This window comes from Diadema antillarum, unplaced genomic scaffold, assembly GCF_040938485.1.
Source record: "Diadema antillarum isolate AM-2024a unplaced genomic scaffold, OU_Dant_1.0 seq00000705_RagTag, whole genome shotgun sequence".
Classification (NCBI taxonomy): Eukaryota; Metazoa; Echinodermata; class Echinoidea; order Diadematoida; family Diadematidae; genus Diadema; species Diadema antillarum.
Window position 1 is genome coordinate 733,272 of NW_027271610.1, and position 72,089 is coordinate 805,360.

Here is a 72,089-nt window from a genome sequence, read left to right on the forward strand (position 1 = left end):
CAACAAGGAAGAGTTCGTATTGATTTTCATCCGTGATGTCCGGGATGAAAAATTAAGCAAGCTTAATTTTTTCCGCGGACATCACGGATGATCAAGGATAATGCCTGATGACTTCAAGGTGTCAACACGGTCATACCGGAAACAGTACGGATGATCCCGGATCGACGATCCGTGGTCATCCGTGATGCGATCCGTGAAAGTGTAAAAGGGGCTTTACATTCTGCCCGAAGAAAGTGCATTTCTATGATTAATCTACTTACACAATAAACCTTCACTGATAGCATGGGCATACGCATTCAGTCCCTCGTTGTCCCGAATATCCAAGCTTCTTCCCGATGACTTCAGTTTTGTGAGCAGGTCTTCCACCTAAGAAGAAATGGAGAACTTGAGATCAAGGAATAAGAAATCTGTAAATAATCTGTCCTCGTGACACCCGCTTTTGCCAAGTTTAGATCCTTGATTCAATTTCAGAGAGATTGTTTATTCATAATATGAACGAAATCAAACTGGAAATCACTTCCCATCCATGACTTGGTCTGTTCGTCGATCCATAACATGTTTCCATTAGCTGCTCCAAACTCCATTTACTTTTTCTTCCTTATTGTTTTTTTACAGGGTCAAATGAAACAGAGATAACCCAATACATGGGTCCTTCTATGTCCACTACATGCTTAATTTGAATTCTCATTACCTATAGAAGTTTCTATATAATTGTCAAATGATCCTCCTACAATGTACAAGCAACTTCATGTGAATTCATCAGGCGCAATTCCTGAATGAAGTATTGATTTACCTAGTAATTCGGAAGCTCGTCTACTAAACAAGAAACAAAAAACAAAAAACAAACAAACAAACTGATTATACTAACCAAAATGTGTGGTGGAGACATCTGCCAGCAACAAGATCTAATGAATTGACTATTCGATAAAGGTTTTACGTGACAGGATTACTAATCAAGCGGCCGGAAAGTGTACTTAGTCGTCAAACGATATCCAATTGAATTTCTTGGAAAGACCTAACCAGGAGGGGAATCATGGGCCTAAACATGGCAAGTGTCAATGCCATCCTGGTTCGTACTGGTTGCCAAAAATCTAATGACATAATTTGTGGACATCGACAGGTCACACGACAATGTTCTGGTGGGTGTTTGCTTTTATTTTTAGCTCTTAATAGAGGGTTCAACCGGACGAGTTCTCTACACCCCACCGTACGTGGGAAAGGCAATTTACGACTGCTGATTGGTGATGCCACGTTCCTGATAACATGGAAAGTTTCTGAACAGAAATTGGTGAGTGCTGCAAATAACCGGGATTTGGAAACATTGCGGAAAAAAAAGATAGAGAAAGACGAGTGAACAACTGATTAAAAAAGAAAACTCCCATCAGCCGATGACGTGGAAGCACGAGGACGTTACCTTCAGTAAGTCGCCGACATCGACAGCGGCCAGGAGTTCGTTACCGAGTCCCTGATCGTATGGTAATGACGGTGCCGGGATGACGTCGACTTTGTCATCTCTTTGCCCAGGGGTGATCCCTCGTTGATCTTCTTTCTTCTTCATGCTACTTGGGCGTGTTATTCATTCTGACAAAAAGTTGCCTCCTGAAGATACAGTCCTCAAATAACGGAAAAAAAACTAATTAGAATAATAAATACATGTAGATAGATTTATAGACAGAGAGATAGGTAGATACATAGATACATAGATAGATAGATAAATGGATGGATAGATAGATAGATAGATAGATAAGTAGATGGTTAGATAGATAGATAGATAGGTAGATAGATAAATAGATAGATAGATAGATAGACAGACAGATAGATAGATAGATAGATAGATAGATAGATAGATAGATATGATAAGATAGATAGATAGATAGATAGATAAATGGATGGATAGATAGATAGATAGACAGACAGATTGGGAGTACGATTATAGAGGCACATGCTGGCAGATACACGGACGGATATACAAAATGTGTGGATAAGTACAAGGGCAGGATGTACAAATTGTTCGGCAGGAAAATCATTGAATTAAGAGTTACAACCGCAGCCCAATAAAGTAAAGATTGAAGAAAATTATAAACGGTTGACATGGAACATCAGGTGTTATTCAAAATCAGCTTAGATACAACATTATGTTAAGGTCCGAATATTTGCTTGCTCCATACTATCCACGACATAATGATAATTATTGATTAACAGAATTTGATAGTAAAGCTGTAACACCATGCATTAAAGGATTGTGCTCTTATCCAAGTTCCTTCTTCTTGAGCTCCTTCTTTTTTTTTTCTTCTTCGTCCTCTTATGTGAAACGCACCGTCACAGATTCCCACAAAAATGATGGATAATTTCTTTCTATATACCCCAGCAAAAAGCAAATTGTGTACACGAGAGATGGGAGGTTCCTCAGTTCCTGGCGAACATTCAACGGTCCATCAATACAGGAATACCCAATATAAACGGGACCTTGTACTATTAATAAAAGACAGCTGGAATCCGGCTTAAGCTAGATTTACCTGGGTGAGTTTAATGAGCGTCCAATTAGGTGATCAGCTAAAAGGCATTTTCTTTTTCCAGAGCCTGCTGTTCATGGGGTTACTCCTCCTTCTCGTCCGTTCGCTATTATAGTCTGTGTGGGCCACCTCTCAGCTTGCACACTTTGATACACTGAATGCGCGACTACCCAAATCCACCCATTGAAACTTAAAGAAGTGGTCACGTGATATAAGTGACTCGCTTGATTGGTCACGGCGTGGAAGAAGAATCACGGTCTTTTCACCTTGATCTCGTTCTCAACAACTGAGAATCTTTACGTGCACGAAGAAAAAGAGAGGATTTTTTTTTTATAAGGTTCTCCGTCTATGAATTATTGTACTTATCATCTATATGTCTTCACAATTCCTCATTGACCATAATCTTTTAATTCCCTCTGGCAGGCATAGCTACACAAGTGAATGTATACGTGTACGTGTGTCTACTTGTTACTCTGTTTTTCAGAGGGCTTCCAGACTCCTTTTTTTCTGTACTTCAATTATCTTTCTATTTATGTTCTTTATCAGAGGGCACACATTCTACAAGCTCTGTCTTTTAATCGGTGTCTCCATTTTTCGCACTTTGCGTGTTGTTTATTCATTTCGATCACTTCAGTTTTCATATCAATGTATATTTACTATAAGGTTCCACATATAGTCTTTTCATTTTAAAGTGTTTGGGTTACCTTATTCTCTGTTACCAAACAAAGTGAAATGTAATTGGTTTTAGTTGAGAAATGAAATGAACTTTTGAATTGACTTTAATTCAACTTAATTGTAGCGAAACGCCTCTACACCTTCTCGCAATCAATTTATTATTACATGATATTTAGTTTGTGAAGTTAAAAAGAGGAAATTTAATCCTTCGTATCAAATTATGGTGGAGTTGTTTAATATGTTTCACTAAGCTATAACAGCTTCGTAGAATGTTAGGGATGTGGCTGCAAAATCATGATACAAACTGATGAATTATTATATGAAAAATAAGAATTATAATAACAAGAAAAACATTATTGTAAAACGATGGCAATTTGTTACATATCTGTCATAATTATAACAAATAATTCTGCTGCAAATTATAAATTTCTTTGAGACAAAGGGTGCAGGTGTTTAACATGGTGCCTCATGCAAAGAAGGCAAAGAGGATCTCTCTTATCAGCCCCCAAGTGAGGACTGATGAATGACTTGGTATTTAAGAACAAAGATGAATTAATTGAGAGGATTGTTTCATTCTGCAGGAAATTTGAAGTTTGGAAATAGCGTACGATAAAGGTTCTTTTCTTAAAGGGATAGTACAGTATTGGTGGATATGAGAATTGGGCTTTTAACTTTTTGCGAGATAACAAGAAAACACTTATGATATAATACAGAGCATACCATTTTAAGAGGAATTCAAAGTTTATTTGATGAAAATCGGGTTTGGAATGACTGACACATCCAAAAACAAAGTAAAACAAAGCAATCGTAGTAAATTGTGGGTCCCACACTTTATTAGAATCGCTCTTTTTTGGATATCTCAGCCATTTCAAAACCAATTTCATCAAATAAAAGTTGAATTCCTCATAGAATTACATGCTCTTTCATATTTCATAAGAGGTTTCTCATTATCTCACAAAAAAAAAATGTTAGAAACCTGAAATTAGGTCTCAACCAAAACTGTACGATCCCTTTAAATTGACCACGTATGATATCATGGCGTGAGGCTTAACAATCCTTTGCTACAGCTAAGGGATTTCTGTAGAAGTCATGCAAACATCTTCGACGCACATTAACTGCATGTATTTACTTCAGAGACCACCGACAGTTTCGTTCTCCTTTCTAGTTCAGTTGTAGGCCTAAGTTGTTGATTTTTCTTTTCAGTTCTTCTTTTCCGTGGTGCTAACAATAATTTGCTGGTTGCTCACGCACAAGTAGAAGAAAGGGGGGGGGGGGGTGAAGGAGGCCCGACCGATTCCTGATAACCCCCTTGGGGTGTGAGCAGAGTCTTGGATGGGGTCAGAGTTCTTTGCCTTTGTCGAGGGACACAAAAACTCTGTGTGAGATGGCCGTTAACCAAACTGTGGATATTGTGCGTTTTGTTCAGTGATATCAGCTCACGCGGTACACCCGCCGTTTGTTGGCAATGCGTGCGATGGAGACGCAGTGTGTTCAACATTGACAACTTCAGGCATTTCTGTCGTGCACATTTTGACGAGTAAGGTAGGTGAACATCATTTTAGCAGTTGCAAGAGTCGGTCTGTGACACTGTCTAGCTGCATGTGTTGACTATCAAGTTGCGAATTTATCAGTTAAGTAAGTCATGTGTGCAGCTCAATGGTCTACTTTGCGCGGTTCATAATACAATGAGGTGGTGATGACTCAATTCACTCGCTCCTGTGAATTACATGCATAGATCGGCATCATCTCACCCAAGTCATCAGTTGGAAGAGGTAAGAATACCCAATGGGCTATCCCATATAGTATACAGGTCTTATCAAATCATGTATAGGAATCGTTAATTTGCTATGTCGCAACACCAGCTTGACCCTTGCGATTAGTTTGAATAAATGCCCATGAACTGATGAACCAAGGTTTTGAATGTTACTATAAAACAAGGGAGGTGGGTATATTGTACGTGTCTCTTTCCACCTCGCCCTGGACTAACTGAAACTATTATTATTATTGTAAATTTTATTGTATATGAACAGGAAGGAAGGTGAGCTAGTGAGGCACCTTCGTGATATGAAGCGTATACTCTCCCATGATCTCACCAGTAAGGTGAGACACCTCCGTGATCCCACCCAATCAGCGAGACAATTTATGATAGAGTTCATATAACTGAGAAATTCTCTCTTCCTCCTAACCGTATACACAGCCCTGTCGCTGTACACAAGGGTCTCGCACGGAGTCTGGTCGGGATATATCTTCCTCCCAATTCTCAAGAGTAAGAGGTCATTCGAAAAATGTTTTATGTCAAGCATGAACTGTTCCCGCGCGTTCATTTTTGCCATTGAGAGGTCGTCATTATTTACCTATTTCAAAAGGGTTCGCTATGCTGAGATTGGATCCCCTTTCTCTCCCCCACCCCTTTTTTTTCTGTCCAGAACATCGTCTAGCGTGTCGTCTGTGCAGCTGACCAGCATGGCGAGTGTTACAGATCTATTGGAGTCCACTGACCGGACGTTTTTCTTTGTCGTCTGCGTCATTGTGTGCCTATTGTCTCTTGCTCTGTGGTCCAGCGCCCGCCCAAGGGGGTTCCCACCCGGACCACGCCCTCTTCCGTTCATCGGGAGCATTTTCTGTAAGGCTTGGTTGACTTCCGTTTTTGTGTTTTGTTTTGTTTTTGTTTTCGTTTTTCTTAGAGATCTTAGATTCTTCAAAGGGGAAGCTCCACTTAATGGTAAAGTTTATTCAGAAAAGAGAAAGAGCAGAGAAAAACAAAAAGATCGGTGAAAGCATCAAGGAAGACATGAATTTAAGGGGAAAAGAAACGATTTTCACGTGAATCCACAAAACGGTTGGTAATAACAGAATGCGATAATGCTATTGCTTGACCTCTCTCCCCTCAACTTGTACAAAAAGAGGGAAATAAATCATTTAATCTATGGAATCATCTGGGGAGCAGAAAGAAAAATCGTTAAATTGATATAATCGCTTTACGAGCTATGAAAGAGGCGTATCGTCCCAGTCTGTTCGGCACACTGTTGTCATCAATCTCAGCGACTCTTGGCTTAGGAACATTGTATTCTTTCCGGTCGAGGTTACGTTTACTTATAATTAATGATACGTAAACATTGTACGACTTTTACTCTTTCCCGTCGGAAACACCTATATCCGTATATAGTCGTACAGTGTTATGACAGTTATTGATTAATATAACTACATTGTAATTGTGTTCCAGATAAATCTTGATATCCACGTATACAAGCACAAGGTCTGTTGCACATAAGACAATTTTTTTTGGGGTCAAATCTATAAGATAGTTGAAGTCGCCACTTACAGCAATGAAATGGCCACATTCAGTTCTTCATCCCAATTAGCCCACTTAATTCTTTTTCCAAGTGATGACTATTAACCATGCAGTCATAAATGAACTCTTTTTCTCACCCCCCCCCATGTTATATATCTCTTTTCTGCCTTAATATCTTTTCTCCGTGTATGTAATATAAAATTCTATTCTCCACCTCTGTATATATTTTGTAATATAATACAATTTTAGTAGCTCCATGGCTCATGTTATGGTATTTCTTTATTGCTATATCTCTGTGTATTATTATTACCTCTCCTTTTATGTTGAGTGCATCTTATAGCAATGACAGCGAGTCCCGAGGAAGTGTTCCGGAAATGGTCCGAAGAGTTCGGCGACGTGTTCGGGTTCAAGGCTGGCCAGCGGTGGATCGTGGTCATCAACCGTCACGACGCCATCAGGGAAGCTCTCACCAAGCACGGAGTGGAGTTTGCCGGGAGACCGGATTTCTTTTCGTGTAAGGTCGCGACCTTTTACTCCTGATAATCGAAAAAAAAAAGCTTATCGCTTGTTTGCTAACTTAATTACTAGTATTCGTTTGTGAGCATCGTGTACATTGCGGCTGCACCTGTATTTTCAATTGTTCTTTTTGTTTACCTGATTGTATATCTCTGACATCGTCACCTGGCTTCGCCAACACAAGGGACATGTCGTTTCGCAAAAAAAAAAAAAAAAAGAAGAAGGGGGGGGGGGGGTTCTGTAGACAAGCAAGCGATCGTCCGTGGCACAACATAATAATATATGGTAACAGCTAAAACTGCATTACGGTGTTAAACCATACTAGTCATCATTGCGAAACCGAAACAAACGGAACAAACGTGTAAGCCTTAAATATAGTTGATATTTGCACTGGTTTAAAGGGGAAAAAAGGACAAATAACTGAAGGAGTTTGTTAGATAAACCCCTGTTCACAGAGGCTACGTCTTTCAATCATTCCATCTTTCTATTTTCACTTCTTTCGTTTGACCTTTTCCTTCCCTTCATTTATCAGTTCATTCTTCCCCAACCGTTTCTTTTGTCTACGCGAAATTTGTTATTAAAATCCATACGATATACAGCGTGAGTGTTATATGTCAATAATAATTCATAGTGTTTCACTGAAGCATGGCACTATTCATTGCTATTTAAAGTTCTCTCTAGCAAACAATGAAGAGACTTTAACCCTTGTACGTCTCATATTATGATAAGAATAACGAAATGTCATCAAAAGTGCGACTCCGCGATCTATTTCAAAACATGCAAGCTTGACTAACAGTGACATCTGTTTGGAATTTCCTTGACGGCCGCGGTTGCACGAGAAGTTGGCAAGTGCATTAAATTCTCCAGTGTGTGTAAGCAGAAGTCTGGCTTCCCTGCCCTTTGCAATCAATGGTAAATCGAAAAAAATGATCAGAACTATTAAACGATAAAGGAAAACCTTCCTCAGTGCGACTCACAACGGAAAAGGATAACATCACTCAGACAGTGTTTCAGAGGTGAAATCTTTTGATTATTAGACTTATATACGTACTGTATTTTTACTGGATAACGATCTGCTGCGATGTAAACGGTTATTCCCCTCTCTCACGCTTGTCTCGAATCTTTCTCTTTTCTTCCTGTATATCCCCCTCTCTTTCTCTTTCTCTGTCTTTGTAATATATAATTTTTATTTATTTTCCTTTTACAACAGCCATTTCTGCCTATAAGGTGTTTTGATAATTATAGCAAAAGTGTTTATGTCGTGTGAATATTTTTTGTATGAATTTATCACATGATTCGTGAGGAATATCAATGTACCAATGATATCAAACAATGACATTCATGAGGTGTGATGGGGCATAACAACTGTGTGATATGTTGTTTCTTTTGGGACTAGTCTGTGTTTTGTTGTGAATTATCAAGTATTCTAAAAAGTCAAGGTGTGTTTATGTTGACATGCTTTTATTCTCAATAATATCCTGATATCTTTTCATTGCTATAATTTTTTCAGTTGGAGCCTTCACCTATGGCTTCAAGGATATCATTTTCAGCACGTTTTCGGAGTCATGGAAGTTACACCATAAGCTGGCAAGTTCAGCCCTCAGGTAAAAAAAAAATCAATTAATTTTCTCTTAAAGTGTCCAAGATCAGCAAATCTAGGGCACAAGGTGATTATTAGCGCAAATGTTCTCCATTCTCTGAGTCTGTTATTAATTTCTTTATTTTGTACAGCTTTACTTTAAATGAAGATTCAGCGTGTACGAGGTTATTGCTTTTATCGTCATCCTAGTCATAATCAGGCTAATTGACGCTGTTGGTATCGATCTGCGACAATGTTTGCCCGATGCGTGCAATACCGGCAGGGGTTAGAAGCTGTTGACGTTTCATTGACAGTTATCTCTGAAAATTCATAGCAAGTTAAAGGCATCTAACAAGAAACAGGAAGAGCATGCGTATTAGTTGTGATGCAATGACTGTCCAAATGACGTCATGGAAGGTAGCGGACCTCGTTTTATGCATATTATACGTTGTTACGATCATGGAAACAAAATTGGCGGCTCTAGCTTATTATTGCTTTGCAGTAAACTGGAAATATCGCTATTGTATTTCTTTCTTTTTTTAAAGATTGGAGCCCAATTCATTTTCTTTCTGTAGGCCTATGCCCCTCTGGCATGGAAACCATTGGATTTAAAATTCAGCTGATCTTTTCGAAAGCTACTGATTTGATTTGTTGTGGTGTAAGGCATTGATAGGATTGGGTGGTTTTACATAAGGGATCTGGTACTTGTAGAGCGGTTATTGACTCGAATGATTTGATGAATGCTGTACCGTGGTTATTGGTATGACTGATGTGTTGATCGTTGTGAGTCATGTATAATCATTGACTATAGGTTGACTAGATGGATGTTGTAGAAGCATGCGAAAAGTGATTCTATACGTTACATTTTATCAGCTCCTCGTCGCTTCACCTCATTTTCTGTCTCTGTAGACAGTTTGCAACGGGCGAGCGTCTTGAGACCATGCTACACGCCGCCTTCGGCAAATTGGAGAGCTTCCTGGTAGACCGCGAAAGCCAGCCGGTCGACCCGAAGCTGATGATCACCCTGCTTCTCTACAACGTCATGTCAACCATGTGCTTCGGGAAAAAGTGAGATGGATAAGACAATATACCCCTACGTTGTGTTGTGCGTATAATAACAGGGGCGGATCCAGGAATTCCGTAAAGGGGAGGCGCCTTTACAAAATTAAAGGGGGCGCACCCCCCCCCCCCCCCCCCCCCATTTTGCCTTTTCATTTCTTTTGTTTCAACAACAAATAAAGAGGGGGCGCGAGCCCGGTGCGCTCCGACTCTGGATCCGTCACTGTAATAATGATAATGGTTATAGCTGGTTTTTATATATAGCGCATTTTAGATTTGCCCCGATCACTAGATACATTATTTTCAACCAGCACTGACAGTGCTTACTCTCCATGCACCTATTCATTGATGAGGTGTCCCTGTCATCTCCAGCCAGGATTGAATGAAAGCGATGGGAAATTATCAGCAAGATGGGAGCAACGGAAGCTATAACAGCCAAAGTCATGGTTATTTTCAATGCGGACCGTTTTCCCCGAGTCGTTCTACGACATTCAGCACTATTTCGTGTACTCGAGTCACTGAGAATAAACCAGCCTTAAATGAAATAATCTTCTTCTGCGCCTGCACGACATTTTATAGGGAACATTCTAGTCAATCTAGCACAGTTTAACTTCATACTTACTAAAACCAATCAAAACATTTTTACTATTGTAAATTATACGAGGAATGGAAGAGCCTGAAACGTTATAGCCACCCTGGAACCATAGAAGTTATAATCTGGGACCAATCGTTAAATAGCAGCATACCAACAAAGGTACATTGTCTATTCAAGCGAAAACACCATCACGGAGGTTCGAATATCATGATTTTGTAGTTATGTCAAAACTAGAGTGAATGTGTGAATGTGTGAATATTTTAGGCTTCATATCATAAGGAGGATGGGATGCGTTTATTGTAATAATGGTGAATTACACGTCTTCTTTTCTGCTCCCTTCAGAGGCATTTCAGTTTCTACTCCTCCTCAACTTTTTTTTTCGATTTGCCGTTCATTTATTTATCTTTTCTTAATTCAGTTACGACTTCATGGAGGGAAAACTACTGGAGTGGAAAGAAAACAACGAACGGTTAAATCAGGAGTTCGGAATGGGCGTGGCAGCAGATTTCTTCCCCTGGGCGAGACACCTGCCCACCCCTGGTGTGCGAATGGTGTACCGGATGAGAGATGTCTTCCACCAGTTTGTCTGGGATGAACTGGAGATCCACAAGAGGAACTTTGACCCAGGTAATCTGTTTTCCTTCCATCCGTCATTCCTTCTCCTTTGGTCGTGTAATCAGGAAAAACTCAACGCCATATTCACGATGACTTTCATGACGGGAATATAGGGTCAACACAAACGAAAGAGTGACGGTTTCAACAAACCGGACCAAAAAAGTTACAAAAGTATTCTATTGATGTTTGGGTGAAACGTAACAGTGATATTAGTCACACTCAAATAATTATGCAGATTAGATGAGGTGATTTAGTCACCTCTCTATAAGCCACCCTCTGGCATGTACACAAATTTCCGATTAATCTCCCTTTTGACATCACTCTGCGCAGGACGAAGATGTATAAGGAAATTATGATTATCCTTTCCATCAACGTGTTCTAGAGTGGTATTTATTGAGCACACATGACTCTGAGTTGAATTCAAGAGGAATGTCACAATACCTGGATTGTAAATTAAAAAAAGAAGGAATTTCAAAACGCGTTATCATTCAGCTGGAAAGTTTTGAAGTCATTTCTCATGTTTTAAAGTTCGATGTTTTCTCTTTTCGTCCATGTCAGTTGTAATGAAACCAACGTCAAATAGTTTGTGTGATTTCACTATTTTCTTATTGATGTCGATGTGAATACGGAGTGGTGTTTCCTTTATTCGCTAAACAATCCCTAAAGATCGCTGGGTGTATTGTAGCGATAGGAATAATGACGCGACGATGACTCTACTTTGGGAGAAGTTTGTTACCATGGTGACTGACCCCAAACAATGTGAGCTAGGATCTCGTTCACGAGGGTGAGGGACCGTTGCTTAACCGCTCTCATTAGCGCCTTCTCCCCTACGATAACAAATTCTCCGAAAACTTGATACACTGTGTCAAACCAATGTTTACGAAGTTGCATTTTGTTTTTCTACATCGCGATGATTAATTCACGGGATAATGCTGACCTCAAACGCGATACCGTACCACGAATGCCAGTACGTTATCACAGGTAAGACAGGAAACGCGCCCCAAAATGTATCTCGCTGTCTGCCCTTGCGACTCATGAGCCTGACCGGATTTTCCGCTGGGAAAGGTCTTACTTGACAAAGAAATGAGGTAATCGTCTCCGATAGTCTAGACTAGTCACAAGGCTTTCCAACATTTTATTTTGTGTTTTTTTCCATAGGGATATTACATGACTTTGAAAATTACAAGTCTGTTATTAGTTCGATTCAAGTTTTAAGCTGTTCTCAGTTACCGTTTTCAGCAGACTGATCTCATTCATACCGATATTAGCACCTTGCAATGCTGTGAACAAGATACTTTATCGGTTGTATTTTTTTTTTTTGGATAATGTGCTTTGATATTCCTTAGCGGTGAATAAGAAATTACTTGGAAGGTATAATTTGTTATCATTATCATCAGTAGTATCAGCAGTACATGAATTACATAGTACAAATATCAATTTATTATTCTCAGCAGCTGTTGAGATACAAGTCTGATATTAAGAATACCTGGAAAGTTTTAAAACAGGCTATGAATATTCCGAATAAAAAAGTAGAAATTGGTGAAATAAAGTGGGATGATGAAACAATTGATGACCCTGTTGATATTGCAAATATTTTTAATTCTTACTTTTCAAAAATAGGTGAAACGCTCGCTCATGGTATTCCGGCTACAGAACAGAATTTCACTGAATTTTTAGGCCAGAATAACCCAAATTCTATTTTTTTAACTCCAACAAATAGACATGAGATTATCGACATTGTATCCTCTTTAACAAACAAACGAAGTTCCGGTTATGATGATATAGATAATTGTATCCTTAAAGGTGTTATATCCTCAGTTGCAGATCCCTTGGCCCACATTTTTAATCTGTCAATTTCTAATGGTATTTTTCCTGATAAAATGAAATTGGCTAAAGTAATTCCAATATTTAAGAAAGGTAATAATCTGGATGTCAGCAATTATCGTCCAATCTCTTTATTATCTTCATTGTCGAAAGTTTTAGAAAAAATAATATACATCAGATTTATTAATTTTTGCAATGTGCACAAAATATTCACAAATTGCCAGATTGGTTTTCGAGAGAGACACAGTACCATCCATGCAGTTCTTCATTTTACTGATAAAGTTGTTAATGCAACCGACAGCCATTCTCATTTAATTAGTATATTTTTGGACTTCTCCAAGGCCTTCTATACGATTAATCATAACATTTTGCTCCATAAGTTATCGCACTATGGAATACGTGGGAAGGCCTTGGAGTGGTTCAAGAGTTATTTAACTAACAGAAAACAGTTTGTTTCAATTAAAGATAATCATTCAGTTATAAGAGATGTTAAGTGTGGCGTTCCGCAGGGAAGTCTCTTTGGGCCGCTGTTATTCATCATTTATATCAATGATTTTTCCTCTGTTTCAGAGCTACTTTCTTTTATATACTTTGCTGATGATACCAGTGTTTTTCTTGCCCATAACGATATCGATGTTCTAGTGCAACAAGTAAATACGGAATTGAAAAAAGTGACCAACTGGGTCAGAGCTAACAAGTTATCTTTGAATATTCAAAAAACAAAATATATGCTTTTCAGCAATACTGTTGATTCTTTGAACTCAGAAATAGTTCTGAATGATTGTAATTCAGAAAGTGTGTCATATTTCAAATTTCTTGGTATTTTTGTAGATAATAAACTTTCTTGGAAAATACATATAGATCATATCTGCGAAATTATTTCTCTCAATGTAGGTGTTATGAATAGACTGAAATTTTATATTCCTGAAAAGACCCTTCAAGTGTTATACTCCTCTTTGATACTCCCTTACCTTAATTATGGAATTTTAGCTTGGGGCAATACTCATCAGACACTGCTGAATAGAGTGTTATTATTGCAAAAGAAAGCCCTCCGTATCATTTCTACTTCTCCTACACGTTCACATACAAATGCATTGTTTGACTGTTATAAGCTATTGAAAATCAACGAATTATTCTTATTTAACTTAGGTCAATTTATGTATATGTATGATAACAAATTACTCCCACCTATCTTTGATTTTATGTTTCAAAAAAATCAATCATTCCATAATTACCCCGCCCGACGTTCTAACGAGTTTCATTTACCACTTCTTCGAACGATTTTAGCAAAGAATACACTTATTTACACTGGACCAAGTTATTGGAATTCCCTGAATCATGATTTAAAATCTGCTCCATCTATATACTCACTTAAAAGGAGATTAAAGTCTTTTCTTTTACAATCTTATAATGACGACTCGCAGAATCAGATTAGTTTATAGGCTTACTTTGTTACTCATCCGCAATATCGGCATTGCCGTTCTCTTTATTATTGTAACTATTGCTCAAACCTTGATTATAAGATTTTCTTTAACCTATACTTCGCAGTTGCAGGGTTTGTTCTATATTCTTTTTTCTTCTTCTTTTTCTTCCTCAAACCTCCGAGGATCGTCATCTGTATTGCATATTCCTGTCTATTTTGTTACCTCTTTATCACGCTATAGTCTTGTTTCCTCTTGTGTCGTCAAGTCAATTTTTTTTTCTTGTTTTTCCTCCTACAAGTAGTCTTATTGCTGTCCCAGTCCTGTTGCATGTTCATTACTCTGTTTGTAGTTGTTTTATGTATATAACTGTTTGTTCGTCTGTCTCTTAGTGGGCTGCCAAACTTTTTTGTAACGAACTTTTTGTGCGGATTTTTGCTGTTTTCAATTCAATTTTTACATCGGACTTCTAATAAAAGAGGGGCCCACACTCTACAAGCTCTGTCTTTTTAGTGGGTCCCTCCGTTTTTTTCACACAGTGCATATATCGAAAACTATTTCACTTTCGATATCTTAGCAACTATTGCAATGTATCGCTACTGTTAGTTTTTTGTTACTATTATTGTTGTTTTCTCTGTACAATTGTATGCATTTGATTTTGTCACTTAAGAAAGTGAGATTTATGTTTGTTATATATTGTGGAAAAACGAATAAATATGAACTTGAACTTCTCATTATCATCATCATTGTTATGATATGAAATAATTACTATCATTATCGTCATCATAATTATCATCGTCATTATTGGTAGAAGAAGTAGTTGTAGCAGCATCATAATCATCTTTATCGGTATCATAATAACCTGGATTTATAGACAAAGATACAACAAGCAGTGATTACAAGTCAAGCGCTTTTATCGCAAAGACTCATGCTGTCGAATATCCTACTTGATGTCCTGGGAGTGCCTTAATTTAATCCGTTCGACTGGACTTACTTGGGAAAATGACGGAAAGTACGTTTTCATGACTCATTTGGGTCACTTCTTATCGTCAGTTCTGACTGGCTGGCGAGCGTTTACCTGTGATGGATGAGTTATATCTGCGATAATATTGCCTTCATTGTTTAGACGTCGAGGAATTTTCGGAATCACCGATTTGTGTGTAGGTGAAAGGTTGTGTTGGAGGTCCCCCCCCCCCCCTCCCCTGTGTTGAAGGAAAAAAATTTCCGCGTCTACATATACGGCTTCAGGGACTCCTCTTTCAAACCATCTGGTTTCCGTGTCAAGGATGGTAACTTCTTTGTCCAAAAAAAATGTTGTCCCGCTTTGTTCAAGTGAACTGGAGCACGGTTGATTCGTTTCTAGCTGATGATCCGGTTTTGCGGTGCTAGTAAAGACGTTTGTGAAGAAGCTGCATTGGTCTCGTCAATATAATTGTCTTTACAACCCTTCCCTTGACACCAAATCCAGTAAGTCACATAGTTCTGTTTGTGTTTTGGAGTCTTGTCCTTGGGATGTGCCAGTTTTTTGTCGAAGAGGGTTGGTAGCCTACCCTCAACAGAGGAGGGGGACTCCGACAAAACCTTTCACGAACATACAAATCGGTGGTCCTCAAAAACTCCTCGATGTCTAAGCAATACGGGCAGTAACATCGCTTGTTCATCCATCACGGGTGAATGCTCGCAGGAGAGTCAGAAAAAAGATTACAAAGTGACAGACGAGTCACGAAACCGTAATTTTCCGTGAGTCCAGTCGATCAGATTTAAAGTTCACCTTCATATACATGTGGATTGAGTGAATGCAGCAATATTAGTAGAACACATTAGTAAAAGTTGGGGGAAAATCTAACAATCCGTTCAAAAGTTATGAATTTTTAAAGTATCTGTGCAATCACTGCTGGAGGAGAAGACTACTACAGTGTATGATGTCACATGCGTACAACAATATAAGGAAAATAAAAAGAGAATTTCACAAAACTTGACTTTTTGAATAAAGTGCACATTTCTTCGACATGTTACTGACTTATGTTAGGGGTAATATCATTTCCCCTGACATCTGAAAGAGAGAAGTCGAGTTTTCTTTTATTATGTGAGAAAAGTGAGAATGTCTTGAATTTTCTTTATACTTTCTTTATATAGTTGTACTCATATGACATCACAAGCTATAGTAGTCTTCTCATCCAGCCGTGACTGAGCAGAAACTTCAAAAATTCATAACTTTTGAACGGATTGTCCGATTTTCCTCAAACCCTCATTGATGTGTTCTACTATTATATTGCTGCATTCACTCAACCCACATGTCTATGAAGGTGAACTTGTCAACGTGTTGTTGTCGTCATAACTAGTCCATGGGCCAGGCCAGATATTGGTACCATCTGAGGTGGCAAAACCTTTTTGGTGTCATTTTGTTTGTCGGGCATAGATATGCTTATCAAGCTATGATAGCATTTCCAAATGAGTAGCTTAGTCATAGTAAATGAATTTTTAACCAATTTGGTTTCGTTGTTATATCCCTATACTTCTGAATCGAAACTAACCGCCATACAAAGAAGAGCACTGTCTTCTGTATGTTCCATAGAGCTGTAAAATGTAGAGCTGTAAAATGCAGCTCTATGGTATGTTCACAGGTGTTCTGTTGTAAACGCGATGCGCTTAGTCTTTATTCAAGGCAGCGAAGGGAATATCCAAAGGTTATGATGTCCACAGCGCTTAGTCTTTATTCTAGACGGCGAAGGGAATGTCCAAAGCGTATGATACAGTGTATATCCTTTTATCTAAAAACAACAAAAGCAATTCCTCGTGAACTTTACCGTATCTTTCAATTATTTATAATTTTCCGACGAAAACGCTACGGTGAAAACGCTGATACCACGCCATTGTCGCTTTATTTCCCTCCAACAATGAAAGATAATGCAAAAACAATGTACCGGTACACTACAATACATTATAATGAATAACATTGTAAATGAACAGAGTGATTTTTGTTTAAAACTGATGTATTTGTTGATAGGGTGGTATAAAAACAGTATAGATAATCCCTTTTATGAGGAACTTTAGATATGATAACGGTACATTGGTCTAGATAAAGAACTAAGCGCACCGCGTGACAGCTGTGGACATCATAACCCTTTGGATATTCCCTTCGCTGCCTTGAATAAAGACTAAGCGCACCGCGTTTACAACAGAACACCTGTGGACATACAGAAGGCAGTGCTCTTCTTTGTATAGCCGTTTAGTTTCGATTCAGAAGTATAGGGATAAAAATACGAGACCAAATTGGTTAAAAATTCATTTATTATGACTAAGCTACTCATTTGGAAATGCTATCATAGCTTGATAAGCATATCTATGCCCGACAAACAAAGTGACACCAAAAAGGTTGTGCCACCTCAGATGGTACCAACAACCCATTTGTCGGGTCTTGGCCCATGGACTAAACCAGGGAGGTGGCCACCTCCCTGTCATAACGGTTGATGAGGCTGTGAACTCGAAACGTAAAAAAAAAATCCTTAGCATTTTGGCCCACTGCAAAGATCGAAGCTCGTTCTTGATACCCACACTGTCCCTTTTGATTAAAGGTGGTATATCGAAATGGGTGTGTTACAATGACGGCGTAATGGTAATGGTGGGACCCACTACAAGAGTTATGGTAACGCTGAAAGGGGTTTTGATAGGCTATGTGAAGGCGTCGTTATAACAATTACAACTGTTATGTAATATCCGACTCGTTCTGTCTTCGATGAATAGACCACGTGAGGGACTTCGTCGATCTGCTGCTGCTGGCTCAACGAGAAGCTCGCGACGATGGCAGGTCAGATTCCGACAAGTTTACCGACGCTCACCTGATGCTCACCGTTAGCAACATGTTTGCCGGTTAGTTCCTGTTGCCCAGTGTTTATTTTGTTGTTGTTGTTGTTATGTCAATTTTCCTTTCTTTCTTTCCTTTCTTTCTTCATAGTTATCGACTTCTTGTTCTTATTCCTTTCCTGTTTTTTTCCACCTCTTTCTCCTTTTTGTCCATCTCCTTCACCTACTCTTCTCCTAGTCCTTCAATTCCTGAAAATTGTCTTTTCAAGCTCTCCTTCAGCTTTCTTCCTTTACTTCAGTTCAGTTCAGTTCAGTTCAGTTCAGTTCAGTTCAGTTCAGTTCAGTTTTTATTTCTGCATTTCAAAATCAATACAAATCAACAAATCAACAAAATACTTACATAGTCATTTACAGAGCTAATATTCGTAACGTTTGGATCATACATACATTTTCTTTTTTTTTTCAAGAACGAATATCATATATGAAAGGATGCAATAAGAAGTGATAAAAATGATATGCAGGGGACCATCATCATAAGCTAAGCTTGACGAGGAAGATGGCCCCAGGTAAAGAGATACATAAAGAAAATCTTGGCACTCACTGAATGGGGGGTAATTGTACGAAGGGCACAATAAAGAGATACATAAAGAAAATCTTGCCACTCACTGAGTGGGAAGTAATTGTGCGAAGGACGTGCGGTGCAGTGCGGTGTGCATTGTGTTGGGATGAATCTTGGTTTGTACGTTGAGTGTGATTTTGTGTATCAGTGTGATGAGGTGAATATTACTTCAGTTATGGCCGTGAACTCATTGTTTAGGGTGTTTGTTGACCAGGTGGTATGAATATTTATGTGTCAGAAGTATACTGGATTATGAGGGTGTTTTTTCGTTCTCGTTTGAAAATTTTCATCGACGTACATTGTTTTAAATTAGGGGGTAAAGAATTCCAAATATCTGGTCCATTATGTTTTAATGATTTTTGAGCTAAAATGATTCTGGGGTTTTCGAGATGTTAATCGGACGACTGACGTGTTGGATATGAATGAACGGTGGAATTTGGAGTGAAGAAGCCATCAAAAAATTTTTGGAAGACAATCAAATGTATATTTATAGATAAAAACAGCAGTTTGAAAGGTGTGAAGATCCTCAATTTTCAATGTTTTTAGTTGACGAAATAGGGGATTGGATGGGGATAAGTAACGGGAATTGGTAATTAAACGTACAGCACGTTTTTGGAGGGTAAAAATTGGATTAATTTTAGTTGAGCCACAGTTTCCCCAAACGATATTGCAGTATGTGATATGTGATAAGATCAATGCATTATGTAGAATAGTCAGGGAATTTTGAGAAATAAAGTTTTTCAGTCGATATAAAATTCCTACAGTTTTTGAGACAGACGTGTGGATATTATGAATATGATCGTTCCAAGTTAAACTCGAGTCAATTGTGATTCCTAAAAATTTAGTAGATCTTACTTCAGTTGAAGATAATCCATCAGCATTGATATTATAACTGCTGTTAATGTTCTGTGAAGCAGTAGGTTTGAAACGTATAAAATTTGTTTTAGAGACATTAAGGGATAATTTATTACATATAAACCATTGGGAGACTTTGTCTATTTCCGTGTTCAGAGTATTAAACAGTGTTTCAAGGTTCTCATGAGAGTAAAAAATATTAGTATCATCTGCAAAAAGTATACATTTAAGAGTTTTTGATGTGTTTATTATATCATTGATATATACAAGGAACAGTAGGGGGCCAAGAATTGATCCCTGGGGAGCACCACATACAATATTAGAATTCGGAGATTTAGATGACTTGAATGGTACATATTGCTTTCTGTTGGATAAATAATCAATAATCCAAGAAAGTGCTAAACCACGAATACCATATCTTTTTGATTTGTAAATTAATATATCATGATCTATGGTATCAAAAGCCTTTGATAAATCCATGAAAATTCCTGTAAAGTGTTTTTTATTTGCAAAAGATTCAGTAATCTTATCTAACTATTGAATTATAGCTAAATCGGTGGAATGACCCTTTCTAAATCCAAACTGATTAGGTATAAGTAGGTCATTTACATGAAGAAAAATATACAGGCGTTTATGAATAATTTTTTCCAAAATTTTAGAAATACTAGGTAATAACGATACTATGCTAGGTAAAATACTAGGTAATAACTTCAACTTGTTTCCCCCTTCCCCCACTTCAGTCCCGCCTCTTCCCCCTTCTCTTCATATTCCTTCTCCTAAGTCACTTCCGTTTATATTCCTTCATAATTATCTTGCAAGTCAATAACAACCAAAATTGAGAAAACCTACTATTGATGTCATCATAATGCAATGTGCCCAAAAGCAAGACGATTGGGAGACTATTGCAGGACTTGCCAGATTTTGTTATTACTTTTTTTTTTGCAGATAGCTATTTGACTGACGACCTACGAAAAATAACCACCGGCGATTGCCTTGCCTTACTTAGCAAAGCAACGGTTTTTTTTTTTTTTCATGTGAACTATATGTGCTCTAAGTAGCTCATCCTTGAATTTATTTCCTCTTCATGGAGTGGAACACCCTGATCAGCAGAGCTGGTTTCCACAGGGGTCCTTGATCCCACTGATTTGATTATTGTCTCAGCTCGAATAAGCATTGCTTGCCGAACATACAGTAATAAATACATGCAGGAAAAAATGAAGAAATAGTAAACAATCACATACGTGCAGATGTGCAGTACAGTGTTTTTTTGTTATATCATATTCATAATGATATCATGAATATGATATCATTATGCATGCATGTATATTACTCAAGCATGCCTGATATGAATACTTAACTGGTCTCAGTCATTAATCACCAATTGTCCCCAAATTTCAGCTGGAATACAAACCACCACCGAAACGCTGTACTGGGGGATCGCCCTCATGGCGGAGTACCAGAGCATCCAGGCCAAAATCAGGACGGAAATCGACGAGGTCGTCGGTTGCCGACGCAGCCCCGTGATCGACGATCGCGGGTCTCTCCCATTCGTGGAGGCCACCTTATACGAGGTCATGCGCTATAGCTCCATCCTCCCCATTGCTGTTCCCCACGCGACTTCTTGTGACGTACGCTTTAGTAAGTACAGAGAATGATAAGGTGATAATAGTTATAATGATGATGATGATGATAATGATGATATTAATAATAATGATAGTGGCTATTTGTAGAGCGCACAGTTCCTCTTCAAAAAAGAATATAATCATTCCAAAATTATATATGAATAGAATATATTTACATGAATAGAATAGACAACAGGAAAGAGAAAAATAACAAACAAACAAGCAAACGAATACCCTAAAAGAAAAACAATTTTCTGACCATTACGGATTGCAGTTACGTCATCGTCATAGTAAGAGGAACAAATACGTTTTCTGATTATTAAGTATGATACTATTACTGTATGGGTTCTTATTAGGTGTACGGTGCAGAGGACGATTTTGCGATAACGATACAAGGAGCTCATATGGTGTGTGTGTGTGTGTGTGTGTGTGTGTATGTGCGTGTTCGTGTGTGTGTGTTTGTGTGTGTGTGCGTGTGTGTGTGTGTACGTGTGTATGTGTGTTTAAAAAATATGAGAATAGACATTCACACTAATTACTAATTTCATAGGCTCAATGTTCTCGGTGTCGCCGAAAAGGTGTGATTAATGCTCACTTCGATCTCGTGAGTTTCGCTGCCTCATTCAAAAAATTGAAATATTTGAAATGATCTTTTCCACTTCTCCAGGAGGATACCACATACCCAAGGGAACTGTCGTCATGTGTAATCTCCACTCCATGCACTTTGATTCCAATGTTTGGGACAAACCCAACATATTTCTCCCAGGTAAGAAGGTGTCTTTCTATTCGGCATGAAACACACGGCATACACAATTACCGTTTTATGCTGGTTGAAAATGTACACCAGTTTAATTGTTTAATACCCAATATTCAATTGTTTTAATTTGTATTGGTATTTCAACTATTTGTTTTTGTTGTAATTATTATTATTATTATTATTATTATCATTGTTATTATTATTGTTATTATTATTAGTACTATTATTATTATCATTGTTATTATTATGAGCATAGTAGAATAGTAGAAGTAGTATTAGCAGTAGTAGAAATGGTAGTAGTGGTATTAGCAGTAGTAGTAGTAGTAGTAGTAGTACATCCGTATTAGTAATATTAGTAGTATCATGATTATCATTCATTCCAATATCGTTGATTTTATCATCGTCCGTCACTCATTTAGTTTAGTATGGTAATAATCATAAGCATCATTTATTTAAATCGGCATCGTCGCCTTTACAGCAGATAACAGAGCGATGAAAAAATAAAGAAGAAACACATGACCAAACTGTTTTAAACAGGGCTTTGTTAGGGTCACGGTCGCAATCGCTTGGTTTTTGAGCTTCTTTTCCGTACACTTAGAGCTGGAGTAATAGATTGTGTCAACAAGCTCAATTCATTTTATTTAAACGTATGCCTAAATGTAGTACAAAGGTACATCCATCAATGTATATGTATCAGTGTCACATACTTTGCCGGCAAAATATATACTGATGTCATTCCTTCATAATGTGACACTGCGTCTTGATCAAGCCCTGCACCCAAGCACGCGCGGTTTTGTGATTCTTTAGGAGCATCACGGCCAAAATGTTATAACAATCAATAGGGGGAATTTAATGTAATCATCCTCCACATTATATTTAAATATTAGTACATAAGGCCTTTCCTCGGAACACCAACTTGTCTTACATGAGTAGCTATTAGATACTCCCCCTCCCCCCCCCCCCCAAAAAAAAAAAACACTTCCGTCAGAAATCTGTGTAGACTCGCATGATGCTCAGTCATCCACCTCCATTGACATTTTTAAAAAGAAACTCGAAACCCATTTATTTCAAGAACAATTCTGTTGATAATGTATTGTTCATTATCTATATTCGTATTTGATTTGTTTGTTTTCTTTTGATATTGTAAAGTGTTTTGAAACATGTTTGCCTTCAGCGCTACACAATCTATATTTTCCATATTATTGTTATCATTATCATTATAAATACTATGATAACCGTAATTCGAGTTACTGTTCTCCATGTCTATCTCACTCCAGAGCGTTTCCTCGACGAGAAAGGTGCATTTCGAAAGCCTAACGTCAGCTTTCTCCCCTTCGGAGCTGGCCGTCGAAGCTGTCTCGGAGAGGTCGTTGCTAAGGTGGACCTTTTCCTCATCTTCACCTGGCTCCTCCAGAATTACACTTTTCAGAAAGTACCGTCGAAAGAGGGCGTTAACCTTCTCACGGTGATCACAAATTCGTCCGTTGGGCGACACCTGGAAAACTATGAGGTTAGCATTGAACGGAGGTCGCCATACGATCCGGAAAAATCGGTCAAGGCTGAAAAGAACTAATGATTACAACATGAGTCAACTCAAATACCGTTTGTAGCAGGCATTTTGACAGTTTTCTTCTTGTTCCTGGGTATGTCACGACAGCTACAAGTGTATGTATATTCGTAGGATCTAATTCGCACAATGGACTCATTTAAGTGGGGAAGTTTTACTTCCACAGGTCCATTATGGGCCAAGATCTGGACACCGCTGAAGGAAATACAGTGTTTAAAGTCTCGATTACTGGCGCCGCACGAACAAGTTTACATAAGGAGTGAGATGTTAGAAAACTCCATTGCCAAAATCGACGGACATCACACTGTGCGTAGACGAGTTGACGAGTGATCTGGCAAAATACGGTTTTTGCGATTTCGAGATATTCACGTTTAGACTTTGAATGCTTGCCGTTTCGCATGTCTTCATTTACGTAGCTTTGAATTGTGTTCCATAACAAGAAGTGAACATGTATTTGTCATATAACTCCGAGTATTAATTGATTGTCAAGTATTTCGGAAAAATAGCATTTTAAAAAGATACGTAGTTTTGCCGGACCAATGCCGGTTACTCGCCAGCATAAATGATGTGGCAAAACCACGTAACTATGAGATATGTAGTTTTGCCTGATAACAGGCGAGTTGCTCGCTCCTTACGAGGCAGATATGCACAAGATGGACAGTGAAATAAGCATCGCACCATAAAGCCCACAACATGTCTCATTACTGTGGTTGATTTTATTGTTGTCGTTAGGTTTGTGTGTGTGATGTCTTTTTATAGTTAGTTTGTTTTGGCACTCATTACTCGCACTTTTTAACGCTGAAAGGATGCATGAACCATAACATAATGGCGATTCCTGCGGATGAAGTTGTTTGATAGAACAGAAGCCTGTGTCGGTGGTAGTCTTGTGAAATCAACACCAAAGGATTTGCCAAAATAATGTAGACCAATATGCCATTTACTGGTGGTGGTAAAGCTTTCCAATAACACTATCTGAATTTTGATGACATAATGCAAGGATTTGCAGATTAAACAAGCATGTAAATATTGATATGCTTCTTTGATTGCTACTGGACTCTTCGCATACTGTATACGTCGAAAGTTTCTATTGAAACATTTCTATATAGCCTACATTGTTGTTGTTTTTTGTCCATTTATATGATTATTTAGCTGCTGAGCGCCGTCTATTGATTAGTCAGTTTCGTCTTTTAGCAAGTGAAAACCCCACCTGAACAAAATAATTGCACGATGTGCTGGGATGTTTTATGATTGTTTTATACTGCAGTTATTATAGATGGGAGTTCAGTGGAAGTATATAGACCTACAGCATATACCATGTTGCTCTCAAAGAGCGTCTCGCCCGTACCTTGCGCTATGATCATGGCCAGACAATACCATATTTGTTGTTTTTAATAAATCGATGTCAATTTTTGTTTTCTTGTGTGTCAATCTCGTATCAAACAAGTATTGTTTGATATATATATGTATATACTTGTATTAGTATGTATGTATGTATGTACATGTATATGTATATGTTTATGTATATGTACACATGTAGTATGTGTATATGTTGTTATATATATATATATATATATGTGCATGTATTGTATATATATATATTTGATTTTTTTCTTACCCCTATGGATTTCCATTATGTAATCATTATGGCTGTGATGAGTATTTGAATGCAATTCATGTGTATCGTATTTATATGTGTGTAATCTATAATGATTAGAAATTTGACACAATGGCAGTCCCATAATTTCTTCTGTAATGAAAATGCAAATTTATACGCCGTTTGAATGTAACGCGTATAGCCCCAAAAAACAACAACAAACACCCAAAACCTACGGAATGTTTAATTTGTAATTGTTGCTTTCTATCTAGCCGGAAAGAAAGAATATGTAAGTATAAGACTATTATCATACAATCTACATTAGATCGATATGATCGGTCCAGTTCAACAGGCACATAGAAAAAAAAACACGAACAGCAAATTGTTAACGACTGTTGAACTTGTAAAAACAAGATCGCGCGCAACACGTCTACACAGCGTCTGCCTTGACTAACAATAACCTACCATCATATCGTCGATCTTGATGGCAAAGATGGTGGCGATGATCACGCCATTCAATTTAGCTCCCTCTTAAAGGACAACTCTAAAATGAAGGGAATTCCGCAAAAATTCATTTTCATGAAAATTACACACTCCATTAAATTGATACTGACATACAGTGTAATTATGTTAAGGGTAGTAATTATTCCCCCTGCTTTCTGAAAGCGGTTAGTCGAGTGCTCTTTCATTGTGCTAGAAAAGTGAAATTATGTTTAATCTTATTTATATTTTCTTTATATTGTTGTCCTCACATGACGACATAAACTCTAGCAGTCTCCTCATCCAGCGGTTCCAACACCGTTATCAAAAGCGAAAGCGCGTGCTCCGAGATAACTTAATCTTTCAAAACCACGTTTTTGAGCATTTATATCAATGTACAAATGACTGATCGGTCGCCACAAACAAAATATCATTTCGCTGGAACACTTTTTCTCAGCGTTATCTAATATTACAATGCATAATATGTTAGGGGTTTTTTTTCACTATATGAAAACGATGGACAGACGGAGAATGAAAGAAGGACTCAATATTATATATATGTTTATATATATATATATATATATATATATATATATACATATATATATATATTATATATATATGTGTGTATATATATATATACATATATATATATATTATATATATATATATATATATATATATATATATATATATATATTACAAGCCCTTGCGCTAAAACAAGCAAGTATGAATAATTTACATGTATTTTACAGATTGAAACAAATGATAGACCGCATCATCACATTAAAAGACTGGACTATGCGCGAAAAGAGAAGAGAGGTAATCCACCATAATACCTTGACGAGTATCCAAGCAGATCACTTGTAACCTCGGTACCTCCCGGTTCCATAACTAACTGGATCCCTTGACATTTAGATTTTGCATTACAAATTTCCGTATCATCACAGCATTTACGACGTTCACATTATTATTGGCAGTTAGAGAAAAGGTGGCAAGGCTTAAGGTCTTAAACCAGTATTCCTGTATTCGCAAAAGTATCACGTAACAGCTATACATATACTGTATATTAAAATGTATAATAGTAATTCCTCGCGTCCACTGGCGTAGCCAGGGGGGGGGGGGGCGATGGGGCGGTCGCCCCCCTAAGATTTGGACCGGGGATTTGGGAGGCGGAAAAAAAATGCGTGTATACTGTATGCATGCACATTAAGAGGGTCTCCTTTGCAACCTTTCATCAAATAAGATATATTTTTTTTTAATATTTCACTCAAAGTGTGCACCAGATCGTTGAATTTCAATTCAAAATATGCAAAACCCTCCCCCTCTGTGCCTCTTTCCCTAGCTTAGTACACTTTTTAGATTTACCAAAAAAAAAAAAAATGAATAATTCTGAGTGCACAAGACTTATTACTTATATTCCGAAAACTCAAGGTTTCCTCATGTATAAGGGGAATTTCCCCTTTTAATCGACCCTTTCCTCCCTCAGTCCCCCCCCCCCATCAGTTTTTTTTTCTTTTTTTGATGATTTCCCAAATGTTGATTCCATCAAATATGCGTATATGAGATATCTCAATTTCAACCTTAAAAAGGCAAAAGCTCCATCGGAAGGGAAGGGTGGAGATAACACTCGCCCACGCCTTCTCCCTGCTCGCCCGCCCCTCCCCCCCCCCTTCCGCCATGCATAGAAGTAGACTGTGGCTATACCCATATCGCTTTATTTCAATTCTAAAAACGCAGAAGCTCCGCGAGCGGGAGGAGGAATCCCCCTTCCCCTAAGCTCTACCTCACTAGACTTTATACATACACACAGATGGTGCACATTCGGAATAAGAGCTAAATTCCGTGATTTTAACACTTCGATGAAAAAGTATTGCACCAAAAATTTGCACCAGATCGCTGAATTTCAGGTCTGAAAACGCAAAATCACCTTCGTGTGGGAGGGGATATGCCCCTATCTACACCCTCGTGTGCATGCTTTTTCTGTTTGATTGCTGAACTGTAGACAGCGTTCATGATATTCAGTGTAAGAATTAATGCAAGAAGATTATTTAAATGATACCATTTTATAGGCAAATATTGTTCAATAATAATCTACAGTAAAATATATTGCAACCTTAAACAAGTGGGACTGTTTCAACTCGTTAAAACGCGCAAAAACATGCATCAAATTGCATCATTTGCAACATCAAAATGCAAAAAGTTCTCACCGTGGGAGGGGGGGGGACACCCCTCTCCCACACCCTCCCCTCCCACACCCTCCCCTCCCCCTTCGCTCGCTCCGCTCGCTCGGGTTCAGTCGCGTTCATGATATTCAGTGAAAGGAAGTCAATACAAGAAGATTATCTAAATGATACCATTTTATAGGCAAATTGTTCAATAATATTCTACATCAAAAGATACTGCTACCTTAAACAAGTGGGACTGTTTCACGTCGATAAAACGCGCAAAAACATGCATCAAATTGCACAATTTGCAACGTCAAAATGCAAAAAGTTCTCACCGTGGGAGGGGGGACACCTCCCTCCCACACCCTCCCCTCCCCCTTCGCTCGCTCCGCTCGCTCGGGTTCAGTCACGTTCATGATGTTCAGTGAAAGGAATTAATACAAGAAGATTTATTTTAATGATAAGATTTTAGGCCAAGTAAAAAAAGAAAGTAGTTTCTCGTCCGGGTTTTTTGAGCAAGGCGATGAGGGAGGTCCTTACTATTTGATATCTTACTATTTTTTCGAGGATTGTCAAAATGAAAGTAACATGTGTTTTTCGTCCGGTAATTCTGAGAAAGGTAACGAGAGAGGGCTTTACTATTTTCTATATCCAATTTATGAAATGAAATATCACTCTGGTATGCGGTAGCTGTGTTATGAGAGACCAGGTCCCAAGTGTATGTCTTGCCAGCACTCTGTGCATTTTCAAACAAATAGATATAAATATGCACCATACTTGAAATGAAACTTCATGCATGCAGAAATACATTTGCTTTTCCTTTCCACTATACAGATGTCAAGGGAAAATGACCATCTTAATACTGACATTTCTGATACCAGTGTACTTGCCATTCTGATGTATTGTGCTATTAATTGAAACAGGTATAAAACACTCTATCAACAAATGTTCGACTGAAATAAATTCCATGATATTCAAAACACTGCTTTATTTATCATTGGTGTTTGTGACTTTTTGTGTCCACACAGCTGCGCTGTAGGCCTATCTGCATCTCTTCACAGTACAATTGTAGCACATTCAACTGGAAACTGGCCGGTACATGGATGTCAAAATGATACTGATATGGCATTATAGCATTAAACATAGGCCTATAAAGATGTTTCTTCATGTTCTAAAAAGACATTTGATAGTCACTCATCATTTGGATGATGATTCTCTTCAAAATAGAATACTAGTATATCGCCGTCAGGCTGCGTTCACATAGAAGTATTCGGTATTCGCTATTCGCTATTCGGTATTCGGTTTTCGGTATTCGGTATTCGCTATTCGAGCACCGAATACACCATCACCCGCACCGTCAACTCACCATCCCATGCAGTGAGGATTTCTTCCTCCTACATCCCAGCAAATCTTATTAACAATTTCTAAACTGCATCAGAACGTTAGTCTACATGCTTATTTTTGCTAAAGGGCAAATCCAGACCAAAATTGACATTATTTCATAAACGAGGGACGGTATACGCTGCAAGAAAATCGAACAAGCTCTATTCCCACTTTGCTATACTTTTCGCATGCAGCTATTCGGTACTTTCGAATAGTGCCCTCTTATGTGAACCGGTGTGAGGAAATCCTATCGTTCGATTCAAGTTATTCGCGTGCCCTCGAAAAACGAGCCCGAATACCCGAATAGTATACTTCTATGTGAACGCAGCCTCAGATGCAACGTTACAGAGCAGAGTGTTTGGGCCTCTACACACTCGAATGTGTTCATGCGTGCGTACCTGCATGCAGACAGCTGACCAAAGAGATTTATCTCTTTGCAGCTGACAGACCAGGGGGATGGGGACCCTGACAGCTACAGACGTAGACACGCATACGCGGCCGGCACGGCCACTGCACTGGCACCGTACCTTCCGACACTGCACACACATGCACATAGTCACAATGACATGAAAATGTATACATACATGGGCGTCACCAGGGGGGGTGCGTTGGGTGCGAACGCACCCCCCTTCAGATCCATTAAAAAAAGATTTAAAGGACAAGTTCACCTTCATAGACATGTGGGTTGAGTGAATGCAGCAATATTAGTAGAACACTTCAGTGAGAGTTTGAGCAAAATCGGACAATCCGTTCAAAAGTTATGAATTTTTGAAGTTTCTGCTCAGTCACGGCTGGATGAAAAGACTACTATAGCTTGTGATGTCACATGAGTACAACGATATAAAGAAAGAATAAAGAAAATTCAACATATTTCCATTTTTCTCCCATAACAAAAGAACACTTGACTTCTCTCTTTCAGAAGGCAGGAGGAATAATATTACCCTTAACATACATCAGTAGCAAGTCGAAGAAATGTGCACTTTATTCAAAAAGTAAAGTTTTGTGAAATTCTCTTTTTATTTTCCTTATGTAGTTGTACGCATGTGACATCATACACTGTAGTAGTCTTCTCTTCCAGCAGTGACTGCGCAGATACTTCAAATATTCATAACTTTTGAACGGATTGTCCAATTTTCCTCAAACTTTCACTGATGTGTTCTACTAATATTGCTGCATGCTCTCAATCCTTATGTATATGAAGGTGGACTTGTCCTTTTAAAAAAAAAATCAGTCTGCGAGCGACCTCAACGCCGGACGCTAAATAATTATTCTTTTCTATTTTTTTTATTTATATTTTGCACCAGGGACACACACACACACACACACACACACACACACACACACACACACACAAATCGTCGGCAAAAACAATTCGCACCCCTGGTTCTGGCAGCACTGATTTTATACATATCTATTAGTATTCTACAGTGTTTATTTATCGACCGTACTGTACATCCGTACAATACGGAGCACTTATACACGTTTGCATGTACGTGTGCTATATACTTACAAGTATGTAGGGTCTATGTACGTTACTTCTGACCAATCCATATTGCCAGCCCAAGAGCGAGCCTTAGCCTCATTAAAAAAAGAAAAAAAAATGGAGGGGCACGCATATTTTAGTTTTGTCCCCCCCCCCCCATAATTTATAATTCCCGAAATGAGAAGATTTTCTTGCTTTTGAAAGAAAACAAAAATGTTGCCCCAATAAAAATATTGGAAGGCAAGCGCACCATTTGCCCCACCCCACATAATCATAATTCCCGCGATGAAAAGATTTTCTTGCTTTTTTGTTAGAATTCAAGAAATCTGTCCAATTATTTCACCCAAAAGCAGTGGCGTATTACTACGAATTAGAAGGGGGGGGGGTGCGCCCCCTCCCAATCCGCTGGTTAAAAAAAAAGATTTACCGAAATAGTAGTTCAAGTGTTAGTAAACTGCTTTTGAATGAAAGGGTGATCCAGAAATAAGATATTTTTCTATGATTTCTTTTAACCATAATTAAATAGGTATATAGTGTGAAACATTGTTCAAAAAGCCCGGACCCGACAAAAGATTGTGATTCCTGGTTGGCATTCTGCATATAAGCAGGATGTGCGCAGTGTACTCAGTACATCCGAACGAAGAGTCGCTACAATGTTGCGCAATGTGATGTAGAATGTACACCTTTGTACCTTGCTTCGTTATAGCTAAGCTAGATCATTGATTTTGCAGTGTTGCTTTACATCTAGTCTATATAAAAATGTCTTGCATTGCCAATAAAAAGACTTGACCTGGGCTAATTCCTAACTTTTCCATGTATATAATACACAGACACAAACAAACACGCACAATTAGTTTAGGGGATGCTCTAAAGTGCAGATTTTGGACATCCTTTCCCCGCTTGGTCACTTCGACGCCACCTCGCTGGTCATTACCTCCCCCAGTCATGAACCTAAACCCACACCCTTGACTACCGGTGGCAGATCCAGGGGGAGGGGCGCACCGGGCGTCCCCCCCCCCCCTTTAATTTCCAAAGCGAAAAAAAAATAGCTGCAAACGGCAGTTTCTGGACAGTAAACTGTCAAAATTTTCAAGCTCGCTCGCTCCTCTCGCTTGCATTTAGTCGTAATGCCATTCTCCTGAAGTTGCTGCCAGTAATTGCCGGCAGTTGCGCCTGGTGCCACCCCCCCCCCCCCCCCTTAATTTCCAAAGCGAAAAAATATGGCTAAGAACGGCAGTTTTTGGACTGTAAAATGTAAAATTTTCAAGCTCGCTCGTTCCGCTCGCTCGAATGTAATCATTATGCTCTCCTGATATTGCTGCCAGTATTGCCAGCAGTTGCGCCCGATGCGCCCCCTTAAATTCTAAAGCGAAGAAATATAGCTACAAACGGCAGTTTGTTTGTTTTTTACTGTGTAATGTCAAAATTTTCAAGCTCGCTCGCTCGCTCGCATTTAGTTGTTACGCAATTCTCCTGATGTTGCTGCCAGTATGTTTATAATTGCCGGCAGTTGCGCCCGGTGCGCCCCCCACCCCCCCCCCCCTTTATTTCCAAAGCGAAAAAATATGGCTCCAAATGGCAGTTTTGGGACTGTAAAATGTCAAAATTTTCAAGCTCGCTCGCTCGCATTTAATTGTTATGCAATTCTCCTGATGTTGCTACCAGTAATTGCCGGCAGTTGCGCCCGTTGCGCCCCCACCCCTCCTTTATTTCCAAAGCGAAAAAATATGGCTCCAAATGGCAGTTTTTGGACTGTAAAATGTCAAAATTTTCAAGCTCGCTCTCTTCGCTCGCTGGCATTTAATTGCTATGCCATTCACCTGATGTTGCTGCCAGTAATTGCCAGCAGTTGCGCCCGGTGCACCCCCTCTTAATTTCCAAAGCAAATAAATATGGCTACAAACGGCAATTTTTGGACTGTAAAATGTCAAAATTTTCAAGCTCGCTCGCTCGCATTTAATTGTTATGCAATTCTCCTGATGTTGCTACCAGTAATTGCCGGCAGTTGCGCCCGTTGCGCCCCCGCCCCTCCTTTATTTCCAAAGCGAAAAAAATATGGCTCCAAATGGCAGTTTTGGGACTGTAGAATGTCAAAATTTCCAAACTCGCTCTCTTTGCTCGCTCGCATTTAATTATTATGCAATTCTCCTGATGTTGCTGCCAATTATTGCCACCAGTTGCGCCCGGTGCGGCCCCCCCCCCCCCCCCTATGATTTACAAAGCAAAAAAAAAATATGGCTATACAAACGGCAGTTTTTGGACTGTAAAATGTCTAAATTTTCAATCTCGCTCGCTCCCCTCGATCGCTCGCATGTATAGTCGTTATGCCATTCTCCTGATATCGCTGCCAGTAATTTGTCGTTTCACACCGTCATTCCATAATCCATTTATAGGGGGTATACAGACCCCTCCGGCACTTCCACACCCTCCCTCCCTCCACCCTTGCTCGCTCCCTCGCATACTACACCCCCCCCCCCCCCCCCCCGAAGATGAAATCCTAGCTACGCCGGTGCCCTTTCCCCGCTTGGTTTCCCTCAAAAAACAGTAAAAGTCTAGGGATTGAGAGCTTCCTATATTCCAAATGTCTGTCCAAAAAATCTCGTAAACATTTAGTGTCAAAAACGCACCCCCCTTGAAAAAAAGCTGGTGACGCCCCTGACATACAAACTCGATACAATCCTCACAAGCATTTGCACAGTACAATTCATCCGCTTAAAATATGAGAAACGGGGAACAATACGAACAATACGCGAAATATGCGTGGAATATCAGCGATTGTTCGAAAAAAATGTTGCCGCTATCGCGTTCACGACGTACCGAGTGCGCTGTACATATACATCACAGCCCAGGCCCGCCGCGCGCCCATCCAACTACAGTTCGACTGCTTTGTGGGTCATTCCTTCTTGCCGAGCTCGCAGTGTGAAATGCATGCGTTATATTACATACGCACTACAGAAGCTACAGCTGTACTCAAGTAGAGGACGCAAGGCGCATACTCATTTAGCAATGAGAAATCACGATTGGCGGCCGAAAAATAGTAAATATCAAAAAAGTCGATGCGGCAACTGAAATTCGATGCGGGCGGGGAGCGGGCTGGGACGAGAATTATGAATTTCTTGGTACTTTCAGCGCCATTTTGAAAATAGTAAATAGTAAAAAAATCGATGCGGCGGCCAAAATCGATGCGCGCGAGGACGAGAAACTGGTTTCTTTTTTTACTTGGCCTTATAGGCAAATTGTTCAATAATAATCTACATCAAAATATACTGCTACCTTAAACAAGTGGGACTGTTTCACGTCGATAAAACGCGCAAAAAACATGCATCAAATTGCACCATTTACAACATCAAAATGCAAAAAGTTCTTATCGTGGAAGGGGGGACATCCCCCTCCCACACCCTCCCTTCCCCCCTCGCTCGCTCCGCTCGCTCGGGTTCAGTCGCGTTCATGATGTTCAGTGAAAAGAATGAATACAAGAAGTGTATTTAAATGATACCATTTTATAGGCAAATTGATTGTTCAATAATAATCTACAACAAAATATACTGCAACCTTAAACAAGTGGGACTGTTTCAACTCGTTAAAACACGCAAAAACATGCATCAAATTGCACCATTTGTAACATCAAAATGCAAAAAGTTCTTACCGTGGGAGGGGGGGGGGGAACACCCCCCTCCCACACCCTCCCCCCTCGCTCGCTATGCTCGCTCGGGCTCGGTCGCTTCGCTCCCTCGCAGACTAACCGCCCCCCCTAAGATGAAATCCTGGCTACGCCGTTGCTCGCGTCGTCTTTATCCTTTGAGATCTAGCGTTGTCCTTTGAAGATTCGTGTACACGCATCAATCATCTCAGAGGAGACCTTGTGTTCAAAGAAAGATCTTTTCTGTATTCTGTCGTTGCTGTTGCTTTTCTTTTTTTATTCTAAAGAGTGACGTGGCTGACTATAATTATTGATGTTATGAAAGCTGCTGTAACGTGTTGCATGTTTACATGTTACATGGCCATATGTGGTGTTACAAAAGCTGCTTTTTCTAATCATGTTACATGGTTTCCGTATGCCCTTATATGGACAATATCCTTCGCAGACAGGACAGCGGTCTCACAATACAAAATAATGTCCGTTTTACAAATATTATGAAATAAATGAAGGTAGAAACACATCATAACACGTTAGTATACTGTTGGAACTGGAATACAAAATGTAATCTTTTAACAGGAGTTGTATTCGTATTTAAACTTTGTTAACCGATTATGCAGCATTGAGCCATAAAAGGTGTTAAAAAGAAATCATTTTGGCTCGTCTCTGGTAGAATGAGCAATTTCTGCTATCAGCTATAGAAGTCATGTCTGGTGAAAGTGTTCCTGGATTAGATTACGTTTTTCAAATAGTAGTTGTATCATTATTATTATCATTACTACTACTACTACTACTACTACTACTACTACTACAACAACAACTACTACTACTAACTATTATTATCATTACCATCATTATAAATATTATATATCTATCCACCGGGAAATCGTGCTTTTCCCATAATGGGATCAAAAGTGTGGAATCAGATATCTGTACATATTCAGTTACGCCAATCGCAATCTATACAGAAACGTCAAAATTCAAACATAAATCGTAACTGTTCCTGTCACACCGCAGATCATAATATAACTGCAATTCATAATGTTTAGAACAATATGTCATTTATCTGGTATGCGCGTTCGTCTGCTGTTCGTTATTTTCATTCTCTGTTGTTATAGACCGGGTGCCCAGGAGATTTATTCAGCTGAAAAGGGTCACACTTTTTAATGGTCTCACCATATAAGGATGTGTCCAAGGGTCAATAAAATGAATTGCTGGCAAGTCACATCCTGTACCGTAAGCCTATAGGGACCACAAAAAGGGACCCCGAAAAATGGATTTATTCAGCCGAAGGGGGTCACGGACAAAAGTTGGTGGATATTGTTCCTTTGGGTGTACTTATCATGAAAACAGCAATGCCAGCTATTTTATCCTGTACGGGGCCCCAGACAGTAGCCCCAAAGGGCCCCACAAGTATGGTGTTATTCAGCTGAAAAGGGTCACGGCTAATTTCTTTTGCAATGGAAGTAGTTCCCATCAGAGATATCCAAAACACCAATAACAGCTATTTTATCCTGTACGGGCCCCCAGACAGTAGCCCCAAAGTGCCCCACCCCCCATAGGCCATACGTACAAACGCACACAAACATTGATTTCATTCGTGCAGCTGAGAAGAGTCACGGCTAATTTCATTTGCAATGGAAGGAGTACCCATCAGAGATATCAAAAACACCAAAGTCAGCTATGTTATCCAGTACGGGGCCCCGGACAGTAGCCCAAAGGAGCCCCCCCCCCCCCCCCCAACACACACACACACACACACACACATTAGTTTCATTCAGCTGAAAAGAGTCACGGCTAATTTTTTTTGCAATGGAAGTAGTACCCATCAGAGATATCCAAAATACCAAAGCCAGTTATTTTATCCTGTACGGGGTCCCAGACAGTAGCCCCGAAGTGTACCCCCCCCCCCCCACACACACACACACACATTAGTTTCATTCAGCCAAAATGGGTCACGGCTAATTTCTTTTGCAATGGAAGTATACCCATCAGAGATATCCAAAGCACCAAAGCCAGTTATTTTATCCTGTACGGGGCCCCAGACAGTAGCCCCAAAGTGTCCCCCCCCCCCCCCCTCTCTCTCCACACACACACACACACATTAGTTTCATTCAGCTGAAAATGGTCACGGCTAATTTCTTTTGCAATGGAAGTAACCCATCAGAGATATCCAAAATACCATAACAGTTATTTTATCCTGTACGGGGCCCCGCACAGTATAGCCCCAAACACGGGTAATTTCTTTTGCACTGGAAGAAGTACCTATCAGAGATATTCAACACACCAAGGCTAGTTATTTTATCCTGCACAGAGCCCCAGACAGTAGCTCCACAGTGTCCCATCCATTATACATGTACTGTGAATCAGCTGAAAATGGTCTTACAAATTCTTTTGTAACGTTAATATCAGGGCCTACTGAACAGAGATATCACAAACACTAAAGCAAATCATCTTATCCTGTATACGTGGTCCCATAGGTTACAGTAGCAAAACACTCAAGAAATTTGCAAAGGAAGCATCTGTATAGTGCACAACCAAGATGACCATATTACGAAAACCAGTCATTTCATCTTGTACTGGGCCCAGGTTACAGTAGCCATAAAGTGCCCCCCCCCCCCCCCACATAATTATTATGACATCATTTAGCTGAAAAGAGTCATAGTTGTTTTTCTTTTACAATCGAAGTAGGCCTTATTTTACATCATAGATACCCAAAACATCAAAGCCAGTTAGGTTTTTCCCAGCCAAGTTCGCACTTTTGTTGGTTCATTAATTTTGATAGAAGGTTCGAATTCGTAAAATGGGTATTCAAATTGGCTGGTACCCTACGTTCATTCAAATTCGCCTTGACTTGCCGAAAAGGGTATTTCAGTCATTATATTTCGCGAAAGACAGTCAAATTCCAAACGTGTTCATTCAAATTCAAATCATGCTATTTCTTTGTTTCAGATCATTTTAACATGTCTTTTTATGTGTGTTTTCGTTTCATCTATACATTACTGTTATAAAGCAGTAAAAGTATCATATTTCTTATCTAGGAATCTAGTATAACTGGATTTGGTTGTTCTGTAACCAGACTGGTAACGCTCATTCTCTTTCATATACATGTCATTATAGGCCTATACGTGTACCAGTAATGCAGATTAACTTCATTTTTTATAGTCATGACAGCACAATAGATACAGACGTATATCTCTAGAAGACATAGAAAGAATTATTTTAAAAAAAAACCACACATTTGAGGATCATAACCTTGACTTCTTGGAACTGGCCGACCGCTCGTAATAAAGCGCTCGTAACGGCCAGATAATTTGTTGCTTCTTACTTCTTTGGATTCAAAAAGCACGTTAAAAAAATGGTGTCAAAGTCTCTTAAACGAATACGAAAACAGGAAATGCTATTATGCTTACAAAACAATAACTACGATGAAAGAAAATAAGGAAAGAGGCCAAGCACGAACATATCTGTTTAATTGACTGCAGAACATGTTAAATTAGATGGCCAGAAATCAATTTGACTGAACGAGCGCAGCATGTATAATCACGTGACTATATCATTATGAATTTATGAATGAACGGATAGTGGAATGGTACTTGTCTTATATATGGATTTCAGTTGAAAAAGTGTTATTTAGAATAAGGTAAGAGGTAATGTGAATGTTTCAAAATAAATTTGAATGAAGAGATTAATATGACATTGAACTACCATGTCATCTAGGCGAAATTTTTGCTAAATTTAATTCAACATTAAAGAATTCGATAAAAAGAGGTGCGATATTGGCCCGGATGCACACTGCAAAAACTAGGGTGTTAAATATCTAACACCAGCACAGAATCGAAAAATATTAACACTCTTGGTGTTGATTTTAGGTCCCGTTCAGAAAGAATCACACCAACTGGTGTCGAAATATTCAATTACAGGTTGATGTTAGAGTTTTGGTGTTATTAATTGGTGTTGAAATTGCACATGCGCATAAGTCAGAGAATTCGAGCAAAATCATTGGACGAAAGTTGTCATGTGACCTCGCTCTGCGCTCTCGGATCGCGCTGCTGGCCGGCATTTATGGCTAGCTAGCTAGCTGTGTACAGTGTGCGCGGTGCATGCATATGTTATGTGTAGTATGCATTATCAAGGCCATTTTTTATCGATGAGGTTTTCTTCGCCTTCGGGCCGCGGGTAATGAAAATTCGACTCAATAATATCCTCATTAATCAGCAGTTAAACAGCACAATCATGCCGATAAGTGTAAAGATTTGTTCTGGAGATCGCCGAATCAGAAAGTTGCTGCCACTAAATCCAGAAGACATCGTAGGATTCTTTGAACTGAGTAAGTGTACGGTACCTGTTTTTCAGGTGTTTGTCATGAGTCGACTGTACAATACTGCTAATGCATGTGGAGCATGTGGAGCTGCAGCTAGAGTGCGTGCGACAGCGTTGCACCCAAAAGTACTTCTCCTACTATCCTAGTCTACAGACTACAGGTAGTTTTCTAGACTTAGAATCTAGTAGGTCCTAACGTTAGAAACTAAATCATCCCATTAAATTTAGAGTCTAACTGCTACAACGAGCCTTGGGCTTGGACCAAGCCTTCCTGAACTTGAAGCCTTGAGCCTGGGGACCACGCAAAATACTTCTTTATAAGCGAATTTTGTTTGGCAAGAGGAGTTCATATCATGTGCAAATGTTAAAAACTACAATTGAAACCTTATCTACTGGTATGTTATGTGATACAATGCATATAGATCTTTTCTATAGCCATAGAGTCTAGTGTTACTGTAGTTTTTAGATGATAACTATTTCTCTATTTGTGGTAGGTGTCTATACTTTACGTTAGATCTAGACTCTGTAGTCTAGTCCAGGTCTACAGAAATTACATTATCTTCTTGGATAATCGGTGTGCTCTCCCGATGTGCTCCGCTTGTAGTGGGTGCAACGCTGTCGCTTTTGCAATAGTATGTGTGTAGCTACTGTATAGTGTAGTCTGTAGCTAGTCTGTGCAGCTAGTCTGTTACTAGTGTTAGTCTGTTGGTCTGTTTGTTACTTTAATATTAGTCTGTAGTGTTGGTCTGTTACAAAAATGTGAAAGTTTTTGTTGAACTTGCTCTCATTTAATTCTTTCTTTCTACATCAATTTTGTTCTATCTTGGAACAAGTGATCCTTGGGCTTGGCCGGCCTTGGTAATACCAGGTGTGAGTTAATGAGGTCAAATGTCATCTAGGGGGTCAAAGGTCAAATGATAGGTCTGTTAGTCTGTTACAAAAATGTTAAAGTTTTTGTTGAACTTGCTCTCATTTTTTTATTTCTGCATCAATTTTGTTCTAACTTGGAACGATTGATCCTAGTTGGGTTAATATCAGATTTGAGTTGATACGGATATTGTCAATGGTCATCTTGGGGTCAAAAGGTTACTTGTTTTATTGATTGCAAAATCAGGCGAGACTTGTGCCGGCCATGGTTCGAGAACCACCTTGTTATTACAAAAAAGTTCTTGGTTTGAATGTTTTGAATGATAGGATTTGATAAATTTTATGGACATCTTCAGTAAAAATGTAGGGACAGCTTAAGCCCTAAGGGGGCCGCTCACTTGGTCTAGCCTATCCTGGTCTATCGAGGTAGGCCTTAATACTGTCACAGCCGGGTTCAAAAAATTGCATGGCTATGTAATTCTTTCACCTGGGGTGGCAGTAAGGCCTACCTCTAGACCAGAATAGGCTAGTCCAAGAGCTAGTCTCTAGGTCAATAGGGTTAGAGCACCAGCGAACGACTCCTTTAGGCCTAAGCTTTTCTACATTTTTACTGAAGAAGATGTCAAAAAAATTTATCAAAACCAGTCATTCCACTGGCATTAATCGGGGGGGGGGGGATAAAGTATGTGATAAATGAGATATGTGTCATTGTATTAACATCATATACTTAAAAAATTGTCAATGTCTTTCCCAAAAACACTGAAAATTGCCAGAATGTTCAAACACACTAGCGGTATAAAAGTTATAATGCTACTACAACTGTAGCTATTATCCTGTCATGAAACCATACAAACTGCAAAGTATACTTAAGTCATTTTTTATTACATTTGTAAATTGTAATAGTTTTTCTCTCCCCACCCCCCCCCCCCTTACAGTCAGAAGAAAATTCAGCATCAGAGATGGCGAAGATCTTGTTTTAGTGGATGAACATGAAGGCTTTAGTATCGACGATGATGTATTGGGAGATATTGTGACCAGCCAGCCTGATGTTAGCCTCATGGTCCTGAAAGAAGATGAAGAATGGTCCAGTAAGTTTTTAATAAGAGCATTACATTTCTGGAGAAGTAAGCAGTATGCGAACAATTATAGGAATGTTCCTTTGAACATTCTCTGTATTTGCAAAAGGTGCTACTGGATACAGCCACTGTGTTAAAATGAACAATTCATTGCAAATTAAAGACAAAGGAAGCTAGTCTTCAGCATTGCAAACTTGCATTTTTGCAGAAATGTTTTCAATGCGATCATCTTGAAATTTGTTGGAAATTTCTATCTATATGTCCTACCCATTCAAGGATGGTATTTATTCATGAATGTACGGCTCACAGTTTCCTGGACCTACATGTGTCTTGAAGACACCTCAATATTGTGAATGTTTGATTTAAAAAACATTTTGGTGTGATGTTTGAGTTGAATGATACTGTCCAAAGGATTACATAAAAAAGAATCTACAAAAGTCTGGAAACTTATCATTGTTCATCGGTGTTGGGTATTACCAGGGAGGTGGCCATCTCCCTGGTATCACCAAGTCCCTGGCTGGTGTAAATTTACTCCTAATTCAAGAAGATCTAGTAATTGCAGTGTTTCTAGTATAGTACGCCTTTTTAATTATTTGTTGTGCCTAGCATTCTTATGCTATAAATGTATGATTACGTATTTCAAATCTGGGCGGACAACTCTGTCAAAGTTTACAACAGTAGCATATGACACGAGTGCTGTTTTTCCCATGGTTGGCCCCAGCTGATAAATACTGTGGGGTAAATACTGGTCTTTGCCGGATATTACCGTCTCGCTATTTATGATGAGAATGGGAAACACAGGGGAATAATCAATAAGTCATTTCATGAATTTTGTTAATAAAGGAATACACAAATCATTGTACATGAAGTATGATTAACCAAAATAATAATAATAATAATAATAATAATAATTTATGGCAGGAATTCATTCTTATTGCTGGGACAAATTTTTGCGCAACGTTTTCTGATCTATGTATCTGATACCATTTTTGCTGTGTACAAGAATTCGAAAATTGTAGCAGTCACTTGGGAAGGAATTGCTCCTATTGTAAATGTTTACTCCAATCATTCAGTGGCACTTGCTCGACAACTTCTGAAGCAGAATGGAAACTTGACAGTCATGGAGCTCCTGTCATCTTTTGACAGTTCTGACCAGAACAAAGAAGGTATTTTTGCACATTCCCTGGAATGCACCCTCTAATTTCATAAAGAGTCTGAAGTGTCATCAGAAGTTAAAATTAAACCAACCTTATCATTAAACATTCTAGTGATGGTCAATTTTTCATGGAGCATAATCACACTCCCACATAAACACAACACAAATGTGGGCCAGGAAGCTTATTTTCGAGTAGCCATACACAATTTTCCCCACCCTGAGAGGGGACTCCCTCCCTGATCATCCCCTCATCTAGTTATTTCACTCCATAGGATTTTTTTTACAAAAAACAATTTCCAATACTCTGAAAGTATATTGTACTCACTTAAATGTGCATCAGAAAAAGTTTATTTCTAAGATGCCAATTGCTAAATTTTCCCTACCCTTAGATGGGGCAGTCCCTTCCAAACCTTCCCCTGCATTTTACCCATCTAACTTTAACTTTTAACATTTTTAAGTCGTCCAAAGGAAAGACCTTATGCCGTCATATTTGTCCGTCTGTCTCTCCGTCTGTCTGTCAACAATTTGGTATCCACTTTTTCATCGATCTATATCTTGGCTCCGAGTTAACCAAACAAGTTCATATTTGGTATCGGTATCCTTTAGGACTTTCCTGATATTAAGCTCATTTTTGTGTTGAGGTTGAGCTTAAAGGCAAAGATCAAAGGTAATTCAATGTCACATGGGTTATATAAAACAAATGAAAATAGATCTTTCTCGCAATATCTCAAGAACGGTTTGGGCAAACAACTTCAAACTTGGTATATGTATACCTATGGAGGTGACAATGATCTTTGACCTCAACCTTTGACCTTGACCTTTGACCTTGATTAAACATGAAAATAGCTCTTTCTCGTAATATCTCAAGAAAGGTTTGGAGAAACAACTTCAAACTTGGTATATGTATACCTATGGACGTGGCAATGATCTGTGACCTCAAGCTTTGACCTTGACCTTTGACCTTTGCCCTTGATTATTTGTAGACAACATTTTGAATACTGTCCATATTGGCACGGTTTTCAATTACTCGACATTGGACGACTGCTTTGGACGTCGTCCATATTATTATACACTTGGCTTGATTTCTGCTATTCTGATGGCAGAACCCCTTCCCACACACTCCCCCTGCTTTGTCCCTTCACTCCCTCACTCAGTGCCCCCCCCCCCTCCTTTTTGTCTCACCTGAACAAAGTTCTGGCAGAGATTGACATAGTAATCACTTTTCCTGTTGCTGTGTTAGAAAAATGTTAAAGGCTTTTGTTGAACTTGCTCTCATTTCTCTATTTCTGCATCAATTTTGTTCAAACTTGGAACAAATAATCCTTGGGTATTACCAGATGTGAGTTGATGAGGATGATGAGGTGAAAGGTCATCTAGGGGTCAAAAGATCAAATGATGCGAGGCCATGTGCATCATTTTTAGCTCACCTTAGCCGAAGGTTCAAGTGAGCTGTTGCCATCCGTTTTTGTCTGCCGTCCCTTGTCCGTTGTGCGGTGTGCGTCATCTGTAAACTTTTATATTTTCATCTTCTTCTGCAGAACGAATGGTCGGCTTTTAGTCAAACTTGCAGAGAATCATTCTGTTGGGTAGAGTTGTTCAAATGATAACTGTAGCCCCATGGGGGCCCAGGGGGAGGGCCCCCAGGGTGCAAAATTCTCAAAATTTCAAACATCTTCTTCTCCAGATCCACAAGAAGATCAGTCAAGTTGTTTTGTGTGTAGATACCTTTATAAGTAAAGAATGAAAGTTGTTTATGACAACTCCTGTTGTGCCCCCTCCTTGGATTATTCTGTGTCAGTTTTCCTAAGAGTTTTCCCATTCAAATCTCAAAATAATTATATTGCTATAGCGCCCTCTAGACAACTACTGAAACTCCCCTTTAAATGAATGTTGAGTAAAAGTTGCCTTCAATGAGTTTGTACAGAAATTACCAATGAGATTGATAACTCAAAGTTTAATTCATGTCAAAATGAACAGAGCCCATGGAAGTACAAGAATTGTATATTTATTAAAGGAAAAAAAATATTTTAATCTTTTACAAAAAGGGAACAATTAAGCTGTGATCATTCAGAGCATTACAAGTTACATTTCAGTGATCACAGCAAGTTCCGAAAATGACCACAAATTACTCACTGGACCATCTCTTCATGCATGAATGATCAAGGTTTTTAATTATAGACAATCAATGACTACTAATCTGATACATGTGATTGTAATAAAGTATCTGCTCACCATGCACTTGTAAGATTTAGGAATAATCTGCATGTGTATTGTTACTAATTGTTTTGCCAGAGTGTCCAAATGGGGGGGGGGGGGGGGGGGTAAATGATTTTACATGCAACTGTAGTAACTCAGTGAGAAATCATTTCAGGTGTTCACAGTGAGTTTGACTCTTCATTACAAGGTGAGTATTGATCGAAAACTCACAAAAAAGTGCATGTCCTACTTTTCTCCTACTTTTACTGAAATTTAGCTCCTATTTTTTTTCTCCTACTTTTTCACCATGATCTACTAGAAAGCCTGCTTGATTTTATTATTTTGCATTTTGAAATACAGGATGGAATTCTGGTACATCTGCCATCCTCCTCCTCTTGTGCCTGTTGCCTCCTGCAAGCCAAGGGAGGTCTAAAGCTGCCTCAGCAAAAGTATCCATTTCCTCAGCAATCTCAAGGATTATTCAGTTTCAGAAGGTATGTAGCTTTTCAGTATAAAAGTGGACTATAAATAAATAATGTTATTAGTACCCTCGTCACACCTTGCATGTTCTCACTGCATTGTAGAAAATGTTGCCAAAACTGACTAAATGTGTGTACACAGGGAGTAGATGTAGCAATGGTCTATCTAAGAATTTCATGAATGTGCTTAGACTGGCTTGGACTAAGAGGGTGCTCAAGAACTTTGGGCCTGTTCAAAAACTGAACCTATCCTAAGATTATTAGGAGTGACAATGCGCTAGAACGAGATGGACCTACTGCAAACAGGGTTGCCATACTTCAATCCTACTAGGAATATGTTTCAGCGTGACATTTTCACAGCCCTAAATGTAGAGTTATATCAATAAACAAAAGGTCAGTACTTTTTGCCTCGATATTGGAAATTGATTACAAATTTGCAGCAAGAAAATAATTGTGAAGGAAATTTTAAAATCCTTATTTTCACAGTGTCTCCTTTTGTGTGAGTTGAAATGACTCAACCATATTAGAAAGACTCTTCTCAATCAGATACTTAAAACCTGCTTTGAAAATACTTGCATTTTTTACCAGGCCTCTACAGCCTACCTCTATACGTTTATAAAATTTTCTGTGCAAAGTCCTGGTTGAAGAATGTAGCTACAGTGTATATCTCTGTTCAGTTCATTAACCATAAAGTGAATTGAGCGAGATACAAGTTATAGGGGAGACTACGCTGCACATGGATGTCACCATCATGCACAAGCCCTGTGATTTATGCACTTTTCCTATTTGCTCAAGAGTTATGATGGAGCATCACTTGCAGCCAAGCCTTGATAGTCTGCAACATGCAGCCTGAAGGCCACTGCATATCATACAAATCTTTGGTCGCACAACTTGCCGACTATCATTTTATGAAATAAACAGTGCGTATATTCTGTTTTATTTCAGATCTTAAGTCGCTGAGTTGTGTGACAGAAAGTCATATCGAATGCGGTGGCCTTTAGTCTAATCAGGCCTCTTAAATTGAGAAAAAAGTCAGAAAACGTTGTGCTACTTTGCACATTGCAGACATTTTCCACAAAACATCCAGATCCCCCCACTATATATGTATGTATGTATGATGATGGTAACAGTGATGATAAAGATAGAGTTTTGATAGAATTAACAAGTGGGAAAAGGGTAACTGCTAGTTTCATCGTTTACTAGTACATGTAATTTGTTTCAAACACAGAGTGGAGGGAGCATTCAAGATTTTCTGGATGGCACCAAACAGACCCAGAGCCAACCGTTCCTTCTTGGAATTGGAAATTCTAAGGCCTGTATCAGCAGTTACTTGCTCATTGTCGATCACAAGGCCATTCCATGTGGTGCCCGTACGGTGGAAGGAGCAGTAGATGAACTCTTCAAGACGCACTTTGTCTTTGGCTTGCATTACTGCCAGTCTCTTCATCAGTTCTGGACCTTCATCCAGACAGCTGTTTTCGAGATTGATGTTGGAGTTTCCCGCGAATCACCGAGAGTGCGTGAACTAAGATCCAAATTATTCACACCATGATTTGCTTCAAATGCAAGAGAAATTTTGCAATACCAAAGTTGGTGCAACATTTAAGATTAAGCAGGGCTGCACACTAACCCATTTTTTCTGCCGGTCCAACCTGTCTCTGTCGGACCGGTAAATGCCCCGTTTTAACATTTTTTACCGGTCTGAACAGAAAATTTACCGGTCAACAACGAAAACCTAAAAAATAAACCTATTTTCTTGTTTTTTATGGATGTACCCCCCCCCCCCCCCCATGTACATTTTACAGATTAATTTTTTTTAAAACTTGCATTATCTATTGCACAAGAAATAAAAAAAAAAGATGGGAAAAACTAGAATGTTTGTTTGTGAATTACAGTGTAAAATGATAATGAACAAAATTAGATTGTATCAAATGCGTTTGTGACTTTTTCTAAACATCGGCGCACGAACTTGCTGCGTAACCTGCTCTTGGTGGTCAGTTGGACTGCGACGATTTAATGAATCATTTTAGCTGTGAAATATTCTGATGCACACGCACCAAGGAGTTCTTTATTTTTCTCCGGATAATCTATTCGTGTTTGTGCATGCGTTCTTGAAAGGCACACGACATGCAGGGCCGAATTTGCAATCCTTTTTGCGCCCATTTCCACCTCAAATATTAGCGGGATTGTGACGATTTCATAAATTACTTCGGCTGTAATCTTTTTTGATAACGCGCCAAAATGGATTGAAAATGTGTCCTTTATTTTTTCCCGATAAACTCTTCGAATTTCGTAAGTGCGTTCTTAAAAAGATGCACCACATGGCCGAATTCATGATACTTTTTGCGCCTATTTCCACCTCAAATATTAGCGGGATTGTGACGATTTCATAAATTACTTCGGCTGTAATATTTTCTGATGCAAGCGCCAAAAGAGGTTGAAAATGTGTCCTTTATTTTTTCCCGATAAACTCTTCGAATTTTGTAAGTGCGTTCTTAAAAAGATGCACCACATGGCCGAATTTATGATACTTTTGCACCTATTTCTACCTCAAATAATCAGCGGGATTGTGACGATTTCATAAATTACTTCGGCTGTAATCTTTTATGATGCACGCGCCAAAAGGGGCTGAAAATGTGTCCTTTATTTTCTCCCAATAATCTCTTCGCATTTCGTACTTGCGTATACGACACGGCCGAATTCACGATCCTTTTATCGCCTATTTCTACACTGAATATCAGCCGAATTGTGGCAATTTCATGAATTACTTCAGATGTAATCTTTTGTGATGCGAGCACCAACTAGAATGGTTGAAAATGCGTTCTTTATTTTTCTCCCCATAATCTCTTCGCATTCCGTACATGCGTTCTTGAAAGGTTACGACACGGCCGAATTCATGATCCTTTTTGCGCCTATTTCTACCTCAATATCAGCGGGATTGCGATGATTACATGTATAACTTCGGATGCAATCTTTTATGATACACGCGCCAAAAGGGGTTGAAAATGTGTCCTTTATTTTTCCCCGATAAACTCTTCGCATTTCGTAAATGCGTTCTTAAAAGATACACGACACGGCCAAAAATCATGATTCTTTAGCGCCTATCGTTTCCTCAAACTTCAACGGGATCGTGATGATTCTATGAATTATTATTCGGCTCTAATCTTTATGATGCACGGGCCAAAAGGGGCTGAAAATGTGTCCTGTATTTTTCACCCAATAATCACTTCGCATTGCGTACATGCCTATACGTCACGGCCGAATTCACGATCCTTTTATCGCCTATTTCTACATCAAATATCAGCGGGATTGCGATATGTCATTAATTATTTCGGCTGTTATCTTTTGTGATACCTTCACCAGAAGGGTTGAAAATACGTTCTTTATTTTTCTCCCGATAATTTCTTCGCATTTGTGCATGCGCTTTTCAAAATTATACATTGCATCCAGGGCCGAATTCGATATTCTTTTTGCGCGTATTATTGTTTACTCAAATTCCAACGGGATTGCGAAATTTTCATGAATTACTATTCAGCTGTAATCTATGATGCAATCGCCAAAAGGGGTGAAAATGTGTCCTTTATTTTTCTCCCGCTAATCTTTTCCCATTTGGTACATGCGTTCTTAAAAGGTATACGACACGGCCGAATTCACGATCCTTTTTGCGCATATTTCTACCTCAAATATCAGCGGGATTGTGGCGATTTCATGAATTACTTCGGATGTAATCTTTTGTAATGCACGCACCAGAAGGGTAAAAATGTGTTTTTTATTTTTCTCCCGACAATCTCGTCGCATTTGTGCATGCGTTTTTGATGAACAACACGGCATGCAGGAGTGAATTCAAGATCCTTTTTGCGCCCATTATTTCCTCAAATTTCAACGGGATTGCGTTGATTTCATGAATTGTTATTCGGCTGTAATCTTAATTATGATGTACTCACCAGAATGTTTCCTTTATTTTTTTTTCTCCTCTATTAAATCTCTTCGCATTTCGTACATCATAAGCTTTTTAAAGATACGACGCAGCCGGTCGAATTCATGATCCTTTCTGGGACGATTTCAACTCTAAATATGTAAGCGGGACTGCCATGATTTCATGATTTTTTTTTTCTCCCTAGTATTATCTCTTCACATTTTGTGCATGCGTTCTTAAAAAGTTCACGGAAGGGCCGATTTCGTGATCCTTTTTTGCGCCTATCTTCATTATGAGACCATTCTGAGCGAATGAAAATATTCATTTGTGAAATGACTGTGTAAAATGAAAATAAACGCAATCAGATCCATTTACTGTATCGCTGAATATCGAATGTGTTTTTACTTTTTCTAAAAATCGACACTAGTAAATTAGTTCTAACATAACCGCCACGCTGCAGCGAAGCCGGGATCGGATCGATCTTGCGTTAAAAATCATGAGTAAAATGACCCAGAAATGCTTGCGCTTCTATCAATGCTTCTTGTCTGGCATGACCGCTGATCGCAAGCAAACGAAAAGCAGTTACACTGTACATGCTTTGCATGTATTGCATTGCATGCAGTGCGTGAGCAGCGCCAGATGCGGAAGCTAGCGCGAATAACTGGTCGACTGCTAGTGCTCAAAACTAGTCCCGTTTGCTGTACAAATTGCACCGATAGACATAAACGAAAACTTGCGTAAAACTTGTTGAACAGTGCGATATCTTGCATTCTGTTTCTCCCTGATCGGGGCTGCTCTTTTTCTTTGTACTGACCCCACCAATGTTTTTTTTTTTTTTTTTTTACTGGTCATGTCGGACCGGTAACTTGTGGATTTCCTGAAAAGTTACCGGTCCGACAGTGACTTTTACCGGTCTTTGACCGTCGGACCGGCGCCAGTGTGCAGCCCTGGATTAAGTCATGGACTAAGTGAAGGAGGAAAAGAGGTGTTAATCTGTGGACAGGGAGCTTGTGCAAGAACATTTTATTCTTTTCGTGGATTTCGAGGGCATTTGCAGACTCACCTTAAATCTGGTTTGCCAGATAATCAAGAACAGTTTACTGAAAATGAGAAAGCTGGTGAATCATTCGAAGAGAGCTTTGCAGGAAACAGTAATGATAATGACGACAGTGATCAAGATCAGGATATAAATGCAGAAGATGACATTTTATCCGCTGAAGATTTGAATAGGCAGTGTGCAAAAGTAATTTCAAAATTTTCAGCAAACAGTGCAAACTCTGGAAAAGTTGTAAATGACATCGTGGAATCAACCAGTTTGATTGTAGGTGATGTAGTAAAAAGTGCATCAGCGGCAGTTAAGGCTACTTTCTTGAAACATAAACTGCCCATTGAGTCCGAAGCTTATAGAGAAATACAGACGCATTTTGCTATGCTTGAAAAGCCATTTGAAAATTTGAACTCAGAATATAAGCGGATGAAATATTGTGCAACACTTGGACTTGTTGAACCACAAGAAATAAAGTTAGCATCCGGTATGAAAGTCGTCTAAATAAAAGAAGTAAGCAGTATGAACAGATTGCTATTGAAGATACCTTTGTTTATATACCCATTTTAGAATCTTTAAAGCAACTTTTGAGCAATGAAGATATATTGCATTTTGCTACTCATGACCATAGGAGCACTGATGGTGTAATGAGAGATTACTGTGATGGTGCACAATTTGAGAAAATCCCTCTTTTCCATGAAGATGAAAATGCCCTACAAATTCACTGTTTTTATGATGACTTTGAAACTGTAAACCCCATCGGTTCAAAAACAAAAATTCACAAGTTAGGTGCCTTTTATTTCATTTTGAAAAATCTGCCACCAAAGTATAATTCTATTCTTTCCAATATCAATCTTGTAGCTCTGTGGTATGCTGAAGATGCCAAAAAATATGGATTTAATGCTATTCTCAAGCATATTGTGAAAGACATTAACATTCTGTCAACAGTTGGCATTACTCTTCCTAATGGCATTGTGAAGAGGGGAACCATTACTCAAATTAGTGCTGATAATCTAGGTGCAAATGCCCTGTTTGGTTTTGTACAGAGCTTTTCTGCTAATTATTACTGTCGATTGTGTGTGACAAGCAAGGAAGAGGCGCAGAACACATTAAAAGAGGTGTTAATGGAAATGCGCACCAGGCAGACTTATGAGCAACATTTACAAGAAGCTGAAGCTCAAACTACACTGTCACATGTGTTTGGAGTTAAACAAAAAACTGTATTGAATGATTGTATTTACTTTCATATCTTGACAAATTTTTCACTTGATATAATGCATGATCTGTTGGAAGGCATAGTTCAGTATGAGCTGAAACTTGTACTAGAATATTCATCTATGAAAGGCAACCACCACTCTTGACCCATGATGAACTGAATCAGAGAGTTGCCAGCCATTGCTTAAACCGTACAGATAACAAGAACAAACCATCCTACATTAAACTGAGAACAGCTGGCAATGATGTGGGTCAAAAGGCAATGCAGGCTTGGTGCTTGATAAGAAATCTTCCATTCATCATAGCTCATGACATTGAAGAAGGAAACGTCTACTGGGAACTGCTGCTAAGATTACTAGATTGTATGGATATTATTTTTGCTCCCCAATTAACAGCAGGCTTGATAGCCCAGTTGTCTGTTCTCACTGAAGAACATCACACACACTTTCAAAAAACATTTCCTGCCAATAGGTTGTTGCCAAAGCATCATTTCATGGTGCATTATGCTACATGTTTGAGAGAAGTTGGGCCACTCGTACATGTATGGTGTATGCGGTACGAAGCGAAACATCACTATTTTGGCCGTGTTGCAGAATCTGTATGTAATTACAAAAACATATGTAAATCACTTGCAAAGAAACATCAGACAGCACTAACGTTCCATCTTCAGTCAAACCATCCTTTGGAGTGTCTCGAGGTTGGGCCAGGTACTTCACTTTTATTGTCAGATTTAGATGAAAATATTAGACAGACTGTGCAAGAGAAACTCCAAGTAGAGGAACTCTCTTCTGAAGTCTTTGATGCCAATTGGGTTAAAGTGTATGGTACACATTATCAGTTGTCTCTTTTGGTCTGCCATGATGTCGATGAGCTTCCACTGTTTGGTCAAATAGAGCATATCATTGTACACAACAATGACATTTTTTTTGTACTTCTCTTGCTAGATACATTGCATTATAATTCACACTATCATGCCTTTACAGTAGAAATAAGTTTTCCACGTGGTCATGTTGTCAAGAATCAAAAGGAACTTGTTGACTACAAACCACTAGATTTAATGACAAATTTGTCAAACACAGACTCGAGGAAGTACGTGGCACCAAGGCATGTTCTTTTCAAGTAATTTAGACCTGTAGAGCCGATGTTATGTATGGTTTTGGTAAATGGTAACAAAATGTTCAAAAATAACTTCAATCAATAAGATATTGTGGACTCTTGTTAACCCTATGTAGCCCGGGCTATATTTATCTGTAGCCCCCCCCCCCCCCCCCCCAGATCTTGGCCGCCGATCATTAATTTAATCTTAAAGAATGCTAATTTTTGGTACATTTTTCCTTTTGAACATCTGACCAAGTGTGCACTGAAAAATTTTATGATATTTTTGTAATGTAATATATGTAATATTTTCCATCTTTTTTTCTTTCGGGAAAAGCAAATTTATGATGCATGTGCATGAAAGCCAAGGATTTGGAAATGCACAGATTGATTTGTTGTTGCTTATTTCCTGGAGGAAAAAGAGAAAGGAAAATGCATGTTTTGATGTACAAATAGCTTTTTGTTGACTTGAATGACAAATTTGTCAAACACAGACTCGAGGAAGTACGTGGCACCAAGGCATGTTCTTTTCAAGTAATTTAGACCTGTAGAGCCGATGTTATGTATGGTTTTTGTAAATGGTAACAAAATGTTCAAAAATAACTTCAATCAATAAGATAGTGTGGACTCTTGTTAACCCTATGTAGCCCGGGCTATATTTATCTGTAGCCCCCCCCCCCCCCCCCCCCAGATCTTGGCCGCCGATCATTAATTTAATCTTAAAGAGTACTAATTTTTGGTACATTTTTCCTTTTGAACATCCTGACCAAGTGTGCACTGAAAAATTTTATAATATTTTTGTAATGTAATATATGTAATATTTTCCATCTTTTTTTCTTTCAGGAAAAGCAAATTTATGATGCATGTGCATGAAAGCCAAGGATTTGGAAATGCACAGATTGATTTGTTGTTGCTTATTTCCTGGAGGAAAAAGAGAAAGGAAAATGCATGTTTTGATGTACAAATAGCTTTTTGTTAACTTGAATGACAAATTTGTCAAACACAGACTCGAGGAAGTACGTGGCACCAAGGCATGTTCTTTTCAAGTAATTTAGACCTGTAGAGCCGATGTTATGTATGGTTTTGGTAAATGGTAACAAAATGTGCAAAAATAACTTCAATCAATAAGATATTGTGGACTCTTGTTAACCCTATGTAGCCCGGGCTATATTTATCTGTAGCCCCCCCCCCCCCCCCCCTCCAGATCTTGGCCGCCGATCATTAATTTAATCTTAAAGAGTACTAATTTTTGGTACATTTTTCCTTGTGAACATCCTGACCAAGTGTGCACTGAAAAATTTTATAATATTTTTGTAATGTAATATATGTAATATTTTCCATCTTTTTTTCTTTCGGGAAAAGCAAATTTATGATGCATGTGCATGAAAGCCAAGGATTTGGAAATGCACAGATTGATTTGTTGTTGCTTATTTCCTGGAGGAAAAAGAGAAAGGAAAATGCATGTTTTGATGTACAAATAGCTTTTTGTTAACTTGGTTGAGGAAAAAAAAAATGAGAAAGAGACTCAAGACAACCAAGTACCTACATGGGTATTTCTTTTCATATGGGTACCAGGAGTAATTGTGTGATATCATGTGATGTCATGTTCATGTTACACATGAAACATTTAGGGGCTAATTGTGAATGAACATGTTACCAAAGAAATATGCGAGTGTTTGTGAGTGTAATGATTATTGGCTTTTATCTTAGGTATAACACAGTACAAAACAGCTTAGTTTCATTACGTATTAACCAATTTGAGGTCATACTTTGGTACCCATATAAATAGAAATACCCACATGCATATTTTTTTGCCTTTAACTACTTTAGTATACAGGGTGGCTCCCAAATTGGGCAAAACTTTGTACATTTTAACATTTTCTTCTCTTGATCCAGATGTAGAATACAAGTTGTATTCTTTAGGTGTAAGTTGTGTATTGTTCATCATGATAATTCCTTTTTCCAGTTTCTTGAATAAACAAGAACCAAGTTTTGTTTGTCAAGATAATTTGGTTTGTTCCTTTTCCCTTCTCTATGTGTAATGTGTAATGAATTTCTGTGTTTGATTCTAATGCATTGATAGAGTGAGTTGGATTGAATTGTTGGTGCTAAATCGTTGGTTTTTGTTTTAACAACAATTTGGGGTTGAATTCTGCATATCACTGTTGTTAAAATAATGGTGTTAAATTTTATCACCGAAAATAGAATTGAATTGCAACACCAAAGATTGGTGTTGGAATCTTTCTTTTTTTTTTCTTTTTAACACCAAAAATAGAATTGAATTGCAACACCAAAGATTGGTGTTGGAATCTTTTTCTTTTTAATACCACAAATAGAATTGAATTGCAACACCAAAAATTGGTGTTGGAATCTTGTTTTTTACACCAAAAACAGAATTAAATTGCAACACCAAACATTGGTGTTGGATTTTTTTTTAACACCAAAAACAGAATTAAATTGCAACACCAAAGATTGGTGTTGGACTCTTCTTTAACACCAAAAACAGAATTGAATTGCAACACCAAGAGTAGGATTGAATTGTTTAATTCCAGAACTTGGTGTTAAATAACACCAACCGGTGTTTTCCGATATAGATACCGGGAAAGTGTTAAAATCAACACCCATGGTGTTGGATTTAACACCATTGTTTTTGCAGTGCAGGGCCCTTGACAGGTATAGCCCCAAGGTATTCCCACCCCATATGAATTAAGTGTTTTTAGGTGAAAAGAGTCATGTATGCGTATTTTCCTTGGCAGTGGAATTAACAGCTGAGATACGTAAAACACAAACCCATCCAGTTAAGGGGCTCCCAGCCAGTAGCTGGAAAGTGCTCCCGTATTATTTTATTCTAAGTGAAAAGAATCACTGCTATAATTTCTTTTGCAAAGGAAGTAGTACTCAACGAGGTATCAAAAACACCGAAACCAGTTATATAGCTGTATACGGGGCCCCATGGAGTGTTCCTAAAGTGTCCCCACATGTAATTCCACTATCAAGATCTACATCCCGATCTATTCAATCTGTCAGATCGGCAGAGAGCGGCAAAAGTGTACGGGACCGGGAGCATCGTAGCAGCAGCGTTTGGGTGATGGGGTTGGATCTGACAATTTTACAGATCGGGAAGAAATTTTGAACTGATTCAAAATTTCTTCCTCATCTCCCCATCAAGATTGACCAATTTTGAATCGTAGCTCAAACGGGGAGAGAGCAGTGACAGTGTAAATACCGCGGGATGAGCGTAACAATTCCAGGTTTTTCTGACCGTATGTAACAGCAGCACAAGAACGGGAAATATAGTCTACACTAGACACAGACGACATGGTCCCGCTGCTGCGCCGCTTTCTTGATCAAAGCACGACCTTCCCGCTTTAACGACGCTCTCACTAAGTTCTCTACTCTCATATAAAATCAAGGCCTGTTCCTACGACGCTTCATTCCTGCTTCGATAACGCTGTTGGCCGCTTTAGCTACGCTGTTCCTACGCTTTTCCAGACTCAATTATGCATGTCTTCCGCTCTCGCCGCTCTAAAATCAAACGTAGCCGATACGCTGGAAAATGTTTGCCAGAACAGCAAAACTGATGATGATGAGGAGGACGCGTTGTCGTTGTCGCGAAAATGAAGACAAAGGAGCGCATATTTAAGAAGAAGAAGAGATGCAAACAATAAAGAGAATAAAGCAAAACACTTTGGAGCTACTGTCTGGGGCCCCGTGCAGGATAAAATATCTGACTTTGGTATTTTGATATCCGATGGATACTACTTCCATTGCAAAAGATATTAGCCGTGACCCTTTTTGGCTGAATGAAACCAATATATATATATGTGTGTGTGTGTGTGTGTGTGTGTGTGTAGGGGGCACTTTGGGGCTACTGTCTGGGGCCCCGTACAGGATAAAATAACTGGCTTTAGTGCTTTGGATATCTCTGATGAGTAAATGAAACTCCGATTGCAAAAGAAAGTAGCCGTGACCCTTTTCAGCTGAATAAAATCAATGTGTGTGTGTTGGGGGGGGGGGGGGGGGAGGGGGTAAGGGGGCAATTTGGGGCTACTGTCTGGGGCTACTGTCTGGGGCCCCATGCAGGATAAAATAACTGGCTTTGGTATTTTGGATTTCTCTGATGGGTACTAATTCCATTGCAAAAGAAACTAGAGAGGGGCCGTCAAAGGCGGCAGACCCACGCCTAAGTACAAAGTCGGGGTAAACATAATGTGCATTCGGTCATCTACCAGAATTCGGCCACTTAATTGCCAGTGTGCTTTATCACCAGCGAGTGAGTTCTACCAAAGATCGTACACTGAAGTGTACGATCTTTGGTTCTACAGTCACATCACACGCAAATCACATCATTACACATACGGTATTAACACTCGACTCATTCACGTACAGGAAAGTCCTCAAGTCTCCTCCAAAAATCCATCGAAAATCCCAAATTCCACAGTCAAAAGTGCAGAATCGGAACTTTTCCAAGCGCGCGCGAATTAAGTCCAGTTTTAAGAGTATTGTCTACGCGACGGGTCGCGGAAAAAGCGCTAAAAATCGAGAAATACGCCGTTTTCTTGCGGGATATTTTGATTATAGCAAGCCGAGAGTGTGATGATATCAAAGGTCGTATGAGTGTACGATCTTTGATGGTATCCACAAAAGCAAAAAAGAAAAACAAAATTTACGTACCCCCTAGGCAATTACCCCTATGATTAGTGTCTACGGGAATTATTCAATGCAAGGGTTGAATGCAAATGTCTACTGCACCAGTATTCGGCCACCAACGAGCGCCGCAACGTCCCCGATGCAATTTTGCACCAACAGTGTAGAGCGCGATGCATTTTCAGCGGCCTTGCACACGCATTGACATTGAGCACGCATATCGTGCAGTGTGACTGCGACCGAGCAAATGCTCCTCCAACGAAAAAAACAATCAATGTTAATTTGAAAAATCATCAAAATACGGGCCAGTTTGTGATGACGGAGAACGAACTTTCATAAATCTAGAAGGACATAGTCCCTCAAATAGGCCTAAACGTAAATATCGGAATTCTTACGAACATTTGAGCAGCGAAGTCGGATCGTTTGGGAGTTTATGTTTTCGTATGGTAGCGGAAAATCGCAAAGTGAGAAACGGGAAATTTTCGGAATGGTCACTATACCATGGGGTCAAAACTTAAAGGTCACACAGAATTTGCAAGGGTCAACCGATTATCACCAAAATCTAATCGATTCTTTCCTGCCATTATCCAAACATCCCGATAACATTTCGTGCAAATCCGTTTACCCGTTCTCTTGTTATCTTGTACACAAACAAACAAACAAACAAACAAACAAACAAACAAACATACGGAACCCTTTACATAACCCCCTGCCGATTTTCATCGGCGTGGGTAAAAAGAAAAACAAAATTTACGTACCCCCTGGGCAATTACCCCCCTACGGCAATTATTCAATGCAAGGGTTGAATGCAAATATCTACTGCACCAGTATTCGGTCACCAACGAGCGCCGCAACGTCCGCGATGCAATTTTGCGCCAACAGGGTAGAGCGCGATGCATTTTCACCGGCCTTGAATACGCATTGACAATGAGTGCGCATATCGTGCAGTGTGACTGGGACCGAGCAAAATTATTTCATGATTGAGGAATGCTCCTCCAACAAACAAACAAAAAAAGAATCAATGTTAATTTGAAAAATCACCAAATACGGGACAGTTTGTGACGACGGAGAGCGAACCCCGAACTTTCATAAATCAAGAAGGACATAGTTCCTCAAATAAACGTAAATTTCGAAATTCTTACGAATGGTGTTGAGCAGCGAAGTTGGATCGTCTTACGAACAGAGTTGCATGCAGCGAAGTCGGATCGTTTGGGAGATACGCTTTTGTATATGGCGCGCCGATCGACCAACAACACTGTTTATCGGCGATAAACACTGTTTATCGAGCGATAAACTCTGTTTATCAAGATGAAGCTCTGTTTATCACACCTTTATCAACTGATAAACAGAATTTTTCTCGATAAACACCGTTTATCGGCGGTCGATAAACAGTGTTTATCACAAAAAAACTCTGTTTATCGGTCGATCGATAAACATAGTTTTTCCTCGATAAACACTGTTTATCACTTGGTCGATAAACATAGTTTTTTCTCGATAAACACTGTTTATCACTTGATAAACAGTGTTTTTCGTTCGATAAACACTGTTTATCGCCGATAAACAGTGTTTTTTCAGTGTTTATCGCCGATAAACAGTGTTTTTCGGCGATGAACAGTTAATCGGCATTATTGATCAAATGGCGCGCCATATTTGTATGGTAGCGGAAAATCGCAAAGAAACGGAAAATGTTCGGAGTGGTCACTATACCATGGGGTCAAAACTTCAAGGTCACACAGAATTTGCAAGGGTCAACCGATTATCACCAAAATCTCATCGATTCTTTCCTGTCATTATCCAAACATTCCCTGAACATTTCGTGCAAATCCGTTTACCCGTTCTCTTGTTATCTTATACACAAACAAACAAACAAACAAACATACAAACAAACAAAAAAACAAACAAAAAAAACAAACAAACAAACAAACTAGAGAGGGGCCGTCAAAGGCGGCAGACCCACGCCTAAGTACAAAGTCGGGGTAAACATAATGTGCATTCGGTCATCTACCAGAATTCGGCCACTTAATTGCCAGTGTGCTTTATCACCAGCCAGTGAGTTCTACCAAAGATCGTACACTGAAGTGTACGATCTTTGGTTCTACAGTCACATCACACGCAAATCACATCATTACACATACGGTATTAACACTCATTCACGTACAGGAAAGTCCTTAAGTCTCCTCCAAAAATCCATCGAAAATCCCAAATTCCACCGTCAAAAGTGCAGAATCGGAACTTTTCCAAGCGCGCGCGAATTAAGTCCAGTTTTAAGAGTATTGTCTACGCGACGGGTCGCGGAAAAAGCGCTAAAAATCGAGAAATACGCCGTTTTCTTGCGGGATATTTTGATTATAGCAAGCCGAGAGTGTGATGATATCAAAGGTCGTATGAGTGTACGATCTTTGATGGTATCCACAAAAGCAAAAAAGAAAAACAAAATTTACGTACCCCCTAGGCAATTACCCCTATGATTAGTGTCTACGGGAATTATTCAATGCAAGGGTTGAATGCAAATGTCTACTGCACCAGTATTCGGCCACCAACGAGCGCCGCAACGTCCCCGATGCAATTTTGCACCAACAGTGTAGAGCGCGATGCATTTTCAGCGGCCTTGCACACGCATTGACATTGAGCACGCATATCGTGCAGTGTGCCTGCGACCGAGCAAAATGCTCCTCCAACGAAAAAAACAATCAATGTTAATTTGAAAAATCATCAAATATCAAAGGTCGTATGAGTGTACGATCTTTGATGGTATCCACAAAAGCAAAAAAGAAAAACAAAATTTACGTACCCCCTAGGCAATTACCCCTATGATTAGTGTCTACGGGAATTATTCAATGCAAGGGTTGAATGCAAATGTCTACTGCACCAGTATTCGGCCACCAACGAGCGCCGCAACGTCCCCGGTGCAATTTTGCACCAACAGTGTAGAGCGCGATGCATTTTCAGCGGCCTTGCACACGCATTGACATTGAGCACGCATATCGTGCAGTGTGACTGCGACCGAGCAAAATGCTCCTCCAACGAAAAAAACAATCAATGTTAATTTGAAAAATCATCAAAATACGGGCCAGTTTGTGATGACGGAGAACGAACTTTCATAAATCTAGAAGGACATAGTCCCTCAAATAGGCCTAAACGTAAATTTCGGAATTCTTACGAACATTTGAGCAGCGAAGTCGGATCGTTGGGGAGTTTATGTGTTCGTATGGCAGCGGAAAATCGCAAAGTGATAAACGGGAAATTTTCGGAATGGTCACTATACCATGGGGTCAAAACTTCAAGGTCAAACAGAATTTGCAAGGGTCAACCGATTATCACCAAAATCTAATCGATTCTTTCCTGTCATTATCCAAACATTCCCTGAACATTTCGTGCAAATCCGTTTACCCGTTCTCTTGTTATCTTGTACACAAACAAACAAACAAACAAACAAACAAACATACAAACAAACAAACAAACAAAAAACAAAAAAACTAGAGAGGGGCCGTCAAAGGCGGCAGACCCACGCCTAAGTACAAAGTCGGGGTAAACATAATGTGCATTCGGTCATCTACCAGAATTCGGCCACTTAATTGCCAGTGTGCTTTATCACCAGCCAGTGAGTTCTACCAAAGATCGTACACTGAAGTGTACGATCTTTGGTTCTACAGTCACATCACACGCAAATCACATCATTACACATACGGTATTAACACTCATTCACGTACAGGAAAGTCCTTAAGTCTCCTCCAAAAATCCATCGAAAATCCCAAATTCCACCGTCAAAAGTGCAGAATCGGAACTTTTCCGCGCGCGTGCGAATTAAGTCCAGTTTTAAGAGTATTGTCTACGCGACGGGTCGCGGAAAAAGCGCTAAAAATCGAGAAATACGCCGTTTTCTTGCGGGATATTTTGATTATAGCAAGCCGAGAGTGTGATGATATCAAAGGTCGTATGAGTGTACGATCTTTGATGGTATCCACAAAAGCAAAAAAGAAAAACAAAATTTACGTACCCCCTAGGCAATTACCCCTATGATTAGTGTCTACGGGAATTATTCAATGCAAGGGTTGAATGCAAATGTCTACTGCACCAGTATTCGGCCACCAACGAGCGCCGCAACGTGCCCGGTGCAATTTTGCACCAACAGTGTAGAGCGCGATGCATTTTCAGCGGCCTTGCACACGCATTGACATTGAGCACGCATATCGTGCAGTGTGACTGCGACCGAGCAAAATGCTCCTCCAACGAAAAAAACAATCAATGTTAATTTGAAAAATCATCAAATATCAAAGGTCGTATGAGTGTACGATCTTTGATGGTATCCACAAAAGCAAAAAAGAAAAACAAAATTTACGTACCCCCTAGGCAATTACCCCTATGATTAGTGTCTACGGGAATTATTCAATGCAAGGGTTGAATGCAAATGTCTACTGCACCAGTATTCGGCTACCAACGAGCGCCGCAACGTCCCCGGTGCAATTTTGCACCAACAGTGTAGAGCGCGATGCATTTTCAGCGGCCTTGCACACGCATTGACATTGAGCACGCATATCGTGCAGTGTGACTGCGACCGAGCAAAATGCTCCTCCAAAGAAAAAAACAATCAATGTTAATTTGAAAAATCATCAAAATACGGGCCAGTTTGTGATGACGGAGAACGAACTTTCATAAATCTAGAAGGACATAGTCCCTCAAATAGGCCTAAACGTAAATTTCGGAATTCTTACGAACATTTGAGCAGCGAAGTCGGATCGTTGGGGAGTTTATGTCTTCGTATGGTAGCGGAAAATCGCAAAGTGAGAAACGGGAAATTTTCGGAATGGTCACTATACCATGGGGTCAAAACTTCAAGGTCACACAGAATTTGCAAGGGTCAACCGATTATCACCAAAATCTAATCGATTCTTTCCTGTCATTATCCAAACATTCCCTGAACATTTCGTGCAAATCCGTTTACCCGTTCTCTTGTTATCTTGTACACAAACAAACAAACAAACAAACAAACAAACAAACAAACATACGGAACCCTTTACATAACCCCCTGCCGATTTTCATCGGCGTGGGTAACAAAAAACAAACAAACAAACAAACAACTAGAGAGGGGCCGTCAAAGGCGGCAGACCCACGCCTAAGTACAAAGTCGGGGTAAACATAATGTGCATTCGGTCATCTACCAGAATTCGGCCACTTAATTGCCAGTGTGCTTTATCACCAGCCAGTGAGTTCTACCAAAGATCGTACACTGAAGTGTACGATCTTTGGTTCTACAGTCACATCACACGCAAATCACATAATTACACATACGGTATTAACACTCATTCACGTACAGGAAAGTCCTTTAGTCTCCTCCAAAAATCCATCGAAAATCCCAAATTCCACCGTCAAAAGTGCAGAATCGGAACTTTTCCAAGCGCGCGCGAATTAAGTCCAGTTTTAAGAGTATTGTCTACGCGACGGGTCGCGGAAAAAGCGCTAAAAATCGAGAAATACGCCGTTTTCTTGCGGGATATTTTGATTATAGCAAGCCGAGAGTGTGATGATATCAAAGGTCGTATGAGTGTACGATCTTTGATGGTATCCACAAAAGCAAAAAAGAAAAACAAAATTTACGTACCCCCTAGGCAATTACCCCTATGATTAGTGTCTACGGGAATTATTCAATGCAAGGGTTGAATGCAAATGTCTACTGCACCAGTATTCGGCCACCAACGAGCGCCGCAACGTCCCCGGTGCAATTTTGCACCAACAGTGTAGAGCGCGATGCATTTTCAGCGGCCTTGCACACGCATTGACATTGAGCACGCATATCGTGCAGTGTGACTGCGACCGAGCAAAATGCTCCTCCAACGAAAAAAACAATCAATGTTAATTTGAAAAATCATCAAATATCAAAGGTCGTATGAGTGTACGATCTTTGATGGTATCCACAAAAGCAAAAAAGAAAAACAAAATTTACGTACCCCCTAGGCAATTACCCCTATGATTAGTGTCTACGGGAATTATTCAATGCAAGGGTTGAATGCAAATGTCTACTGCACCAGTATTCGGCCACCAACGAGCGCCGCAACGTCCCCGGTGCAATTTTGCACCAACAGTGTAGAGCGCGATGCATTTTCAGCGGCCTTGCACACGCATTGACATTGAGCACGCATATCGTGCAGTGTGACTGCGACCGAGCAAAATGCTCCTCCAACGAAAAAAACAATCAATGTTAATTTGAAAAATCATCAAAATACGGGTCACTTTGTGATGACGGAGAACGAACTTTCATAAATCTAGAAGGACATAGTCCCTCAAATAGGCCTAAACGTAAATTTCGGAATTCTTACGAACATTTGAGCAGCGAAGTCGGATCGTTGGGGAGTTTATGTCTTCGTATGGTAGCGGAAAATCGCAAAGTGAGAAACGGGAAATTTTCGGAATGGTCACTATACCATGGGGTCAAAACTTCAAGGTCACACAGAATTTGCAAGGGTCAACCGATTATCACCAAAATCTAATCGATTCTTTCCTGTCATTATCCAAACATTCCCTGAACATTTCGTGCAAATCCGTTTACCCGTTCTCTTGTTATCTTGTACACAAACAAACAAACAAACAAACAAACAAACAAACATACAAACAAACAAACAAACAAACAAACAAACAAACAAAAAAACAAACAAACAAACAAACAAACAAACAAACATACGGAACCCTTTACATAACCCCCTGCCGATTTTCATCGGCGTGGGTAAACATACGGAACCCTTTACATAACCCCCTGCCGATTTTCATCGGCGTGGGTAACAAACGGAACCCTTTACATAACCCCCTGCCGATTACATCGGCGTGGGTAATTAGCCTTGACCCTTTTCAGCTGAATGAAACTATTGTGTGAGTATGTGTGTTGGGGGGGGGGGCGGGCACTTTGGGGCTACTGTCTGGGGCCCCGTACAGGACAAAATAACTGGCTTTGGTGTTTTGTATGTCTCTGATGGGTACTCCTTCCATTGCAAATGAAACTAGAGAGGGGCCGTCAAAGGCGGCAGACCCACGCCTAAGTACAAAGTCGGGGTAAACATAATGTGCATTCGGTCATCTACCAGAATTCGGCCACTTAATTGCCAGTGTGCTTTATCACCAGCCAGTGAGTTCTACCAAAGATCGTACACTGAAGTGTACGAAAGATCGTACACTGAAGTGTACGATCTTTGGTTCTACAGTCACATCACACGCAAATCACATAATTACACATACGGTATTAACACTCATTCACGTACAGGAAAGTCCTTAAGTCTCCTCCAAAAATCCATCGAAAATCCCAAATTCCACCGTCAAAAGTGCAGAATCGGAACTTTTCCAAGCGCGCGCGAATTAAGTCCAATTTTAAGAGTATTGTCTACGCGACGGGTCGCGGAAAAAGCGCTAAAAATCGAGAAATACGCCGTTTTCTTGCGGGATATTTTGATTATAGCAAGCCGAGAGTGTGATGATATCAAAGGTCGTATGAGTGTACGATCTTTGATGGTATCCACAAAAGCAAAAAAGAAAAACAAAATTTACGTACCCCCTAGGCAATTACCCCTATGATTAGTGTCTACGGGAATTATTCAATGCAAGGGTTGAATGCAAATGTCTACTGCACCAGTATTCGGCCACCAACGAGCGCCGCAACGTGCCCGGTGCAATTTTGCACCAACAGTGTAGAGCGCGATGCATTTTCAGCGGCCTTGCACACGCATTGACATTGAGCACGCATATCGTGCAGTGTGACTGCGACCGAGCAAAATGCTCCTCCAACGAAAAAAACAATCAATGTTAATTTGAAAAATCATCAAATATCAAAGGTCGTATGAGTGTACGATCTTTGATGGTATCCACAAAAGCAAAAAAGAAAAACAAAATTTACGTACCCCCTAGGCAATTACCCCTATGATTAGTGTCTACGGGAATTATTCAATGCAAGGGTTGAATGCAAATGTCTACTGCACCAGTATTTGGCCACCAACGAGCGCCGCAACGTCCCCGGTGCAATTTTGCACCAACAGTGTAGAGCGCGATGCATTTTCAGCGGCCTTGCACACGCATTGACATTGAGCGCGCATATCGTGCAGTGTGACTGTGACCGAGCAAAATGCTCCTCCAACGAAAAAAACAATCAATGTTGATTTGAAAAATCATCAAAATACGGGCCAGTTTGTGATGACGGAGAACGAACTTTCATAAATCTAGAAGGACATAGTCCCTCAAATAGGCCTAAACGTAAATTTCGGAATTCTTACGAACATTTGAGCAGCGAAGTCGGATCGTTGGGGAGTTTATGTCTTCGTATGGTAGCGGAAAATCGCAAAGTGAGAAACGGGAAATTTTCGGAATGGTCACTATACCATGGGGTCAAAACTTCAAGGTCACACAGAATTTGCAAGGGTCAACCGATTATCACCAAAATCTAATCGATTCTTTCCTGTCATTATCCAAACATTCCCTGAACATTTCGTGCAAATCCGTTTACCCGTTCTCTTGTTATCTTGTACACAAACAAACAAACAAACAAACAAACAAACAAACATACAAACAAACAAACAAACAAACAAACAAACAAAAAAAAAAACAAACAAACAAACAAACAAACAAACAAACATACGGAACCCTTTACATAACCCCCTGCCGATTTTCATCGGCGTGGGTAATTAGCCGTTACTCTTATCAGCTGAATAAAGTCAATGTGTGTGTGTGTGTGTGTGTGTTTGTACGTAGGGCTTATAGGGGGTGGGGCACTTTGGGGCTACTGTCTGGGGCCCCGTGCAGGATAAAATAGCTGGCTTTGGTGTTTTGGATTTCTTTGATTGGTACTCCTTCCATTGCAAAAGAAATTAGCCGTGACTCTTTTCAACTGAATAAAATCAATGTTTGTGTGTGTTTGTACGTAGGGCCTATTAATGGGGGGGTGGGCCCTTTGGGGCTACTGTCTGGGGCCCCGTACAGGATGAAATAGCTGGCTTTGGTGTTTTGGATATCTCTGATGGGAACTACTTCCATTGCAAAAGAAAGTAGCCGTGACCCTTTTCAGCTGAATAACACCATATTTGTGGGGCCCTTTGGGGCTACTGTCTGGGGCCCCGTACAGGATAAAATAGCTGGCATTGCTGTTTTCATGATAAGTACACCCAAAGGAACAATATCCACCAACTTTTGTCCGTGACCCCCTTCGGCTGAATAAATCCATTTTCGGGGTCCCTTTTTGTGGCCCCTAGGCTTACGGTACAGGATGTGACTTGCCAGCAATTCATTTTATTGACCCTTGGCCACATCCTTACATGATGAGACCATCAAAAAGTGTGACCCTTTTCAGCTGAATAAATGCTCTGGGCCCCCGGTCTAATAAGTTGCTGGCATAGCCAGCGAGAATCGAGAATAACGATAATATCGAGCAAAGCATATCGCGGTTGTGGCGCAATCGCGTCGATGAGGTGCGGGATTCAGTACTCGATGATTAAAATGAGGAGCAAAAACCGATATCAAATCGATAGTGGGTTATCGTGTGCAATCGTTATATTTTGCGTGCACTATAACTTTTGTCATGCACTGCCGGCCTGTATCATAAGTATGTATGCTATTTTATATAAGAATTTATTGGCCAAACCCATCAGCTCGATTTCCCGTAGACTTCTTAATCTCGTCCCGGAAGATTAGTGGGTGGCGTTCATAATCGAACAGGGGAAGATGATGGACATGCTGCCAGTTACTTCTTTAGGTATTTACTTCTTCCTGTGATATAGAAGTCGTGTCAGTAGCCATCTACTCTCTAAGTCTCAAGTACGTAAGAAAATATATTTATATAATTATGTAGGTGTAAGTGTAAACAATGTTATTACCTTTCAAGTGATTTATTGACTTCCTCCCCCACTTACTGAGTAAAATGAATCTTTTGTTTAGTTTGTGCTTTCCGACTTCATTTTGATTGATGCTGGCGATAAGGTCACAGGGTCTGCACGTCCTCCTGTTTCCATCCTTTGTTTTGGAAATTATGTTTTGATTGTTTTCTTCATTTACATATTTACGGGGGTGAATGGAGGAAGAAGCTACATACTGACCACTTTCAAGGATCAGACGGATTGTCAGGCCTATGAGATCAGTGCGACGTGTCATTCTCATTGTGAATCGGTGCGTCAGAAATCACAAATTAATGCAAATGGTCCTGATTCTGTTACGCTGTTGTTGTTTTTGTCACTTCCGATGTTATTCTAATGCATCACTTCTACATATTTTCTTTCAAGGACATTCTTTTTCATTTTGTAATCAAAAACATATAGGACAGTGTTTTGGTCTCACAGTGAACATTAGCAGAGCTTTTCCTGAAGCTTTTCTTGTATCTATTGATACCTTCTCCCCGAAAGTTTCCTGAGCTCAAGGACTATCTTTGCATGTTTGAATCATTTTTTTTTTTCTGTTTAAACGGACGAAGATTGATTTGCGTCACGGAGATCATAGACAAGATCACAGATCTCCTCGAATTGTGGCGAGAAGCATCATCGGAAATCCGTTGGAGGTCTTCTTTCTGCGGTATGGTACACCTATATAATCATGCCTCACCCGCCTGACCGTATATCAATCAGCATTCGATTAGTCATGCTATGATGGGGTACCTTTGATTGAAAGAATAGATCATGGTAATTGTGTTATAGACCACTTATAAAACCCTTGAGTTTGAGATGTATATATACAGACACATTTCTAGCCTGTCAACTAGTCGACAGTATCATTATATTTTCTTTGCTGTCAACTTCGGGTTTAACTTGTCTTGCACAGGGAAACGGACCCCCAACTCAATCGCTTGTTTGTTAAGTTTTTAGAAAACTTGAAAATACAAGGTTTAAGGTAGTTCTCGGAACCAACTCAAGACGTCGTTATCAAGGTTTGTACACGTACATTATAGGCCGATGCAATTGCCTCTTCATGAACTTGTCAAAATTGTAAATTAATGAATTGATGTGATACATGCCTGTTAAGGTATGTAAACACCGTCTTTTGTAAGATCTTTTCGAGGTAATTACCCTCGTTTGCTGAATAGGTGCTATGCCAATGGTCCCATATCATATACAAGAAGCGCATGCCATGTATCTAAATTATGTAATTTAATTATGCAAGCCCTAAATGACAGTAATGTGAAATATCTATGACACATCTTGATCCTGCATATCAGCCTATAACGATTTGATTCACCACTCATCAAATGGAGTGAAACGCCTCATTTCTGATTTCCATTTTACTTACACTTATCTGTAGTGGTTTCAATTTACTCCCTATGATTGCAATTTATATTTCATAAGTATATCTTGTCCGTTTTTATACTTTTCAAGGGACTAAAATGCTGAAGAACGGGCTGTGCGCTACCAAGTTTCTTCTGACTCTATTGGTGATATGTGGTCCTTTGATATCGGTACCTGCGCAGCGGAGTATCTGTGACGTATGTACATGCTTTTCCGGTTGGCAAAGTGTGTCGTGCGTGAATGTATTCAATATCCCCGTGTGTTCTTCATGTCTTGAGGGCGACACTTCGAATGCATTTGTGGAAATACATGAAACACTTTCTCTCGACCTCTTTGAACAGTTAACAACGACCAATTTGCTCGTGCTCAACAGAAATTCTTTCAGAAATGTTCCGACAGACATGTTCAATAACATGAGAGAGCTCCAGACCTTATCCTTAGTTGGAAACCTGTTGACAGAGATTCCTGTGTTCAGCAACAATACCTCGCTAAGGTCCCTCCTATTGTCGAGAAACGCCATTTCGGGTGTTGGAAAACACCTAAGAAAAGATGTCCCAAAACTTGAGCAACTTTCCCTTTCATTTAACCGGATCAAGCGCTTCACGGCAGATCAGTTTCCACTTAGTCTCCGTTCCATAGATTTAAATGCCAATTTGATTGAAAGGGTTGACAAATCGTCTTCCAATGATCTCCTTCAACTGCAAACGATCGAACTTGGTAAGAACAAACTTGAAGGCATAGTTTCTGGAACGTTTTCACTGCCATCTTTGCGAATAGTACGTTTACAATATAATCGCATCTCCTGGATTTCCCCTGATGCCTTCTCAAGCAGCATGACATATTTATCTCTCCAAGGAAATAGATTGACTGAACTCTACTCCATCGATGGATTTCCTAACTTGCAAACATTGTATCTACCAAGTATCCGCTTTATCTCGTCCCGCCTTGGAAGGCTCAATTACCTTTCTGTTTGCGGGACAAACAAAGATTTTAAGATTGTGTCAACTCTGGAAAACGTCCACACTCTCGAAACATTTGTTGTCTTCGAAAGTGCCGAAAAGTCTATTTCGTTTACAAACCACTCCTTTCTTAGTTCCCTCTCCGTGATCTTATCGCAGGTCGAAACACTGCAAAATGTCACAACATTATCGTCACTGTCACTTCTTCGGGTATCGGACAGCAAACTTAGCATTATACCGGCCGTCGCCGGACTAAACATGCTCAGAATCATCGATCTGGTAGGCAACCAAATCACATCAGTTCAAGCCTCGAGTTTTGACAACCTTCCCAGTCTGGAATATATAGGCCTGGAGGAAAACAAAATATCATCAATCAGTGGGCAATTTCAGACTCCAAATTTGCAAATTATCAACTTACATCACAACATGATATCGTCCACCGACGTAGATATAGTTTTTCCTCTTAGATTGGAGTTCCTTCATCTTTCTCGAAATCGTTTATTGCGTTGGTTTACTTTTACAGATATGCGGCTTCTCCGGACACTGGACGTGTCTGAAAATGAACTGGCATTTGTCGATATCGACACATTTGGTGCAGTGTTTAGTCTTGAAGCGTTATTTTTGTCATATAACCACATTGAAGCAGTGTACCGATTCCCCATCTCTCCTCGACTCGCACTTATAAATCTCAACAACAACCCACTTTTCATTATCGATTCGTCAGCGTTTTTGACTACCCCACAAATCACTCAATTATATCTTGAAAACACCCGTATTTCTATATTTGACTTTCGTCTACCTTTATTGAGAACACTCGATCTGAGTGGTAGCCACATTCTGGAGATTCCAGGAAATCTTGACCAACTTTGTACAGAACTTCGTTATCTTTATCTGTGCGGGAACCCCATCCGAAATATTGGTTTGGCTGGTGTAAATGCACTACCACTAAAATCCGTGTGTGTTGGGAGCAGCGAGGGGAACCCGATCTCACCCCAAAGTTTTCATTTCTTTGAGCAGGTAATAGCTGTAGATCTGTTTCTAGCATCATCTGTGGAACTCACCTGCAGTGATTTTGCTGCCCTACCAGCTAGGGTGTCCTTCGGCGTTACTGGAGGGACTGTAGGAGAATTTAATGATACTCACTGTGTTATACCTCTTTTAAGCGATCTTTCTTTGAGGGAAGTAACCGTCGCCGACAGCTTTTTGATCCAACTACTAACCAACGGAAGTGCTCAACATGTCACCTTTGAAAAACTTGCGTTGAAGTCAAAACGTTCATTTCCAGAAATAACCCAAAATTTACACGCACCGATCCTCAAAACACTAGACTACACGTTCAGCCAATTAAAGAATATCCCATTAATCTTTGCACCAAATGCTTCTTCTCTTGAACTTGGGGGAAATTTGGTGAAGGTCCTTGAGTGTGACCGAATCTTGTACTTATACCGTCAGCTTCGTTACCTTGACTTATCCGACAACCGCATTTCTTTTCTGACTAAGTGTTCTATGATAGACTTCAGACATCCACTTGAAACCCTAATACTAAGAGGGAATGAAATCGTTTTATTAGGAGTTAATGGAAATACACACCTCAGCATATTCTCGCACCTTACCTTTTTGGACTTAACAGATAACAATTTACTTTAACTGAATGAGGATATCGTCCCTACAAGTCTTTCGAACATGCCATTGTTTTATCTTACACTGAATGTAGAAGATAACCCACTCATCTGTGATTGTACCCAACGATGGCTTCTCGGCCTTGATGATCATTTGACTTTTCAAAATGGCATCTGCACAGCTCCAGTGATAAACGAAGGGCGTCTCGTTACAGACCTTATTCAAGAATCTTTCCCTTGTCCACCATTTGTTACTGCTACTCCGAAGTGTGGCTTTATCAGTAGCAGCTTAGTTGTGTCTGTTACCTGTCCGGTGATGTCACAACCAGAACCTAACATCACGTGGTTCTCTTCAAACCCCCTGCTTAGTGATACACTCTCTACTCATTACGGAGAACGTAGTCAGAGAGACCACATAGAAATCGATCTATACACTTTCGTCAATCAAGAAATTATCTTGTCGTGTGGCGTAAATAGCATCTATCAATCCATTGTAATAGACATTGTTGTATCTGTAAATTTTTCATCTGAAACCGTGGGAAGACATGATTTTGGGAACGCATCGTTAACTTGTAAAGCATGGCAACGGCTAGATGATGTTAGAAAACTCAGTGGTCCTACCGGTCTCCCCAGCAGCACCCAAATAAGTGGTACTGGAAGCTCTGGACTCGGCAGACCTTACTTCATTGTTGCTATGTATTTCATGTCTTTCCTATTTATCATTTTGTAACAGCTGCCGACACTTGCTGTTTTGAATGATCTCACTAAGTCAAGAAGTCATTAAGAGCCTCTGTGCGGAGTTTTAGACATATTTTACTGCAATCATTTCCCATCTTGCAAGGAATACAGTAGTGCCCCCTCCCACTTTAAAGAAACCAAAACCCAAAGAGAAATGTGGATTGAGTGAAAGCAGCAACATCAATACAACACATCAGTGAAAGTTTGAGGAAAATCGGACAATTGATGCAAAAGTTATGAATTTTTAAAGTTTTGGTGTTGGAACCGCTGGATGAGGAGACTACTTGAGTTTATGGCATTATGTGTGGACAATAATCATAAAGAAAATATAAAGAAAATTCAACATGCTTTCACTTTTCTAGCATAATGAAAGAGCACCTGACTAATTGCTTTCAAGGAGGAGGGGGGATAACTACTACCCTTGATAGTCCATGGGCCAAGGCTCGAAAAATGGGTTGTTGGTACCACCTGAGGTGGCGAAACCTTTTTGGTGTCATTTTGTTTGTCGGGCATAGATATATATGCTTATCAAGCTATGATAGCATTTGCAAATGAGTAGCTTAGTCATAATAAATGATTTTTTAACCAATTTGGTCTCGTTTTTATATCCCTATACTTCTGAATCGAAACTAACCGCTATACAAAGAAGAGCACTGTATTCTGTATGTTCACAGGTGTTCTGTTGTAAACGCGGTGCGCTTAATCTTTATTGAAGGCAGCGAAGGGAATATCCAAAGGGTTATGATGTCCACAGCTGTCATGCGGTGCACTTAGTCTTTATCTAGACCAATGTACCATTATCATATCTAAAGTTCCTCATAAAGGGATTATCTATACTGTTTTTATGCTACCCTCTCAACAAATACATCAGTTTTAAACAAAAATCACCCTGTTCATTTACAGTATTATTCATTATAATGTATTGTAGTGTACCGGTACATTGTTTTTGCATTATCTTTTATTGTTGGATGGAAATAAAGCGACATTGGCGTGGTGTTACCGTTTCCACCGTAGCGTTTTCACCGGAAAATGATAAATAATTGAAAAATACGGTAAAATTTACGAGGAATTGCTTTTGTTGTTGTTGTTGTTTTTAGATAAAAGGACATACACTGTATCATAAGCTTTGGCTATTCCCTTCGCCGTCTTGAATAAAGACTAAGCGCTGTGGACATCATAACCTTTGGATATTCCCTTCGCTGCCTTGAATAAAGACTAAGCGCACCGCGTCTACAACAGAACACCTGTGAACATACAGAAGACAGTGCTCTTCTTTGTATAGCGGTTAGTTTTGATTCAGAAGTATAGGGATATAACAACGAGACCAACTTGGTTAAAAATTCATTTATTATGACTAAGCTACTCATTTGCAAATGCTATCATAGCTTGATAAGCATATCTACGCCCGACAAACAAAATGACACCAAAAAGGTTTTGCCACCTCAGGTGGTTACCTATATCTG

At 39.5% G+C, this 72,089-nt stretch overlaps 2 protein-coding genes across 2 annotated transcripts; both read left to right on the plus strand.

The window, feature by feature from the left end:
- The first annotated feature begins 5,651 nt into the window (after positions 1-5,651).
- LOC139737794 (steroid 17-alpha-hydroxylase/17,20 lyase-like) lies at positions 5,652-23,319 on the plus strand. Its single transcript, XM_071648470.1, has 9 exons — positions 5,652-5,811; positions 6,821-6,994; positions 8,507-8,600; positions 9,485-9,643; positions 10,648-10,856; positions 17,834-17,959; positions 20,766-21,005; positions 21,657-21,755; positions 23,024-23,319. Exons 1-9 carry the CDS (start codon positions 5,652-5,654, stop codon positions 23,317-23,319), a joined length of 1,557 nt encoding a protein of 518 aa, XP_071504571.1.
- Positions 23,320-38,448: 15,129 nt separating this feature from the next.
- LOC139737795 (uncharacterized) lies at positions 38,449-45,745 on the plus strand. The gene is made up of 5 exons (XM_071648471.1): positions 38,449-38,542; positions 40,184-40,336; positions 41,398-41,490; positions 44,037-44,170; positions 45,384-45,745. The coding sequence occupies exons 1-5, from the start codon at positions 38,449-38,451 to the stop codon at positions 45,705-45,707; spliced, it is 798 nt and encodes a 265-aa protein (XP_071504572.1). The 3' UTR covers positions 45,708-45,745.
- Positions 45,746-72,089: the final 26,344 nt, after the last annotated feature.

Excerpts from the sequence above, each read along its gene's own strand:
- LOC139737794 (XM_071648470.1), top strand. The coding sequence starts at position 5,652 with ATGGCGAGTGTTACAGATCTATTGGAGTCCACTGACCGGACGTTTTTC. Across the intron at positions 9,644-10,647 it reads ACCATGTGCTTCGGGAAAAA|TTACGACTTCATGGAGGGAA; the intron begins GTGAGATGGATA and ends TTCTTAATTCAG. Across the intron at positions 17,960-20,765 it reads CGTTAGCAACATGTTTGCCG|CTGGAATACAAACCACCACC; the intron begins GTTAGTTCCTGT and ends CCCAAATTTCAG.
- LOC139737795 (XM_071648471.1), top strand. The coding sequence starts at position 38,449 with ATGCATGTGGAGCATGTGGAGCTGCAGCTAGAGTGCGTGCGACAGCGT. Across the intron at positions 38,543-40,183 it reads TCCTAGTCTACAGACTACAG|TCAGAAGAAAATTCAGCATC; the intron begins GTAGTTTTCTAG and ends CCCCCCTTACAG. Across the intron at positions 40,337-41,397 it reads AGAAGATGAAGAATGGTCCA|TGGCACTTGCTCGACAACTT; the intron begins GTAAGTTTTTAA and ends CCAATCATTCAG.